Source organism: Glycine soja, chromosome 11 (assembly GCF_004193775.1).
Source record: "Glycine soja cultivar W05 chromosome 11, ASM419377v2, whole genome shotgun sequence".
Taxonomy (NCBI): domain Eukaryota; kingdom Viridiplantae; phylum Streptophyta; class Magnoliopsida; order Fabales; family Fabaceae; genus Glycine; species Glycine soja.
In genome coordinates, this window is record NC_041012.1 from 29,491,441 (window position 1) to 29,563,529 (window position 72,089).

At 36.6% G+C, this 72,089-nt stretch overlaps 2 protein-coding genes and 1 non-coding gene across 3 annotated transcripts; 2 read left to right on the forward strand and 1 right to left on the reverse strand.

Annotated features, from left to right (window-relative positions):
- The first annotated feature begins 12,072 nt into the window (after nucleotides 1–12,072).
- LOC114377568 (transcription factor DIVARICATA-like) lies at nucleotides 12,073–14,821 on the forward strand. Its single transcript, XM_028336139.1, has 2 exons — nucleotides 12,073–13,535; nucleotides 13,977–14,821. The coding sequence occupies exons 1-2, from the start codon at nucleotides 13,096–13,098 to the stop codon at nucleotides 14,506–14,508; spliced, it is 972 nt and encodes a 323-aa protein (XP_028191940.1). The 5' UTR covers nucleotides 12,073–13,095; the 3' UTR covers nucleotides 14,509–14,821.
- A 14,513-nt stretch (nucleotides 14,822–29,334) lies between these two features.
- Nucleotides 29,335–29,441, reverse strand: LOC114377773. The gene has a single exon (XR_003659208.1). It is a non-coding gene; the product is annotated as a small nucleolar RNA R71 (small nucleolar RNA).
- Nucleotides 29,442–37,476: 8,035 nt separating this feature from the next.
- Nucleotides 37,477–37,971, forward strand: LOC114373144. Its single transcript, XM_028330680.1, has one exon. It carries the CDS (start codon nucleotides 37,477–37,479, stop codon nucleotides 37,969–37,971), a length of 495 nt encoding a protein of 164 aa, XP_028186481.1.
- Nucleotides 37,972–72,089: the final 34,118 nt, after the last annotated feature.

A 72,089-nucleotide genomic window follows, 5' to 3' on the forward strand; every position in this document is an offset into this window, starting at 1 on the left:
ATCGTGATGCACATGCTCTGTTTCCGTTTTCTTTTAGGATAAATATTTATTTTCCTGTTGAATTTAGTAAGTGTAAACAGTTAGATCAGATGATGAAAAACTAAAATTTTATTATTTGAATTTGTAAAATTTGTGATAAATTAATGATATTGTTAATTTTTTTATTAATTTAAATGTGATTGTCGTGTGTCAAAAATGACATTTTAGTCTATATATTTAATTATATATTATTTCTTTATATAAAATTACTTTTTAATTTTTAATTAAGTCTCACATTATATGTAAATTATTGGTATAATAATTGATAAGTATCAAATTTTATTTATTTTTTGGATTAAATTGTTAGTACTTATCTTTTGATTATAATAATTTTCTTATAAATTATCCTTAAATCTAGTTGTTTATATACATTGTATATTTATTAATATTGTAGTTTAAATATGAAAAATTCATCTATGATTTTGTAGGTTTTGATAGTTATTTGTTAGATTCAGAAATAAAATAAAAAGGAAGGATAAAATAATTTTTTTATGAAGGTTTCTGACCCTAAATTCGTTCAAGCTAACATCCAACTCGCCTAGGCTAAAATGTAACTTCAACCTTAAGCAAGCAACTTGTCTGGCTAGTGGATGCCTTCACCATTAAGCCACAATTCGCTTAGGTGACCTACCGTTCACTTGGGCGAATTTCCCTGCACTCCTTGGTTGTTTTCTATAAATAGTCATGCATGGTTGAAGAGAAAAGAAATCCAACAGCCTTAAAAACACCAAAGAAAACACAAAAGAATAAGGAAAAGAGGAAAAGTGAAGTTGAGACGCTGTAGAGTTGTAACCATGAATCACTTCTTTTGTCATTTCTCTTGTTAGTCTTGTGCTATGTGCAATGATCAGTTTGTTTTCTTAAGGATTGAATGTAATTTTTGTACCCTTATGTATCCCTTTTGATATTATATATGTATTAATCTTTTCTATTCATTATTGGTAATTTCACTATACTTGTAATGCTTGATTCTATTTTATCACTGGTGTCATGAAATTGGACTTTAAGTGAAACTGGAAAGTAATCTTAGAATTTGAACCGAATGATTTTACTCTTTACGTTACATTGCTAGGAATAAAGCATAATGTTTTGATTGCAAAAAGCACGAGAATATAATTGTAATGCTAGGATATTTATTACATATGCGAAGGATTCCATATTTAGTAAATATTCTTAGGTTCCAAGTGTGAGGAATCGACTTAAGATAACTATGTGTGCATTAGTAATGTTAGAAAATGATTTATATATGTTAATCTTATTAAGATACTAAGGGTATGAAGGATGAAATCCAATCTTATGTTTTCTTAAATTAATTCAAGTCATTATTATTATTTTCATAATTTACGTATTTTTTATGCACTAAATTTCGTTATTTTTGCATTTTCTGCATTTTCATTATTTTCGTAAAACCGTTATTTTTACTTTTCTTTTACTTTAAGTTTTCTTTAGTTAATCAAACTGAAACCAATGAGATTCGATTAAATTTGTACATAACTATTAAACTGATGACATTTATCTGAATGAATTAAGTAAAGTGGAGTCCCTTGTGGAGACAAACTCTTTTATAAATGTGAAACCTACAACGACAATTAGTATGCATGTCAAAAGTCTAATAAGTTTTTGACGCCGTTGTCGAAGACTTGAGTCATCCACTTAGTTCTTTCAGTTTGATAGGATATTTTCCTATGTAAATTTCTTTTGATTTTGTATAAATTCCTTCTTTTATCCTTTCTTACCTTTGTACTTATTTCTTTCATTGTATAAATTTCTCTTACTATTATTTTTCACTAACCTTGGTGCTTATGGGTTGTTGTTGTAGTATGTCTTTTTTTTTTCCTTTATGCGAGGTAAAAATCCAACAGATACAATGCCATTTGATCCGGAAATTACCAAGATTGAAAGAAAGAATAAAAAGAAAAAGAAACAAGCAACCACTATAACGTCGGATAAGTCTTCTTCTTCTGATTATCTTTCAACTAATAAAACACTTGTAGAAAGTAACATGACTGAAAGAGGAGAAGGAAATAGACAACCAAGGAGGACCTAGGTGACTATGCTTATGAGCAGGGCCCAAAACATAACAACAACATAGTAAATAACATTTGTTTACATTGATAACCTATGATGACAATTGGTACGCTTGTTAAAAGTTTAAAAATAATTATAAATAACATTTGTTTACATTGATAACAATTTTTTATGGTGATAAAAATTAAATATAAAATTATCAAATATAAACATCAAAAATATTTATTTTATATTTAAAATCACTATCAATTTATTTATTATATTTTATTAAATTAAAATTGTAACTAATAACATTATAATAGACAAACAACCGTATAAATGAACTGAAAATAAATAAACATATAAAAGTTAAATTAGTTTTTCACAAGAATCAAATTAAAAATGCAAATTATGTAAATATATAAATACTAGTGAATAATTTATTTTAAAGCTCAATATATTTATTTAATTGAGGAGGAAACTAAAAGCAAAAGGATATAAAATAAATCATTTTATTCAACTAAAATTTAAGATGAAATATAAGAAAATGATTTTAACACGTCTATTTTTCTTCCTTTTGTGATTGTCAAGTTTTTTTTAACTATCTTTTCGTTGTTAACTTTATTCCATAAAATTAATTAATTAGTCCAGCATTCTACTCATATTAATAGCATAAAGATAATAACTAGATTTGGGTAGAAGATCTTATTTAAAACCTTAAAGAATCTTGTTAATAATGTTCTAAATCTAACACTTATATTGCGATGTAAGCATTCATAATTAGTTTCAAGTTTATAGTAAAATAATTTAAATGACAAAATTGTTAAAACAATAAAAGTGAGAGAATATGATAATGTCTATGCTAATATTTTCATACAACATGAGACTTGATTGAAAATTTAAAAGTGTTTATAGGAACCAAAGGGAGTTCTCTTTAAGTTTAGAAATTGAAATGACAACAAGTTATTTTAGAGATCAAATTGAAAAGTCAACTTTTTGGCACGCGACAACTACACGGATGACACATGGTAACCATCAACTACCACGTCATCGCTAGAAGTATCATGTAGGCATAGTCATTTAAGTTAATGGAGAAAACTAATGACAAGACTAATTTATTGTATTTTTTTGTAAATTTATTAGATAAAATTTTAATTTTTCATCTTTTCGAGACCTAATTGTTTGCACCTAACAAATTTAAAGATGAAAATAGATATTTTTTTAATATAAAGTAAAATAAAAAATTGTTACTGTTGTTGTGACACCCTCTACCCCGACATATATATATATATATATATATATATATATATATATATATAATATATAAAAATATATTGGTAAACAAAATCACATGGGTAAAAGATTCACATTCATTTCAATTACCAAATAAAACTTATTAAAAAAAAATTCAACTCAAAATAAGGCCGTCAAAATTTACAAAAATATTTTGTTAAATCAGTGAGCTGAAATAAAATAGACTAACATCATAAAATTAATATAAAAACTTATATCTCAATGTCACATCTTATCAGAGCGTTGTGTTCCGACGTCCTTCAGCATAATATTCCTTAAAGCAGTTCACCTAGTCATCTGCTCCTCCGAACACAAAGTTCAAGATTATTACAGGATCTAAACACAAATAGCAAACCAGGAGTGAGTTATCACATTCCTAACTAATAGAGAAACAAGACAACTAGATATACATATCATATAAACCAAATAAAACTTACTTACACGTAATTCACGTAATTCCACCACTTTGTCATTCAAAGTTCACTTTTCATCCATCAATCACACTTTTCAATCATCAATCACATCACACAAGAATCACACGCTCTGATCAAGACATAATAACACCTCAATTTCATAATAAACAATTAGCAAGCGCATGAGACAATTATGCTAAGACTCAAACCTATATGCAATGTGGTACAATGTCAGTGAAAAACCACCCTGGGGCGCTTTGGAGTACATAACAAGACACACCACACAATGAGTTTGTCAGGTCACTCTCACTAAGTAAGATCATAGAGAGACCAGTCAGGGTCACGATGTTTTGCGAGAATGCTCCAACCATATGGGATCAGCATAGGCTTAAAGGAGCACTCAAACCCGGTGACCCCCAAGGCCTACACTCCGAAGAGTCCGTCAGGACCTCTCCCTCCTGATTCAGGTCCAACCCCTAAAATCATTTTAGCACACAGACACTGTTCGTGAATTATACAATACTCACGACCTCACACTCGTGTGTTAAACACGTATAACATATTGCGCTACAATTTAACACTGAATCCTAAATAGGAAACCTACACTTTCTCTTTAACACTGGTTCCTAAATAGGAAACCTACACTTTCTCTTCAACACTGCGCATTTACACTTTTCTCAAGATAACACTGGTCGGGTTATTGTACAATTCACAGCTTACAATACCAATAATGTCACATCAAGAGTTAATCACACACTTATTCACGACCAAAACTCATTCACAATTTCACATCTCATAATGTCACAATCCACCATCACATGTTTTTACGTATCTCACAATTCAACACCTGTTCTACTTTACACTTTTACTCAATCTCAATAACAATATTATAATCTCAAGGCAACATATTATTCCACAATTCATCACATATTTCATTTGTAAGCACTGCTGATGAATTATACAATACCACGACCTCGCACTCATGTTTCAAACATGTTTAACACAATTGCGCTACAATTTAACACTGGTTCCTAACTAGGAACCTACACTTTCTCTTTAACACTGCGCATAAACACTGGTCGGATTATTGTATAATTCATAGCTCACAATATAATTAATGTAACATCAAGTGTTAAACACATCCACTTATTCACAATCGAATATCATGTCCACACTTTAACATCTCATAACATCACATCAACCATCTCATAACATTCCTAATGATATTCATAAGGTACAACATACACATGTTCATCAAATTTAACCATAATATTCTCAAACTCCAACACTTAATAATTTTTGGAATCATATTATAACACTCTACAATATTATTTACATAAATTATTAATATAAATAACTACCTCTATATATATAAACTACCATACATCATATTGAATCACAAATTACAAAGTAAGCTTTCAATGCACAAATTCTAAATAATTATATGAACACTTTGGTCAATTTCAATTATGATATTAATTTTTTAAATTATATATAAAAACCTAAAAAGCAAGAAAAAGAGAAAATACAAAATCAATATCTCTCTCTAAATTTGTCCTTACTTTATTTCATCAATTCATATTAATTAGAAAAAATACTCGATTTATAGGGTTCACGCTCAACACAATAGCATATCAATTTCACAATAATTGGTCTGTCAAACATATATAATTCACTGTAATAATTATAAGGATAAAATAAAAATTACAAAAACACCCCAAAACTCATTCCAATTGATATCTCTAAGGATCCCTACACATGTTCTCACTAATTCCCAATTGTGAATAACTCATCCCTTACCTCTAAGCGGTTCCTTGGGATTCCTCCAGTTATTCCCCCGACTGCTCCGATAGAATTCCCAAACGTCAGAGAGACGAAGAAGAGATTGAAACCTCCACTTGTACTGTCTTCATGCGATTCCTTTTTCTCCCTTCACAAATATTATCTCTCAAATCCCAACGGTGAAAGTGTGCGCAATTGAATTTCGAACAACATATCCAATTTTCATGAAAATCCAACGGTTAATGAAACTGGAATCATAGTTTTACCGAGACAGTTTTGGGTTTCTGCGGGAAAATAAAAGGCTACAATGCGAAGGGTTTTCCTCTAAGCTCAGATATGATTTTAAAATTCCCAACAGTTATAATGTTTGGAATTGGGTTGCGAACATGGTATTCAAATTTCACGACGATCCAACGGTGAATGAGTCCGGGATCATCGTTTTTTCTAAGACAGGTTTTATGGACGGCGGGAAAAAGAAAGGGTTTTGAGAGGAGAAGGGAAAAAATGAAAATAAGGTCAAAAGGAGACATCTGACTTAACATAACTATTTATACCTAAGATACTCAGTCTATTATTTGCTCTATATTTATTTATTTATACTAAAAAGCTTTTTAAATTTATTTACGAAAAGAAATGAGATGTTACAGTTGTTGTAGTATTTGTTTTCTTTTAAGATACCACACATATCATATTTTTGAATAATTTGATATTTGGAGTATTTAACTTTAAACAATGACATGTAACTAAAAAGTTTTCATTAATGTCATGTTTGATTCAAAAGAGAGAAATAGAACATAGAATAGAAGATAGATAATTTTTTAAAAAATAGAATAAAAATAAAATAAATATTGAGTTGTCTAATTTAAGAGAAATAGATGAGAAATAATACATTAAAGTTGCCAAATGACACAAACACTACTTCTTGAGCTCTTTGCGGGTACGGAAACAAAAAGGTAGATAAGGATAAAATTGACTTTTATTCACAAATTCTAGATATCTGATTTCTTATCTCGTCAATTCAATACAAAAAATTGTACCATGATAACCTTCATTCCATTTCATGTCTTTTTATTTCATATTTATTACTTTTTGGTATTGTATTAGTGTGAAGTTTTTATTGATTTTATCTATCACTAATTTATGAAAGAGAAACTAACTCACTACCATCTATAGTGAAATCTATTCTTGTATGTTTGAATTAAAGTTACAAAATGTCTAAATATTTATACTCCAAAAGCTTCTCAATTTATGTATTTGAACACAAATATTTTATATTGGAATTGGTGAAAGTATTTTTGTAACTAAACATTTAAACTACTCATAATCTTGTTTTGACAGGACTCAAACTTAAGGTTATATTTAAGTTATTTAAGCTTGATTTCATTTAGATTAACATTATTGATGCAAAAAGTTAATAAAATGGTCAATTTTATCTATCAAATATATTTTAATGAGCCAAAATGATAAATATAAGTTATGCACATTTTTAACATGTTTCATTTTCTCTATTTATACTTTTTCTTAAAAAAAGACGTTGGTGCATATGAGATGCATTTGTATGTATCGGGTATGACTTTTATGATTCTTATCATACAAGTTATAAAGATATCATAATAACTTATAAAATTAATAAATTTATTACATATAATAATTTGTTAATACATAATAATATAAAGAATATTTATAATTTACACAAAATAAATCCTTTCAGAAAATTCTTATTTAAAAAAGAGAGGGGGTCAGTTGATTGGAAAAGGGATTTCAGTGACATATGCATGATGATTATCACGTACGTACTGAAGCCCTTTATAAAGGACACATGACATTACGTGGATCAAATTCATTGGTTGTTGGGAGAGTTGTCATCCTAGATTATTAAATTAAACTTCAAAATTGTTTAGAATAATTTATACAATTAGACCAAAACTTTTGACTAAATTAACTAGATCACAAATTAATTATAATTTCCTGCACCATCAGTAATTTGAGGTTTTGACGATTTAATAGTATATTTAAGATTGAGAGCATCGAGAAAATACACATGACAGAGTACTAGGACTAGTATTTTAGAATTTAAGGACTGGATGCTGCTCAGGTAATATCATCCAATGAGAAGTGGCCACATTTGTAGGTCGGTTTGTTGTTGTGGGACTCACTTCCTTGAGATCCTAAACACACAATAATGTGGAAAGGTGGCGAATGAGAAAAGGGTTAACTCTGCAACCGTACGTGGACCCACTGCATCAACTTGCGGAGTGACATTTTCCTATCGATCTGAACCGTTGCTTTGGCGGCTACCCTTACAGGGCGCGTTTGTTTGTAAGGAGAAAAACAAAAGATAAGAAAAAATTTATATATTATTTCGTGGGATTATTATTTTTTTATATTTTATTTTAATTAAAAAATTGTTTTTTATTTTATTTTTCTCATTTAAATCAAATACAACTTTTGTATTACCGAAGTGTGACCTTCTTATAACAAAATATTTTTTTTTGGTTTGACAATAAAAATAGAAGAAAAAGTTAATATATAGTTACAAAGATAAAAATTTAAAATTTTCATTCCTTTTATTTTTTAATTTAATTTTTTTCTTTTCTTTTTATCAAGCGAATCATTCAACTTTCAAAAGTTAAATAGCATTCTTTTTGAACTCTCTCTCTCTCTATCTCTCTCTCTCACACACACACACACACATATATATATATATATATATATATATATATATATATATTACTTTATATATTAGATTCAAATATAAATAAATTAACTAATTTCATTCCTATTTAATCATATGATTTTTAAAATATTTTTATTAATTATATTTCTATTTTTTAATGATTTTATTTTATTAATGATATTAAATTTAAATATAAAATATTTTAAAAATAATCTTATTTTTTACTTGATATTAATAAAATTAAATGATTCTAACTATTTTTCTTAATCAATGTAAAAATAATTATTATTTTTATATATAGATTCAGATAGAATACTTCATGAATTCTAAAGTAATAATTTTTTAAGCTATTTTGTTAATAGTATCTAAACATAAGTAAGAGGATGAATTAATACTTGTATTAAAAAGAGACAATAACTATAAAATAAACAGGTGAATAGTAGAGTATATTGGTTATTGGTGATGAATAAGATAATTTATAATAAGAGTAATTTTTTTATTTTAAGGAAACAAAAGAAGTTACAAAATTGAGAATATTTGTAAATTTATATCAATTGAGTTTCTTAATCAGTGTGTTGTAACTTTAAAAGACTAGTATTATTTTAAAATGGAGGTAGTAATTGATAAATATAAAACATAGTGACATTGTGATCTATGCCAAAAGGCCCCTTGAATTATAAAAAATCTTAACATCAATTCTTAGATTAATTTCAAGTAATTAAAAATAATATATTTTAATTGAAAGAATATTATGTTAAAATATGTAACTGCAACAAATTTTTACAGTGTTATTTAACTAAAACTGGTAATTTGTTTTTGAAGAGGAAACCAGTATAATTTAAAAATTTTAAATCAGTCTTAAAATAATTTTAATAAAATAAAAAATATTAAAAAAATTATTTATTGCCCTAAAAAAATTAAAGATTCAATAAAAATAATTTATCAAAAATCAATTTCAGAATGTTTTACTACTAATAATAAATGTCACTTTTTTAATAATTTTTTATTTTTAATTCCTTAATTGTTATTCTTAAGACAATAATTAATAACGTTATTGAAAAATAGTAATAAACTATATTTAAATTGCAATTTATTCCATTTAAATTAAAATACACACGTTGAATAGAGTAAGGAATTATATTTTTTTGTTGAGCAACGTAAATATTTTTTTTAAATGATGAAGAAAATAAGGAATATATTTATAATATTTTTATTTTAAAAATTAGGTATTTATTCTTTAACATGAGATGATTTTCATACAAAGTTTTTCACACGATCTAAATTTTTATTTTTGTGCCAGTTTTATTTAAAATATACTAATTTTGTAAACATTTTTTTATATTATAATTAACCATCGATGGTTTAAAAATTGATTTTTTATTGTTTGATAATATAAAAATAATTACACAAGCTGTACACGAATACTAAACTCTTTTGTGACATGTTTTAAATTTTATCATAAATTATTTAATCAAATAAATATTTTATTTAATTCATTAATCGATGTTAAAATTTTTTGATTAACATTAAACATAATGATATATTTATGAATGTGATTTTTATCAGTTAAACTAATTTATGAAATTTTAAAAATTGAAAAATTCATAATAGCGTATGAGATCATATTAATATTTTTTTTTACATTTCACTTTATTTTTAACATTTTATATAATTTAAAACAGCCTTATCTTTTTAATTTATGTCTATTAATAATAGTAATAAATGATATGAAAATTTATTGCAAAGCAATAAATGACATTGCTTGGTATTAAATTTTTAAAGTCTTACTAGTATTTTATTATACATAGTAGTACATAATAGCAAAGTAATTGAGATCATTAATGATATCTCCTGACAATAAATACTCACACTATCATTTACTAATATCATTTATTGCTTTAGGATAAAATTTTATATCATTTATTAATTACTATTATAATATACATATATTTTTGTTATTAGAAAATATACATGCATTTAAAAAAAATAAATAATAATATGTATACATTTAATATAATAGTATACTTCTTCTTCCTGTTCCTATATATAAAACTCAATTACTTAATTCATGAAGATTAAAAAAGTAATTAATTTAGTTGATAATAATAATATTATCTTTAAGTTTATAATTTTTTTAATTATCATTATAATTAATAATTTTCCTTCTTCTAGTTTTTTAATATATTTTTTCTCTTCTTTTAATAAGAAACATTTTTATTGTAAAAATAATTAATGCTATCAACATTATAAATTGGATTTTATAAAAAAATAAATTATTTTAAACTTGAGTATTATAAATAAGAACAAAAAGAATATTATTTTTTGGTATAAATCACATGTATTCTTAGTGAAAGATAATTATGTTTGACTCATGTGAAATAACTATAAGTGATAAAACTAGAATAGTTCATCTATGCATTCAATAATATTTGTTTTTATTGGTACTCACATTTTTTTTTTTTATGAATTCTCGATGATATAGTAGTACGTTATTTTGCTATTATATATACATTGTCATTATTGTCAATAATAAAAAAATACCATTAATATACTTAGTAATTATTGTATGTAGTCCGCGTTCAACATTAAACATAATGATACATTTATGAATGCAATTTTTTTCATTTAAACTAATTTCTAAACTTTTTAAAATTGAAAAAAACATAATAGTGTATGAGATGATAAATTAACTAAAAAAATATTAAAATGTATTTTTTGCATTTCACTTTATTTTTTTTACTAACATTTTATCTCATTTAACACACCCTTATATAGGAGTAAATGAATAAATGATATTGCTTCGTAATAATTTTTAAAGTATTACTGGTATTTTATCACACATACATAATAGCAAAATAATTAAGATAATTTACAAATATCATTTATTGCTTTAGTGCCTTTACAATAAATTTTATATCATTTATTATTATTATTATTATTATTATTATTATTATTATTATTATTATTATTATATACATACATTTTAGAAAATAAATAATAGTATATATACATTTAATATAGTAGTACATTATTTTGCTATTATACATACATTGCCAATAAACAAAAAAAATTATCATACTTAACATGATATGTAGTATGCAATCAAGTAATAGTATAAAAATTTCAAACGGTCACTGTAAGTATATTATTTACTATATTTTATTAATTATAAAAAAATTGACGGATTTTTTTTATAGATTTTAATATATATACACTTATATTTTTATTAATATTAGTATAAATCATGATGATTTGTGATTAGGTGATAAAATAATTTTATATTATTATCCAATCATAAATCATCATTTAAATTAATTTAAAATAATTATTTTAAGAATTAACAAACTCATCATGTATGATAGATTACGATTAGATGGATCAGTTATGTTATTATTTAATTACAAATTATTATTTAAATTATTTTAATATAATTATTTACAAAATTAATAAATTTATGCATGATAGATTATAATTGAATAACCGTGTTATACTACTCTCTAATCACAAATTAATATTTAAATTACTTTAACATAATTATGTTAAAAATTAAAGAAACTCCTTAATTCAAGACTAATTATGAATGATATTTACCCCAAAGTGGTTTGTTACAATGTTACATTGACCGGTGCAACACATAGCTGCCAGACCCCGTTTCATTTAGAACCAATCAAAAAGACAATTTTTTAAATGAATGAATGAATAAATAAATGAATAAAATAAAATATATCCGTAAATGATGCATTTATAAATAATTAATTACTTTATAATTATTATTAATACTTTTTAATAAAAAGTGCACAGAGGCAGGGGTCTCTATTATAATAAGAGGGAACTTTTTATATAGTTGCATTGCAGGATCCACAAACACATAGCACCCAATCACAGCTCACCAGCTTCATCCACTGCTTTTTTGTTTCTCTCCCTTTGGTGGTGCCTTCTCCTTTGAGGAGAAGAGAGAGAGTAGCAAAGTTTGTTTTAAGTTTCATTCTTGCTTTTTCAGCTTCCATAAAATTTCCCTCTCTTTCCATTTGGGGGGCTCCTATTCCTATTTTGTGCTTAGTTTTTTTTTTCTCTCTCTTTTTTTTTGCTGCTCAGCATCAAGCAAAAGGGGAATTTTTATTTTTTTTAAAAGAAAGTTTTGTTTTGTGTTGTTTTCTAAACAAGCTTTTTTTTCCTTCTTCTACTACTATTACTTCCCTCTCTTCCCTCATAAATTCAGAGTCTTTCTGCTCTTTCCTAATTGGGTTTGTACATTCATTGTCTTTGGTTGCAGCCCTTTTGCTTCTCCTTAGCTTCTAATCACTTTCCCAATTGGGTTAAGTTCAAATTGAAGCTGGAGAAAGACTTGTCAGTTTTTTCTCTCTGAAAGTTGTCAATTTTTTTTGTGTTTTTTTTTTTTGCTGTGTCTCAGTTCCAGTTTAGCATCTGGGAGGGAAGTTCATTGGGTTTAGATCTCATCTCACAAGTGGTTTCTAGGGTTTTTCCTTTTGAACCAATTAGTTAATAATCTTAAACCTCAATTTGGAGCATTCTCTGTGATTTTTATTTTTATTTAAACCAAAGTGGGTCTTTTGTAGATTCCTGAGGAGCATGCCTCCTTTCCTACACAAAATAAAGGCTATTCTGATTCCTTTAAATAAAATGCTTGTTGATTTATCCTTCATAGTGTTGTGGTAAAACCTCCACCTCTGCTTCTCACTTACTATCTCCCTCTCTCTCTTCCCCTGAATCAACCCTGCTTCCCATAAAAGTTTGTGCAATCTTTCAAGTAAAATAAAATCCACAAACACACACACCAAACCAAACCAATCCTCAATTGGCTGAAAACCTTGTTCTACATGCTCTCATAGTTCGTGTGTTGAATTGTGTTGTGAATTTGGTGTGATGAAGTGGGAAATGGAGATCCTCCCTCCTGCATCACCTTACACGTACAATTCCAATTGGCTTCTTGATGACAACAGGACCAACAACAACACCAAATGGACCCCTGCAGAGAACAAGCTGTTTGAGAATGCTCTTGCGGTTTACGATAAGGACACGCCGGAACGATGGCACAAGGTAGCCGAGATGATACCGGGAAAAACAGTCATGGATGTGGTGAAGCAGTACAAGGAATTGGAAGCAGATGTTTGTGACATAGAAGCAGGGTTGATCTCAATTCCAGGATACAGAAGCACCACCACCACCTCACCCTTCACCTTGGATTGGGTTAATCCTGCCTATGGTGATGGCTTCAAAGGACTCACTGCTAAGAGATCCTCCTCTGGCAGACCTCCTGAGCAGGAAAGGAAGAAAGGTGTGCCATGGACTGAAGAAGAACACAAGTATGTGTAACCTTTTTGCTTATTTTTTATTATTACTTTTGCTTTTTGAATTTTGAATTCCATATGTGGGTTTGTGTGTGAAATACTAAGTGAAGATTTTAGTACTATGTTACTTTTTGGTTCTTGAAAATGTAAATTGGTTTAAAAAAGGAAAATTGGTGTACATGAGGGCAGTAAGGGATTAATGGATGTAGTTATGTTTATGAATTATTATGAATTTATGATGTACTTTATATATAAGCTAGGAAAAGGAGCAATAATGCTATGCTGTTATTAATTGTTGGATATTTGTTATTTGTGTTAAGGTCTTTTTAGCTTTCATGAGGTAAGCTATGTGGGGGTGGTTGGTTAAGTCAAATAAATAAATTCATGTGCTATTCTACATCAGATTTTGGGTTTTAACTTTTGAATTTGATTGTGATTTGTGAAAATTCTCCACAGGTTGTTTCTTCTGGGGCTGAAGAAGTATGGCAAAGGTGATTGGAGGAACATATCGCGCAATTATGTGATCACTCGGACGCCAACTCAAGTTGCTAGCCATGCTCAGAAGTACTTCATAAGGCAACTATCAGGAGGCAAGGACAAGAGGAGGGCTAGCATACATGACATTACAACGGTTAATCTCACAGAAACCACCAGAACTTCTTCTGATGAAAGCAAGAGATCCACTTCGCCACAACATTCCACTATTCTCTCACACCAGCAGCAGCAGCAGCAGCAGCCGAATTCTAGTGTCACCTCATCCGGATTGAACCTCCAGTGGAGCAATCAGCCAAATGCAGGAGTGGCTATGCCACTCAACCCTGCACATGAACAAGTCTTCATGTCCCCTTATGGCCTTAACTCATATGGTTTTAAGATGCATGGCCAAAATCTGCACAGAAGTTCTGTTCATGAGTCTTCTTACCTAGGACCTCAGACACCAAACATGGTTTTCCAAATGCTGCCCTCCCAACACTATTCCCATGCATGATGTGGTGGTGGTGGTTGTTTTGAATTATTATTATCATTATTATTATTTATGGCTAGAACCAGTGTCTTTTTGCTCAGTTCACTGGTACAGTGTCTGTGCTTTTTTTTTTTTTACCATGTTTTATGTGAATATCTTACATTAGACTATTAGTTAGTTATTGCCTTCTTGGAATATGAACTTGAAGGAAGGTGTTGGAATTTTGTTTCTTCATCAACCTTAAAACTTATGAAAGGTGAAAAACGGTGAAGGCAAAACAAGTACCAAACTTTGGTTTTTCAATGTCGTTCAAGAATATTATTGGATTCCAAACTAAGTCTAGAATGAAATGTTAACTTAAAAGAGAAAGGTTCCCCATCTTGTACTATGGCAATGCATTTTATGTATGTGAGGGGATACTGTTGAAGGAATTGTATTTAAAATATTAAAGAGTTTATTGATAGATCCGTAATCTAGTACCTTAGCAATGGTTCTTCGAAGATAAGATTAAGATGCACGAATATATTTTGTACAAAGTGAGATTCATGTGGATTAATTAGTTATTTTAATTACAATAAATAGAAACATATGGAACAAGCGTGATTCATGTCGGATTAGATGGGTAATATATTCTTATAACAAAGAATTTGGTCATGCATGATGGTTAAGACTGTTTGTACACTGTTCACTGAGTAAATCCAAAGAAAGGATCATAGTCATTGTGAATTTATATGTACGGAACCATTCTGTTGAACATAATTTTAAATGCCCGTTTATGGAGACAACCTAAGCCTTTTATTTCGCCAAAAACAAGTCTTTAGCATTTATTAATCAGATATGATAATAGATAATGTATATATAGGTGTGTAAAATGAGTCCAATTTAGCATAAAATAACATGAGTCCTGTTTTTATCACGATAGAGTATTTTCTCAATAGAAAGATTAGAATTTAGATGAACAAAATTTGATAATTAGATTTTACATGGATGCCATGTCACTGTTAGAAATCATCAAATAATAGTTTAAGGAGTAAATTACAATCTATTCTTTTATTAGAAGATGTTTAATTTATAATTTTTTTTCTCCTTTTTAAAAAAATTACACTATTCTTAATTACTTGAGTGAGGACATGTTCACACCTTTTTAGTTTGTTATAAGTTAATTACTTTCGGCAATGAATAACCATAAACAAGTATTTAAAGAGTTCCTTTTTCTTTTCACACGATTTTAAGTGACACAACTCACGGGTAGCTAATCTTGAATAACTTATTATTGATGAGATGATCCTTAAACATCTTTTTTTTTTTTTTTTTTATAAAAAAACAATTTTTTTTTTATCAACTTTGGAACTTAAACCAAAATCAATATTTTATCTTATAAAGTCTCTCATATAACAATACAGGTTAAACCTCGTTGCCAATGATATTGAGAACTATACCCAAAAAATCATGTCTAAAATCTTTGTTTATATTAAAATAGATCTAGGTATAATACATTGATCTTCCAAAGAAAGTGACTGTAACTTATAAAATTAGAGGAAATGGTCATAGTATAATTTAAGCATCTTTAAAAAAGGTTTAATTTTTACTCTATTTTAAAAAATATGACTTTGTGTTAATTGACTTTCATATAGGATTTAATAGGCCACATTTACTCATTTATATGCCTTTGTTTGAAAAAACATTGATCACATATTGCCTTTGTTTGAAAATGAGAATGAAGAATCTATCTAGCCATACCACTTCCCTCCCGCAAATTAAAGAGTGCTTTGGGGACCTGATGATAATAATAAATAAAATATCCAATGACAAAAAGTAAACATCGTGGCAGATAATCTTTGACATAAAATAACTAATTAATGAAGTTGCTAATACAGTACGTTGTAGCTACCTTCTAATTAATTTTACTCTAGATTAATATATACTATTGTGATGTTCTATTAGCACTTATTCTGCATGATTAACCTTGTAAAGTGCATGATTCTAAAATATGTACCCTCTCTCTTGCTCAATTGTACAAAGACACGCCTACAAACTTTCCTTGGAAGGAGAATCTAGAAATTACATAATTGATTCACAACCGAGTAAATACAAAGCTGCAATAATTGAAATAGAAGCTATTATGTGCATTTGATTAGAGGTGCAAATCATCACTCATAAGCTTTTCTTCTTAGCAATAAGGTCATTTTGACCACATCTGCTCCACTTTCTACAAGCCTGGCTTTGGAAAACAGGATATGCGGAGACAAATTCCTTGTGCACAATTGTACTGTTTCTTTGTTTTGGACCAATCTCATATTTTCTCAAGTAGGTGTGCGCATATATGCTTCAATTTGTGCATAATGCAAAAGTCATGCATGTGTCGACAAGTTTTTTGGGAGACTAAATTAGGACACTAAATTAAATATCTAATAATGCTAAATTATATTTAAGTGTACAAAAATGTTAACAGGGGATTTGAAACCGGTCATCCACATTAAACAACATAGATTATAGAGAGTATAAAATAATATTAACAGTGGGTTTGAAACAGTGTGATCGGCATTAAATACACATAAATCACAACATTAATAGTTGTAGTTTCCACTTCATTCTTCTTCGATGTGGGCTATTGATGTTCTTTTGGAACTATGCCATCAATATGAAATACGCATAAATCACAATGTAGCGGTTGTAGCTTCTGTATCATCCCTTTTCAATGTGAGCTATAGACATGATTCCAAACATAAAATAAGACTGTGTTTTAATAAATTTTTCTATAAATGTATAGAAAAGACAATAAAAAACACAAATTACAAAGAGTACAAAAATATTAACGATGGGTCTAGAATTGCGTTATCTGTTTTAAACACACATAAATCACAAAGAGTACAAAGATATTAACCGGGTTTGAAATTGCATCATTGACATTAAATGCACATAAATCACAACATTGAGGGTTGTAACTTCCATGCCATCCTTCTTCAATGCGGGCTATTGACGTCGTTCTTTGGAACCGTGTCATCAACATGAAACACACATAAATCACAACATAGCGGTTGTAGCTTCCGTGTCATCCTTCTTCAATGTGAGTTATGGACATGGTTCTAAACACAACATAAAACTCTATTTTGATAAATTTTTCTATAAATGTTTAGAGAAGATGATAAAAAACACATAAATTACATAGAGTACAAAAAATTAGCAATGAGTCTAGAACTACATCATCAACATTAAACGCACATAAATCTTGGGTTTGAAACCACGTCATCAACATTAAACACACATAAATCACAACATTGATAGTTGTAGCTTTCACGCCATCCTTCTTCAATGCGGGTTATTGATGTGTTCTTTGAAATTATGTCATCAACATGAAACACGCATAGATCACAACATAGTAACTGTAGCTTCCGCGTCATTCTTCTTCAATATGATCTATAAACGTGGTTCCAAACACATTATAAGACTCTATTTTGATAATTTTTTCTATAAATGTTTAGAGAAGATAATAAAAAATAAAATAAAAACTTATTTTTTAAGTTAAATTAACTTGTGCATAAGTCAAAATTAGCTTTTGAAGAATCTAATATGAAAAAACTTCTATACATTAATTTATATATAAGTTAATTTTAACTTATGATAAAATAATTATTTTTCCTTTTTATTTTCTCATGTTACTAGTGTTTATGAAAAAAAATCCTAACATAACTTAATTATACATTTTTTCATGAAGATGAGGGGTGAAATTATGAAATCACATGACGAGTCATAGAATACAATTCCACAAGTAATTCTACATGCATTAACCAAACCTTTCTTTTGAAGATCGAAAAATGTGACCCTTTTTATAAAGTAGTACTTCACTTTTTGTTAACTTTATTCTCAAAATTATTCATAGAAATTCCAAAATTATTGACGCATTTTAAAATGACCCTTGTCTTCCCTTGCAACTTGGGCAAGGATATAAAATCTGCCAAGTCTAATAAATCAATTACCACACCATGCATGACGGTAGAAGGCTAAATGGTCCTGCTACTCGCTTTGGCTACAGTATATGACAAGACTAACCACCATCCTTTACAAAAGGAAAACCTCCTTTTTTGCAAGTGGAATTAAAAAGCACCTTGGCCACTTTATTCTTATTTCCATCAACATTTGCACTAGTTATAACCAAATTGATACAGTAATTTCGATATTTATTTTTGGAATAATGGAGGAATTGAATAAGCATCTAATTAAGATGGTCAATGAGGAATTAATTTAGTGGAGAAATCCAAAACAGCGATAGACATTAATTACGACAAGCTCGTTAGCATATTAATGAAATAATTGGTTCTCCTTGATTTGCATACATGGAATCACTACAGGGAAATTTCTTAGGTGGATATTATTTACGAATTCTCACCATATAAAAAATATTATACGCTGACAAAACAGATACATCAAGTTGCTTTCATTGATATAATTTTTGTATAATGCATCATATATACATAGTGTACATTTTCAATATTTATACAAATATTTTTTATATTAGAAAAAAAAATCATAGAAGGCAAGAACAACACCTAGCCTTTTATAAAAAACCAACAATTAGTCATTACTACGATATATTTCTTTTAAAAATATTAAAAACACACTCTATAACATACTCTTTTAAGAAATTTTTGGTAATCTAAGACCATAATATATTCATATGATTCCTACCAATATTTATGTGACACATACTCAAGTTTTTTAATCCATCTAATAAAATTCACTTAAATTATGTGTCATATGAAGATTAATAGCAACCATGGTAGTCTAGGATCACTTAATAATTTTCCCTTTTGAACAAATACTTTACTATTGACTCAAATTCATTAAAAATTATAAAATTTAGTGAAATCCACTTCTTATTTAGCCTATGTTTGGAACCACGTACATGAGGCGCCAAATCACGTCCAAACATGAAATAACACAAAAGTCAGAGAGAATAACTTCCATTGTGAACTTGCAAAGCTCAACCAAATATGCATTTAACAAGTCTCGTTCATAATTTTATAATTTTTAATAAATAACCATAAAAGTATGTTAGAAGGTGTATATTTAGTAGCACTCTTATTTTTTAGTTGCTTAACCATTTTATTCAACAGTGACTTAACAAGTATAAAAAATATCTTATTTAAATATTAGTACATTTTTAATGTCACACATCTTTACACATGTTAAATACTAAATAGAGAGATAATGGTAGATCATGCTTACCATACTCCAAAGTCCTATCTATGGGGCTATGAGAAAGTGGGGGGTTTTGCTACGTGCACCAAACATATTGTTTGTGTACCCAACAATTTAAGTGAAGTGACGAAAATTCCCTTCACTTAAATTTTAAAAAGGTGTCTCCCTTCCTCCTTTTTGTACACCTTGGGTGCATTGTTTGTTCTCATCCTCCTTTGTTGTGTGTTTCTTGTTGCGCCGTCGCCGTCGTCTCCCTTCATTCATGTCGTTTAGCCAGTTTTTGGCACTGTCGTCACCCTCTCGTCACCATAAGTGCCTGTGTTTGTTGTTATATGATAAATGGGTGCGTGTGTGTGTTTGTCTGATGCGAAATCCATATATTTTTTTAAATTTATTTTATTAATGAATGAAATAATAATAGAATTATACTTTTATGAATAAAAATAAATTAATTATTTTGTTGTAAATATTTTTTTTTTAAAATAATTGTTGTATATTTTTATGTGTTTATATTTAATTAGTTATATTTGTTTCATGAAGTTGTTTTTTTTTTATAAAAAAAAGTTAACAATTTTTTTTATTTAAAAATGAATGTATAAATATTATTATTATTTTTTATTTGTAAAATGTAAGTAGTTAATTTATATTTGTGATGTAAGTAAATTACTTTTTTATTTATATAGTGGTGTATATTTAAGTACACTCATAGTATTAAATATTTATATAAATAGTGGTTGGAAGTATAAAATTAAATTTTTTTGGTTTGTTTTAAAAAATTAAAAGTTGTTGTGTTAGTAATTTGTTAAAAAAATAAAATAGTCATTTGTTAGAAATTAAAACCAAAATTGTACTTACATTTTGGTCATTAATATAAATTTACTTCATTAGTGTTGTCAAGTTTATATATTTGGAAAAAAAAATTCCATATTCATTTAGAATTTATAAAAGTAATAAAAAGTAATTTTAAAAATATTTTTTTAATTTAAGAATTAAAAAATAGTAATTGATTGTAGTATTGTTTGAATGATGACTTTAGTTGTTATAATTGCTATAATGTGCAGATTATGGTTAGAACCAGAGGTTTGGGTTGGGCTTTAGGTAGAGTTATAAGAAGAGCCCTAGGGAGAGAAGTAAGTCGTGATTCGTATGAAGCTCCCTAGTAGCAAAGGTCCATTGCATCTGCACATAGGCAACGAGAAGATGCATCTAATGCTGAGGATGTTCTGCACGTGAATCATGCAGCTGATGAAGTCCATGAATAGCCTGAAGAAGTAGTTGTTGATGATGTGGTTACTATTGTTGAAGGTTTTTCAGGTGGACCCCACGACACATCAGTTTTGATTGACTATGTTCATCATGTTGCAATGACTGTTTGGAATGGAGATGTATTTATATTTTTAAATAAATAATATTTTTGTAACTATTTGTTATTATTATTGAAATGATTTATATTTTCATTTTCAAGAACACCCTGAGTTGAAGATATCCTCCCATGGAAGGAAGGTTGAGAAATTTGGCAGGTCTGCTCCAGATATTTAAGGCATAGTGGTTGCCACAAGATTAATTCCTTTGATCGCATGTTCGTTAGGCACTGGTAATCGGCTTTTACAGAGAGGTGTCATAAGGAAACTATTAGTTTCCATCTTCTTGTAGGAGAGGTGACTATCACCCTCGATGATGTGGCATCATTGCTTCATCTACCCATCACAGGCGCCTTTCATAGCTTCGAGGCTCTTCATATGGATGAAGTTGTGTTGCTGTTAGTTGAATTGCTTGAAGTTAATTTAGAAGAAGCAAGAGCTGAGACAATACAATGCCATGGGGTATATGTTCGACTATCCTGGCTGCGAGACATTTATCGCAACAAATGTGATGTAGCACAGTGGACTGTAGCAACTTGAGCATATCTCTTGTATCTGGTAGGCTGCACACTCTTTGCTAACAAGAGTGTCACACACGTGCATATGGTATTCTTGGATGCCTTTTGTGACCTTACCCAGAGTGGAAGCTACGCATGGAGAGGGCTAGGAAACTTGTAGAATATATCACACTTTTACAGGTAATTATAATTGAATTGAATTTTTTTTTGTTATGTAATTTATGTTGACTATTGTTTTGAATTTTTTTTTGTTTTCAAAATATGTCTAGTGTTGGATCTAAGAGCATTTTCCTTCTATTGCTTTCTGTATTGCTGCTGAAGATTATCATGAGAGGAAACCACGTGCCTATCATTGGAAGTCTAGGAAGGCATTTCTTTGTTTTCCGGACATATCTGATGGGGTCCATCTGTTGTCAGATACCGACCAGAGAGGGTTGTGCGATAGTTTGGGTATGTGTAGATCATTCCTCCATACCTTATTGCATCAACATTATGCATAAAAGATATTGATGTAGATGGATTCAGTTTTCTGAATACCTTGAATCAGTGGATCAAATATGTGTTGTGTCTGGACAGTGTGCAGCAGACTACATGGAGTGGTTCTACAGGATTTCTCATCCCTTCATAAGTTCGACATAGACTGAGGCTCCACCTAGACATCCACATGTGGTGTAGAATGACACATTTATTGAACCAGATATTCCTCAGCACCTGGTGGCGGCAACAACTATGGTCGAAACACCTGCAGATGCACTTGCTCATGTAGAGCACCCTCGACATGCAATGGTAAAATATATGTTTCAATTGACTCTATTACTCCTTTTATTTGAACATGCATTAAGTATAAACCTTTTCCGTTATTGTCAATGTAATATGAGGCTTGCCAAGCAATAGTTGAAAGGTTGGAACGATTGCTAAACCTAAGGATCGTGACATAAGGTACATAAGCATACACTATCGCCAGAGATTGCCTAAGGATCGCTAGAGGTGTGGTTGCGGAACACAATGTATATGTGTGGTCGCGATGAAGGCTGTGTATGGAAGATGCATGAAGACCTTTAGAATTTATTAGGTTTTATATTATTTTTGTATGCAATATAATTAGACAATGTTTATTATTTAATTTTATTTGAGATCCATTTTATTTATTTTTGTAACTACACAATGTTTATTATTTAACAACTGTCGTAACCTTAGACCCTAGGTTGAGAATTAAATCATAAACCCTATATTAGTCACATAACAATAAACCCTAAGTACTGAAAAAACACTAAACCCTAACTTATGACGTAACACTAAACACTAGGTATTAAAACATCCCAAAACCCTAATTAGTAAAGCAACATTAACCCTAAGTAGTGACATTACAATAAACCCCAATTAGTGAAGTACCAATAAACCATATGTATTCAAGTAACACTAAATCGTAATACACACATGTAACACTAAACACTAGGTATTATAGTGACCTTAATTATAATTGAAAGTTAAGTAAAATAGATAATTATATGAACATTCAATGAAACACATGTATATTATCGTATTACATGACAATTATATAAGTAACTAAATGTTCAATCTTCACTTAAATCAGCAAAGTCTATTTTCAACATCAACAAATTTTTGTACTGTTGCATTCTACTAATATATGGTGTTGGTCACTGCTTTTCTTAAGGATGACAATGTATAGACCATACCAAAGCTACTGGCAGTAAGGGACAATAGTCTCTTATAAATACCTGTTACATATGGACATACACATTCAAATTATTATAACACAATTTAATACATAAATTAAACAAACAGGATGATCATGCATTTACCTAAAAAAAATGATTGTCATACACATGATCGATACATATTACACGATGTACAGAACAATCTATTGGTGGTTGACTTCTAAGAGGAAAAAACGTCATGCTTTATTGGAGAGAAAGAGAAACAAGGATGACATTATACATTGATGCAATCACATATCCCATGTCAGTTATATTCATCCACTTATCTATGGTAATCTACATGTAACAATTATAATTACATTTATTTAAACCAAATTTAATCCAATAAAAAATAACAAAAATTATATACCATGGAAAATCCACCAACAAGTAGGGACTACTTTAATTCCTCAAATTTGTTTATGCCACCAAGTAGGTTGATATACTCATTAGACCATTTGGCAAGTTCTTTAAGCAAATGGTTACGCACCAAAGACCATGAATTTTCACCCACACCTAATAAGGCAACAATTGCACGATATCCACAATGTTTTCAATGGAATCATGAATGCATGGATAAAATTGATCCAACATCAGCATAGTCCTTCTTGGAATTGCTTGCTCAAATGATGATGCACTATGTTTGACTGAAGAATTACTATTTTGCACAGAATGTAATTGTTGGTCGCCTTTTACGACTAACTTTTGTATAGAAAAGATTTCCAGAATGTATTTATTTTCCCCAATTTATGGTTCCTTTTGTAGGATTGTAAATATTTTCTTGATTAAATGAGTTTGTGCTCAGAAGAATCTCTTTACATGGAATTAATGTAATTTTCACTTCAATTTCAGGTAAAAAGGAGAACATTTGGAAGGTGCAGAAGTTGCTGTCTCGCTACGCCGAGATCATGCGCTTAGCGAGTATCATCTGCTAAGCGAGGCAGCAGTTGGCTTAGCGAGTAAGAGGAATCTGGGAGGGAATCTTCCATGCAAGTCCATGCTTAGCGTGTCATCAGCTCGCTTAGCGAGTCATCTGTCCCCTTCTGGCACTAAGCGCGCTTGTCGCAGTTAGCCAAAGTTCACTTACTCGCGCTAAGCGCGAAAATGACCCTAAGCGAGCCTTCGAGGTCAGAAAGCCCTTTTTAAGCCTGAAGTGAAGAAAAAGAAAAGGAGAGTCCGAATAGACTAAGAGAGCTTGGTGAAGAACGGAAAAAAGAGGCAAAAAATGGAGCAAGGAGGAAAGCCACTAGCTTTTAGGAGGATCTTAGGTCTAGGAGAAATTTCTAGGTTCCTAGAGGTGGAGGAGACATCACCACAGTTGTGTAATCTGATATTTTCTCTGAAAGCCCACTTCTTGATTGTAAAAGGTGTTTTCTTGTGATGGAAGGCTAAACCCCTTTGTTGGGAAATTCTGTTGAACACTTGATGTAAACTTTTTTCATATATATTTAAAGTTGTTTTATGTGTTCATTGCTTCTATCTGTGCTTAATTATCTCATGTTTGTGGTTTGATCACCCATTTGTGTGTGCTGTTAGGAGCTTTAGCATTGGAAAATGTGCATCCTTCAAACTGGATAAAGCAGGGCTAGATTATTGTATGTCTAGACACGACGTGCGGTAATTTAGTTTTTATTATGCTGTAGTCGTAACGTTGTTCAGTTAGGCTAAGTTCGATGAGGAATCCGAGAACGAGGTTTAATTAGAATTAGTCCAAACTCACGAGACATCAATGTTTGGTATCGTAGTCCTCAGCATAGAACACAGAAATAACCTTAAATAGAGAAATATAATTAATTGAATCAAGTATCTCAGTAGGAGGACCCAACGCTTTTACATATCTATTTTCACACCTACTTGCTCACATTTATTGTTTTAATTAGAATAGAATCACCTTTGTTTTTAATTCATGATAGTTAATTCTTTGTACAAATACCTGCTTGTTGAATGATGCTTTTCCAAATGAAACAAGTTTCCTGAGTTTGATACTCGATTTATACCATTTTATTATTTACTTGACGACCCGATACACTTGTCGGTTAGATTTCACTTCCATAAAACAAGTAGTACCTAGGAGTGAACAAGTATTTTGGCACAGTTGCCGGGGAACTACTTTCCATTTGGAAAGTTTAGTTCATTTTATAGGTGTTTATTCTTTATTCTTTGATCCATTGTTTGTTTTTGTGAATATTTGTTTACTGCATAATTTATTTTTCTTTGGAATTGGATAACTGCTGTTTCTGCTAGTGCTTTGTATGCGTAGATCATCTGTAGGTAATTTGTTTCCATTAGACTTGGAAATTGAAGCAACTTGTAGAAGGAACAACATAGTGAGGCGAAGGAAATTTTTGTTGGATATAAAAGCAGTAGTAATTCTTGAAGAACCTCAATCTTTTGAGTCGTCTTCTAGTTTTCCAGAGACAAGGGAATCATAGACTACAATGTCTGACACTGACACAATGGCTGAAGAGCAACCGAGAAGGGTGACCCTTGAAGACTACTCCAGTTCTTGTGTGCCGTAGTTTTTCACTAGCATTGCGCTGCCAGAGGTTCAAGCCCTGAATATAACATATCCTCATTCATTAATCCAACTGATACAGGGCAACCAATTCCATGGTTTTCCCAATGAAGATCCTTATGCACATCTAGCAACTTACATTGAAATTTGTAACACAATCAGAATTGCTAGAGTGCCAGAAGATGCTGTTAGGTTGAGCTTATTTTCATTTTCACTATCTGGAGAAGCCAAGAGGTGGCTGCATTCATTTAAAGGTAATAGCTTGAGGACTTGGGATGAAGTTATGGAAAAGTTTCTGAAGAAATATTTCCTAGAGTCCAAGACTACAAAAGGAAAGGATGCCATCTCTTCTTTTCACCAGTTTCCAAATGAATCTTTGAGTGAAGCTCTAGAAAGATTTCGTAGCTTGTTGCGGAAAACTCCTACTCATGGATTCTCTGAGCCTATACAGTTGAACATTTTCATTGACGGGTTGAGGCCACAATCTAAGCATCTTTTAGATGCTTCTATAGGGGGAAAATAAAATTGAAGACCCCCCCGAAGAAGCCATGGAATTAATAGAAAATATGGTTGCTAGTGATCATGCTATTTTGCGTGATAGATCATACTTTCCCACCAAGAGTTTATTGGAGCTGTCATCACAAGATGCTTTGTTGGCGCATAATAAGTTGCTTTCTAAGCAACTTGAGGCTTTGACGGACACATTAAGTAAGTTGCCAACACAACTAAATGCTAGTCAACCTTTACCTTCTTCTGTTTTGCAGGTTGCAGGTTGCACACTTTGTGGTGGAGCTCATGAGTCGGGCTTGTGTATTGCCACGGAAGAAATAGCTCATGAAGTTAATTACATGGGAAACCAGCCACGACAGAATTTTAATGCAAGTGGATTTTCAGGATTTCAACATGGCCAGCAATACCAGCAGCAAAATCAATGGAGAACTCATCCCGATAATCAGTTCAATAAAGACCAGGGTGGGCCATCTAATAGACCATAGTAGCAGCAAGGGCCTAACTGATGTGCCATTATTTTCTCCTATTTCTTAACCCTTTTTGCACCATTTTAATTATTGATTAGTCTTAATTGTCAAATTAATTAGGCAGTTTTATTATTTGGTCCCATTAAGCTAATATGATGTTTTTAATCTAATTTCAGGAATTAATGAAGAATTGGACTTGAATCCAGAATTGGGCTTGGACTTGAAGAGGGAAGACTATTTTATTCTACAAAATTAGATCTTATCTTATCTTAACTAGATATTATTTAGATTTGATCTCATCTAGATATTATTTCATCTAGATCTTATCTTATCTTATCTAGATTTGATTTGATTTTATTTATGGGCTTGGATTTAAAACATATTTGTAAGCTTTGGGGCTGAAAAACTATATAACAGCACCAAGGTTCTAGTTTAGGCCCTCTGTCTCCTCTCTCTCCTGTTTTCGTTTTTAGTTTTAGGCTTTTCTTATACACTTTTTCGTTTTGCAATTCCAGTTTTGACTTTTCGTTTTAGCAATAAAATTCCGTTCTTCAATCTATAATTTCGTTCTCTATTGATTAATGGAAGGCTAAATCTCCAGCGTTGCTTTCTCTTGAGGATCAAGCACAATTCTCTTTGAGGTTCTATTATTACTGTTAAATTCTGTTCAGTTTTTCCTCTTCACTAATTACTCTGAATTTGCTGCTATTAAATCATGCATGCTTAGTGCTTGATTAATTGTCTCTGCGCTTAATTATGTTCTTGCTTAATGATCGTTTATGATTAATTGGTGTATGTGTTACTTAATCACATAATGAATGCCTTATGTTAAATTTCGCTTAGTAATTTAATTTAGGGTTGGATTAAGTGGTTCAACTGATAAAGGATAAACTCTCGTAACCTAGCATAAGAGACTTGCTTGTGAATCAAGGGGAATCAACGTGTTTTAATTATGATATTTTCTAATTCACATCTATTCGCTGTTTAATTTACAAAAGCAAACAACCCCCCCATTCGTTACTATTTTCCTACTATCTGTCATGAACATTTGGTGTATCATTGCTCGTTGGGAAACGACCTAGGATCACTTCCTAGTTACTACATTTTAATGTTTATTTGATTCGGGTACGACCTCGATCAAATTTGGCACCGTTGCCGGGGAGCAGTGTCCAAAGGTTCATAGTAGTTGGTGTCGTGTTAGTGTTTAATTCTTGTGTTAGTGTTTAATTTTTTCGTGTTGTGTTAGTGCTGTGTTAGTATTGTTTAGTACCTTGTTATTTTGTTTATTGTGTGTTCTGTTTTAGTTTTTTTTCTGTTCAGCGCTTCCCCTGTTTCAGTTTTGATGTTTTGCTGTGAATAGTGTTTTACGACAGATTTAGCGACCACTTTTGCTGAATAGAACACTTGCTGGAAAACAGGGTAGTAGTGGAAATCCCTTAGCGACAAATTTTAGAGACCACCCTTGCTGAATTAATTGGGATTTTTTGTTTTGGTAGCTATAGTTGTTATTTTTTGCTGAATTTTTTTGTGGTCACTTCTTTTGATCCATATTTTGTGGGAAAAATAGCTGGAGCCCTTAGTTTGGTCAGATTTGAAAGTTCAAAAAGAAGTAGCAAATTTAATTTTTGTCTAAACTTCAAACGGCCATAACTTTTGCTCCGGTTATCAGAATCGCAATTATTATATATGTATTTGGGGTAGAAAAAAATTTCCCATGTCGTGGCAACCTGCTGTAGGCTAGCTGAGGTCTCCTTCTTCCAAAAATTGTGATTCTGTCAAAAGTTTTTTATTTTCCAAGTATTATTCTCTTATTTTTCTTAACTTACCATTTTTAGCTTCTATAGTTAGACTTTGAATTTTTGTTTGAAATTTTTTGTGCTATCTTCTCATCATTTTGTAAGGCTGCTCACAAAATTTCAAGTAATTTGTATATCATTTAATGGTAGTTTTAGTTCAAACTTACACTGTTACTTGCATAAGAAGGCAACTAGTTGTGCATGCTAAATATAGTGTATGACTAGAGGCAATCCATCTGACTTACAACCTTTTGATCCTGAGATAGATAGGACATTTCATAGATTAGTTAGACATCATTTAGTACCTTTTGAGCATCCTGAGCATTCTGTTATTGGTGATTTTGAGCATTATAGTTTTGAACATTCTAATTTTGAACATTCTGAGAATATGGCACAACCTCCACCCCGTGAGAGGACTCTAAGGGTAATGGCTGCACCTGATTTCACCTACGAAAGCTTGTGCATCCAATACCCTGATGAGGATGTCCCATATGTTCTTAAAACTGGACTAATCCATTTGCTTCCAAAGTTTCATGGCCTTGCAGGTGAAGGCCCACATAAGCATCTGAAGGAATTCCATATTGTCTGCTCCACCATGAAACTACCAGATGTCCAGGAGGATCACATATTTCTAAAGGCCTTTCCTCATTCTTTAGAGGGAGTGGCAAAGGACTGGCTATATTACCTTGCTCCAAGGTCTATCACGAGCTGGGATGACCTCAAGAGAGTATTCTTAGAAAAAATTTTCCTTTCTTCCAGGACCACGACCATCAGAAAGGATATTTCAGGTATTGGACAACTCAGTGGAGAGAGCCTATATGAATACTGGGAGAGATTTAAAAAACTATGTGCCAGTTGCCCTCACCACCAGATTTTTGAGCAGCTTCTTCTCCGGTTTTTTTATGAAGGACTCAACAACATGGAGAGAAGTATGATAGATGCTACCAGTGGTGGAGCTCTTGGAGACATGACCCCTGCTGAAGCCAGAAATTTAATTGAGAAGATGGCTTCAAACTCCCAGTAATTTAGTGCCAGAAGTGATGCTATTATCATTAGAGGAGTGCATGAAGTAGCCACGAATTCATCTTCATCAGCCGAGACTAAGAAGCTTGAAGGTAAACTAGATGCCTTGGTTAACCTGGTAACCCAACTGGCCATGAAACAAAAATCTGCACCTGTCGCCAGACTCTGTGGTTTATGCTCTTTTGCCGACCACCACATAGACCTTTGCCCTTCACAATAGCAGCAGCAACAACAACAACCTTATTTTCAAAATGCTGCTGGCCCAAGCAGACCATACGTTCCTCCACCAATCCAGTAGCAACAACAACAACAGCAACAACCCTAGAAACAGCAAATAGTCGAGGCCCCTCCGCAACCTTCCCTTGAAGAAATTGTGAGGCAAATGACTATGCAAAACATGCAGTTTCAACAAGAGACCAGAGCCTCCATTCAGAGCTTAACTAATCAGATGGAACAATTGGCTACACAGTTAAATCAATAACAATCCCAAAATTCTGACAGATTACCTTCTCAATCTGTCCAGAATCCCAAAAATGTAAGTGCCATTACATTGAGGTCGGGAAAGCAGTGTCAAGGACCTCAACCAGTAGCATCTTCCTCATCCGTAAATGAACTTTCCCAACTTCACTCTACTCCAGAAAAAGACGATGACAAAAATTTAAAGAGTAAGTTACCTAACAATTTCTATGCAGGTGAATCTGATTTACAGAAGCAGTATATCCCTCTTCCATTCCCTCCAAGAGCAATTTCCAACAAAAAATGGAAGAGGCAAAGAGGGAGATATTGGAAACATTTAGAAAAGTAGAGGTAAAAATACCTTTGCTGGTGCAATAAAGCAAATTCCAAGATATGCTAAATTCTTGATGGAGCTGTGCACTAATAAGCGGAAGCTTAAAGGAAGTGAAAGAATTAGTATGGGCAGAAATGTCTCCGCATTGATTGGTAAATATGTTCCCCAAATCCCTGAAAAATGTAAAGATCCAGGTACATTCAACATACCTTGTATTATAGGGAACAATAAGTTTGACAATGCCATGCTAGATTTAGGAGCTTCTGTTAGTGTGATGCCTCTGTCTATTTTTAATTCTCTATCTCTTGGTTCCTTGCAGTCAACTGATGTGGTAATTCATTTAGCTAATAGAAGTGTTGCCTATCCTGCTGGTTTCATAGAGGATGTCTTAGTTAGAGTTGGTGAACTGATTTTCCCTGTTGATTTTTATATTTTGAATATGGAGGAGGGATTTTCTAAAGGCTCAGTTCCCATCATTCTAGGCAGACCTTTTATGAAAACTGCTAGAACTAAGATAAATGTATATGCAGGCACACTATCTATGGAGTTTGGTGATATAACTATTCATTTTAACATTCTTGATGCTATGAAACACCCATTTGAAGATCTTTCTGTATTTCATGTTGAAATAATTGACCATATTGTTGATGAATACATGACTGATCTTCATTCTAATATGCATGCCTGTCACTCTTCATGCATTGAATCTGAATTTGTACTCGATCATATGTCTGAATTTGATGCTGAGAGTGAATCTAAAATTTATATTGATTACATGTCTAGTGATGTTTTACCTCTTGAGATTGATTTTCTAGAGTCAGATAGAACTAACCATGTTTCAGGAAGTACACATACCTCTAACTTTCTTTATGAGGTACAGGCTGAGAAACCATCTCTTTGTACCATTACCCAGCCGCCCACACCAGAATTAAAGCCTCTGCCATCAAATTTAAAATATGCTTACTTGGATTATAGCAAAAGTTTTCCAGTAATTATATCTGCCTCCCTTGCTGATGAGCAAGAGGAGAAGTTGTTATCTGTTCTCAAGAAGCATAAGAAGGCTATAGGCTGGACCCTGGCGGACATTCCTGGTATTAGCCCATCCACATGTATGCATCGGATAAATTTAGAGGATGGGGCTAAACCTATAAGACAGCCACAGAGAAGACTCAACCCGGTGATTCTTGATGTAGTGAAGAAGGAGGTAACCAAGCTTTTACAAGTTGGAATCATTTATCCTATCTCCGACAGCCAATGGGTGAGTCCCATCTGTCGCAACCTACCCTTCGGCGGGAGGGCGACGCGTGACTCGCGGGAGGTGTGTTCCACGAAAGGAATACGCGCGGAGTTGCCACCAACGTTTATTTGAGGAAAACGTCGGAAAAACCGGAAAAGACGCGATCTAAGAACTTTTAAGTGAAAAGGTTCGGGAGTTGTATTTACGCACGGGGAAGGTATTAGCACCCCACATGTCCGTCCCAAGGGACGGCAGCCTTTAATCGAATGTGCAAACATGACTTTGATTTTTTATGTTCCCTTTTTATGTCTTTATATCCTTTGTACCCTTTTTATATTTTTCTCTTTTTGTGGTCGACAAGGATGTTTCCCTTTGCTCCTACGTATTCCTCAATTGGGATGAGAAAATCAGACCTACGTAGTTCTTTTTTATCAAGTGATTCTTTTTACTTCAAAGGTGATCATTTTAAGGCGTTGGACCTTGAAAATGATCCATTTTTACTTAGTAAGAAATTGAAATGACAAACTTCAAAAACCTATTTTTATGGACGATCTTGACTAGGCGAGTTGATTTTAGCCTTAGTTTCACTTTAGTTATTAGTCAATTCGGTTAAAACGTCCGATTGATTTTCCGCTTTATTTTACCTAAAAGATGTTTTTTTTATTATTATATTATTTTTTTACCTCTTTTTTGATTTCCAACGTGGTTACGGCACGACCGAATGGTCGGAATTCATTTTAACCGAAGTTAATGGATAATACAATTCAAACGATCGGTGGAAATTTATTTTATTTTTAGTTTAAGCGAGAAATGACTAAAGTAAAATGGCTTAAGCACGTCAAGAGGGGGTATAAAAAGTAAATGAAACGAGAATAGAAATACACAAAACACAATGTGGACCACCATGGGTACATAGAATCAATCGAAAAGCTTGGTTCGAGGTACTTACCCGTTGAAGATCGAAGAACGATGAAGAACGAATGAAGAACGTCGAAGAACGGTCGAAAACCTTCGCGAAATCCCTCACGGAAAACGTTACGGAAACGTTTCGGAAGCGCCTCGGCTTAGATTTTCTTCACGGAAACAATTTTTCCAAGCAAATTCGGAAGAGAGAGAAGTGCCTAAGGGGCTGAACCCTTTTCCTTCTCACTTCCTCCCCTATTTATAGCAAAATAGGGGAGATGGTTGCCGCCCAGCTCGCCCAGGCGAGCTCAGCTCGCCCAGGCGAGTAGGGTTGCTTCCTCCAGAAGCAACAGCCTTCTGGAGGAATCTTCTGGAGGGCCCAAGTGGGCCTGGTTGCTATTTGCACCCCCATTTTTACTAAGTACACCCCCTGCCTTTTTTTTGGTGATTCTTTTTTCCTAAAGTTACGGAAACTTACGAATTTCGTAACGATACTTGTTTTCTTTCCGTAATGTTACGGAACCTTGTGGATTACATAATCACCCCCTTTTTGACTTACGGAATGTTACGGAACCTCACTAATTATGCAACGATGCTTCCATTTGATTTCCGGTGTGTCACGGAACCTTTACGGATTGTGCATCAATATTTTCTTTTGTTTTTCGACATGTCCCGGAATTTCACAAATTGCCTAATGAGGGGTGCCAAGCACCTTACAAGGACCAAACAAAGGTCGCATGTCATCAAGCAAAGGTCCCTGGACGAAATTAGGGTATGACACCATCCAGGTAGTCCCGAAGAAAACCGGCCTCACCGTGATAAAAAATGAGAAGGAGGAGTTGATTCCTACTCGGGTGCAGAACAGTTGGAGAGTTTGCATCGACTATAGGAGGCTGAACCAGGTTACCAAAAAGGACCATTTTCCACTGCCATTCATTGACCAGATGCTTGAACGCCTGGCAGGTAAATCTCACTACTGTTTCCTTGATGGTTTTTCTAGTTATATGCATATTGTTCCTGAGGATTAGGAAAAGACCACATTCACTTGCCCCTTTAGCACTTTTTCCTATAGGAGAATGCGTTTCGGCCTGTGTAATGCCCCTGGTACCTTCCAGCATTGTATGATTAGTATTTTTAGTGATTTTTTAGAAAATTGCATAGAGGTGTTTATGGATGATTTCACTGTATATGGATCCTCTTTTGATGTTTGTTTGGATAGTCTGGAAAAAGTTTTGAATATATGCACTGAAACTAACCTTGTTCTAAATTTTGAAAAATGTCATTTTATGGTTGAGCAAGGTATAGTTTTAGACCACATTATTTCCAATAAGGGCATTGAAGTAGATCCTGCAAAAATTTCTGTTATTTCACAATTGCCTTACCCTTCTTGCGTGCGAGAGGTGCGATCTTTTCTTGGTCATGCAGGATTCTACAGGCGCTTTATAAGAGATTTTAGCAAAGTAGCCCTTCCACTATCCAACTTGTTGCAAAAGGAGGTGGAGTTTGGCTTTAATGATAAATGCAAAGAGGCCTTTCATTACCTCAAAAGAGCATTGACTACCACCCCTATCATTCAGGCACCTGATTGGACAGCCCCATTTGAGCTAATGTGCGATGCATCCAATTACACATTGGGGGTTGTCCTTGATCAAAAGATCTCCTTACTTCAGCTTACTTCTTTTCCACCATGACTTAGGGAGTTTTTCTTTTCCTATCTCCTCCTTTACTTTTATTACATTTGTCCGATTCGATTTGATGGTTTAATTGCTTTTATTCTTTTAATTGTGCTACATTGAGGACAATGTGTTGTTTAAGTATGGGGGGAGTGTTTTTTTGGTTTTGCTAGTTTTGTTTATGTTAAATTTGTTTGTTTTGTTAGTTTTGTTGGGTTTCTAGTTTAATATTTTAGGTCAATTCTGTTTGCATGTACAACTTTGCATATTTTTCTTTGAATTATAGGATATGTTCAAGAAATGGGTAATTGTTCTAAAAATAAAAGTCTCTTGACATTTTGTGATTTGAAATCCTTGTTTTTCCTCTACATGTCATGATAGTTTTGAAAGATCAATTTGAAAGTGATAAGTTTACCTTTGTGAGAATTTGAGCCATCCATCATCATAATCTTTTGGTATGTTTTTCCCCATTGATTGCTTGCACAATAGCCTTGGCTTGATTCTTGTTGATGCTTCCTAATTCACATGCATATTTGGAAATGATTTAGGCAATTTTGTTCTTATAAGCTTCTAGCCAAATGGACTTACCTTGAATTAATCCCTTTGATAGCCCCTTTGAGCCTATGTTCTCCTCTCTTTGTTTTGAAGCTCATTACAAGCCTTAAGCGAAAAACCATGATATCACCTTACCCTTAAGGAATTTTGGAGCTTTGGAATTGTTTTGGGAATAAGCTGGGAATAAGTGGGGGGGGGGGGGTATGTTTCATTGGAAGATATAATTTTTGGCCATGCTTAATGTTTTATTTTGGCCATGCTTGATGTATATATATATTGCCTAGCTCTTGCTTTAATCTTCAAATTTGTACTGTTAAAAAAAATGAAAAAAAAGAAAAAAAAAGAGAAGAAGAAAAGAAGTGAAGTTGAATAAATGAGGTCTTGTTATGAGGACTTGATTTGGGAGCCTTGGCTGATTTTGTTGATGTTAGAGGGTTTGGGTTTACTACTTGTTCTTAATTTCCACTTATTCCCCATTGCTCCTCTATTCCTTTGGGATTTAGCTACTTATTCCATATTTTTTCCCTACCTTGTCCTTGGCCCCATTACAACCTTTAAAGACCTTTTGATCCTCATGTGCATGTGTTTGTCAAGTTGTTTGTCAATTTTAGAATTTTGCCAAGTCTATGTGGTGTTTGTTTTCATGGGTGCTTCGAGAGTAAACAGTAGCCTTGACACTTGAGAGATAAAGTGTATATCTTGTGAGGCTTAATCATTTTTCATTCTTGAGCTGATTAACTATTTTGCCATGATTGGGTTGCTTGGATGATTTTCATGAATGTCTTGACTCTTTGGATCTCTTCATGTTAGATGTTACCCATTCCTTTCATTCCTTGACGTTCATTGAGAAATATGTAAATTTTTTTGTTTGTCTCTCTTTGATATCCTTGGATTTTGTTCTTTATTTCATTTTGCCCAGGAGTGCAAAAGGCTAAGTTTGGGGGTTTTGATGTGCCATTATTTTCTCCTATTTCTTAACCCTTTTTGCACCATTTTAATTACTGATTAGTCTTAATTGTCAAATTAATTAGGCAGTTTTATTATTTGGGCCCATTCAGCTAATTTGATGTTTTTAATCTAATTTCAGGAATTAATGAAGAATTGGGCTTGAATCCAGAATTGGGCTTGGACTTGAAGAGGGCAGACTATTTTATTCTACAAAATTAGATCTTATCTTATCTTATCTAGATATTATTTAGATTTGATCTCATCTAGATATTATTTCATCTAGATCTTATCTTATCTTATCTAGATTTGATTTGATTTTATTTATGGGCTTGGATTTAAAACAGATTTGTAAGCTTTGGGGCTGAAAAACTATATAACAGACCAAGGTTCTAATTTAGGCCCTCTCTCTCCTCTCTCTCCTGTTTTCGTTTTTAGTTTTAGGTTTTTCTTAGACACTTTTTCGTTTTGCAATTCTAGTTTTGACTTTTCATTTTAGCAATAAAATTCCGTTCTTCAATCTATAATTTCGTTCTCTATTGATTAATAGAAGGCTAAATCTCCAGCGTTGCTTTCTCTTGAGGATCAAGCACAATTCTCTTTGAGGTTCTATTATTACTGTTAAATTCTGTTCAGTTTTTCCTCTTCACTAATTACTCTGAATTTGCTGCTGTTAAATCATGCATGCTTAGTGCTTGATTAATTGTCTCTGCGCTTAATTATGTTCATGCTTAATGATCGTTTATGATTAATTGGTGTATGTGTTGCTTAATCACATAATGAATGCCTTATGTTAAATTTCGCTTAGTAATTTAATTTAGGGTTGGATTAAGTGGTTCAACTGATAAAGGATAAACTCTTGTAACCTAGGATAAGAGACTTGCTTGTGAATCAAGGGGAATCAACGTGTTTTAATTTTGATATTTTCTAATTCACATCTATTCGCTGTTTAATTTACAAAAGCAAACAACCCCCCCATTCGTTACTATTTTCCTACTATCTGTCATGAACATTTGGTGTATCATTGCTCATTGGGAAACGACCTAGGATCACTTCCTAGTTACTACATTTTAATGTTTATTTGATTCGGGTACGACCTCGATCACTAACCTTTACGAGAGGATGACAAAACTGGAAGAGACTCTTGCTCAGTTCATGCAGGTTTCCATGTCAAATCACAAGAGCACTGAGTCGTCCATTAAAAGTCTGGAGATCCAGGTAGGGCAGCTGGCCAAGCAACTAGCTGACAACTCTTCCAACAAATTTGGAGCAAACACATAAAACAATCCAAAGGATGAGTGTAAAGCTGTGATGACTCATGGAAGGATGACAACCATGGCTGAAGAAGAGAAGGATGAGAAGAGGGTAGGTGAAGAAAAATAGTAGCTGGTAATTGAACTAGCACATGAACCAGTTGAACCATTGTGTGAACTTGAGGAAGAGGAAGAAAAGGATGATGACCAGTTGAGAGAGACGCCAATAATTGTGACTGAAAAAGAAATACATGTAGAAGAAAAAGAGGGAAAAGAAAAAGAAAAACAAAAAGAAAAAGAAAAAGAAAAAAATGAAATAAATAAAAAAGAAGAAAAGAGAGAAGAGAAGAAAAAGAGTAAGAGTGAGCTTGCTAGAGACAAGAAGAAAGAATCAGCTCCAGCTGAAGGGAAAGAGGTGCCATACCCATTGGTACCCTCAAGGAAGGATAAAAAACGTCATCTGGCTAGATTTCTTGATATCTTCAAGAAGCTAGAGATCACTATGCCTTTCAGAGAAGCTCTATAGAAGATGCCGCTCTACTCTAAATTTATGAAGGATATGCTAACCCGAAAGAGCAAGTACATACATAGTGACACCATAGTTGTGGAAGGAAACTATAGTGCTATGATTCAACGCATTCTTCCACCTAAGCATAAGGATCTAGGCAGTGTCACTATTCCTTGCTCGATCGGTACTGTCTCAGTGGGAAAAGCTCTTATTGATTTAGGAGCAAGTATTAATTTGATGCTGCTCTCTATGTGTCGGAGGATAGGAGAGCTGGAGATAATGCCCACAAGAATGACTCTGCAGTTAGCAGACCACTCCATCACCAGGTCATATGGAGTAATAGAGGATGTTTTGGTCCAAGTGAAGAACTTTACCTTCCCAGCTGATTTTGTTATTATTGACATTGAGGAGGATGCCCAGATCCCTTTGATATTGGGGCGTCCATTCATGTCAACTGCCAGTTGTGTAGTGGATATGGGGAAGAAGAAGTTAGAGATGGGAATTGAAGATCAATAGATAAGTTTTGATCTATTTGATGAAGAAAAAGAATTACTGGACCAAAATGTTTGCTTGCCGGTGAATGAGTATGGAGAAGAGGTTTTGAAGGTTGGAACAAAGTTCGATCCAGACCCATGAAAGTAAGATGCGTCAAGCTAATGACATTAAACGAGCGCTTCCTGGGAGGCAACCCAGTCCTTTTTAATTTTCATTGCATTTAGTTCTATCTTGCTTGTTTATGGTTGCATGAAGCATATTTCAGCATGTTTAGCATTGAAAAAGGGGTTGATCAAGCTTCTATGAAGCTGCGGACGAAAAATAACTTAGAAAAATTTTCAGTAGTCCACTCGCTAAGCGCACCCTTCACGCTAAGCGACATCTTCTTCATGCGCTAAGCAAGCTATTGCTAGCGCTAAGCGCCTTGACCCCTGTTTATTGGCTGAAAAGGTCTCATTAAGTGATCCTGTGCGATGAGCCTAAAAACTTCTCTGGAATTTAATTCTTTTGAATTAGGCTAAGCGCTCTTGCTCACTAAGCGCAAAAACTTCTCTGGAATTGTAATTATGTGAATTGCGCTAAGTGAGGCACCCTCGCTAAGCGAGACCCACTCACTGCATTTGGTAGCATGTTTATTCGCTAAGCTGGCCCATGGCCCGCTAAGCGAGAGTTGCAGGCCAATTAGAGCTGCAAAACTTGCTAAGCGCGACTCTTCGTGCTAAACCCAAAAAATTTTCTGGATTTTCAAATTTTTGCATTGGGCTAAGCGAGTTGGCCCACTAAGCACATGAGTTTGAAAACTCAACCATCAGTATTGCTCGCTTAGCAAGTCGATGCGCTAAGTGAGGCATTCAAAACTGCCAAAAATAAGGCTTAATTGCCTTAAGCAGTTACTTTTCTCATTACGCTTAAAAATTGCATTTGGGCATTTCAAATAACACTTTTCCTCTCTGCACTGTGCTTCCATTATCTTGCTTGCTCTCCTTGCTTCTTCTTGTATTCACTTCGGCAATCCAAGTAAGCTTCTTTAACTTTGCTTTTATTTTTCAAGTTTTGAACTTTAGGTTAGTTAACTTAATTTACTGTTTAAAGCTTCGATTTTTGTTTTGATTACATGATGCTAGGTTAGTTGTTAGTTAGAATAGTGTTAGGGGTTTTGATTCGCATACAATGTATGTTATTTTGACATGTTTTGGTTAGGATTTGATGGCCTAATAGAGGTCTATATTAATGGGCTGAAAAGCCCCAAATTTTTCTGGAAAATCTGATGATCTCGCTAAGCGCGCCTGTGCACTAAGCGAGTTCATAAGTTCTTATTGAATATTTGGATTTCCAGATGAACTCGCTAAGTTGGCCCTGTTCAGCTAAGCGAGTTCATCTTTTCTGATGAATATTTTAATGTTCTGTATGAACTCGCTTAGTCGGCATGCCGCGCTAAGTGAGTAATGTGTTTTAGACACTTAGAAAAATTTTGTTGCTTGTGTGTTGGTGGCTTAGTGAACCTGATCGCTAAGACACTCAGCCCTATTGGTTGAATAAGCCTGGCTAAGCAAGCCTGCTCGCTAAGCCAAGGCACTTGTGTTTTTTCTGCAGTTTTGTTTATGCACTAAGCCAACTTGGCTCGCTAAGCGCATTACTTTCTCTGTTATGTTTATTTTGTTCATGCGATAAGCCAGCCTGGCTCGCTAAGCGCAAATTTTTCTCTGTTTCGTTAATTGTGTAATTGGGCTTAGTGAGCAATTATGCAGTAAAGTCATGTTCTGTGTTAACTCACTAAGTGCACCTCTGTCGCACTGAGCGCATGAGTTAATTTTTATGAGGCGCGCTAAGCCAAACCAATCTCGCTTAACACCTAGTCTATTTTTCAGTTTTATTTTTATGCTTTTAATTCAAATAAAAACCTGTCTAACTTGTTTTCTGTGGTTCCTTTGTTGCAGATGGCTTCTAGAAAAAGAAAGGCCACAACCTCCATGCCCCAACCTAATTATGACACTCATCGATTTGTCTCGGAAAATGCCTGGGATCGTTATGCTGATAACGTTCTGACCCAGAACATCCTTCTGGAAAGGAATGTGAAGTTATTTGTGATGGAGTATGGTGACTTCAGGAGGGAGATTGAGCGAAGAAACTGGCATAAGCAGCTGACTAACCTCATGGAGGGGAGCATCGACGTGGCTCTAGTGAAAGAATTTTACGCAAATCTACATGACCCAAAGGATAAATCTCCAAAGCAGGTCAGGTTTAGAGGGCACTTGATAAAGTTTAATGCATATTCCAGGTTCTGCGGCACACGCCCAGACCCTCAGGAGATAGCTGCCTGATTGTGTATCCCAGGGAGGGAATTTGTTCTTAATGCAGAGGACTTGCCATCAAAGCTTTTGAGGAAGGATCTCACTACTCTGGCGCAATCCTGGAGCATCCTATCATACTTCAACCTTACCCCTACATCACACACCTCTGATATGAACATGGACAGGGCAAGGTTGGTGTATGCTTTAGTCATGAAGATGGAGATGGATGTGGGCTCTTAGATTTCTGGATAGATCACTATGATGGTCCAGTCCAACTCCTCGAGGCTCGGATTTCCAACCCTCATTACTGCTCTATGCATGGCCCGAGGAGTCACCTTAGATTCTCTGACTTTCGAGTCCCTTAACCCAGCCATTAATTTGGCTTACATAAAGAAGAACTGCTGGAACCTGGATAACCCTTTGGTCTCTTTTCCAGGGACCCGCAAAGCCAGGGCTAGAGGATCTGAGGCCCTGGCTTCATCTGCTCCCTAGGATTCTACTGCACCTTCTCCCTATCTGATGCAAGCTCCATTGGAGCTTGTAGGCCTAGGATCTTCTTCATCAATGGATTCCTTTGCTTCTTGGAAGATAAATGGCAGCGGAATGGAGAAGGAAGAGAGAGAGGAGACGCCACTTCAAGGAGAAGATGAGTCTAGAAGAAGCTCACCACCATAGGAGGCCATGGATAAGAGCTTGGAGGAAGAAGGAGATGAATGAAGGGAGAGGGAGAGAAGAGCACGAAATTTTGTGCTCAAAAAGAGCTCTGAAATCTGAAGTTAATATTCAAATGATCAAAGTTGAAAAAAATACACACACATGACCTCTATTTATAGCCTAAGTGTCACACAAAATTGGAGGGAAATTCAAATTTCACTTGAATTTGAAATTGAATTTGTGGAGCCAAACTTTGGAGCCAAAATTTCACTAATTATGATTAGTGAATTTTAGTTATGGTTCAGCCCACTAATCCAAGATCAATTCCAAGATTCTCCACTAAGTGTGCTTAGGTGTCATGAGGCATGAAAAGCATGAAAGGACATGCACAAAGTGTGACTATATGATGTGGCAATGGGGTGTAGTAAGCAAATGCTCACCTCCCCCTCTAAAATTTAATTGGATTGGGTTTCTACCAATTCAATTAAATTTATTTCCAGCCACACACATCAAATATCCACTTAGTGCATGTGAAATTACAAAACTACCCCTAATACAAAAACTAGTCTAGGTGCCCAAAAATACAAGGGCTGAAAAATCCTATATTTCTAGGGTACCCTACCTACAATATGGAGCCCTATATACAAGGACCAAATATAATGACATCCTAGTTTAATATGTACAAAGATAATTGGACCCAACCTTGGCCCATGGGCTCAGAAATCTACCCTAAGGTTCATGAGAACCTTAGGGCCTTCTTCAGCAGCTCTAGCCCAATCTTCTTGGAGCCTCTTGCTCATGGTTCTAGTGATTGGTCCATTCCTAGGGAGGATTGCATCACTATCCACCACCAGTCCCAGCTACTCTCGGCACCTGCACTCAGAGCGCAGACCTCATAGTGTCGATGTTGCAGAGCCTACACCAGGGTCAATACCAGGTGATGCAGAGTTTACATAATTTGGCCAATTATGAGCATGGAAGAGTTCTCTATGCAGGTGGCCTGGCCAGGAGTCCTGCCTTCTTCTTTTGGAGGAGGTGAGGCCTCCGCAGCCTAGGAGCCTCAGCCAGAAGCTGCTCAGGAGGATGATTCAGAGTTAGAGGATTCAGAGGCCACACCAGAGATACTAGAGCCATTCATTCCAAAGGCTGATAAAGAGTCAGATCCAGCTACATAGGAAGACATTACGGAGGCTACTCCACAGGCATCACTAGTATCTACACCAGTGCTAGAGACGACCACCCCACAGGGATCACTAGTAGGCATGCTTGTGATGAATCTGACTGATGAGGAGGATGCCATGGATTAGGACCCACCGTAGGACCATTGATAGGATTTCTATTTTCATGTCTTTTGAACATTTTATCATTATTTTGCTTTTAGTACACTTTATAATTTAGTTTTATGTTTATGTTTTAGTTTTTAAAATTCAGCTGTAGTTTTTTATTTCAGTTTTTAGTTTGCATGCTAGCTTGTCTAAAGCTTGATTGAATAGTCCAGATTTATATTATGTAGTGGTTTGATGTTTGATTTTGAAAATCCCGTGTTTGGTGATTGGTTTGAAATGATTGATTGCATGATTTGAGTGAAGGGTAATGCATAGATCATATGCTTTGAATGAGCATGCAGGAATTAAATGAGAAAGAACATGGATTAGGATCATGACTAAAAATGTTAGTTAGTTTGACAGATTGATTTTGAAGGCATTCATTAACCACAATCCGGTGAGTGTGTGATCTTTAATTGTGAGAGAAAAACTAGCATTAAGTAATGATTTTTGTATGAATCTCTGATTATGGAATGAATGCATGAGTTTGAATATGATGAAGGCCATGTTTTGATTAAAGGAGCCACTTAGCCAAAAAGTTTACTTTGTGAATGAAATGATTTATCCTTTGCACCCATGTTGAGTTGAAATTGATTGCTTGATCTGAACCCTGAGCTTGTAAATTATATCTCCTTTTACCTTGTCTTAAGTTATAGGAGAGCATCATTCATAACAAGATTGTGGTTCAAAGCAAATTTGTCCCAAATTTAGGGGAGTTTATTGGGTGACAATTTCTAATGGTAAGGAAATCACAGCATACCCAGTAAACCAATAAGTAGCAAGTAAAGAGCTGTTGTGCTTTCCAAAAAAAAAACTGTAAGTATTAAAAATAAAAGTGTGTGTGCTATTAGAAAAAGTGAAGCTAAGTGCTTAAAAGCAAGTATTTGAAGCTGGAAATAAAAAAATTAAAAGAGTTTATCTAGGGATGAATGCTCTACTAGAACTTAAGCTTTTGCATCCTAGAAAAACTTTGATTTGTTTGCAGCCGAGCCTCATTGCAAGCCTTGTGAAGTCCTTCAAATTAAATTTGTGTGTTTATAATTGTATGGCATGAGATGAAATGCAAAGATTGAGACTTGTGTTGGTTGTTGATTGATGAAGAGCCTAAACACTTATGCTTGAGTGAAACAGTGACCGTGAGGCATTGGTTGATGATCCTTCCTTGATATCTGTCTTGCTTACTAGTTTAATTCAGTTGTGTTTCTTAATAATCATGTTCATACCTTTGAAAAACTGCATGTCTTGTGAAAAGCTGTTGATTGAAACATTGTATGCCACTCATGTCATGTGATTGAATTCTTTGGAACAAACACTTTTGTGAATAACCACTGTGATTTTGTTACTTGAGGACAAGTGAACTATTCTTTCTTTGCTTGAGGACAAGCAAAACTATAAATTTGGGGGAGTTTGTTAGTCGTCTTTTACGACTAACTTTTGTATAGAAAAGTTTTCCAAAATGTATTTATTTCCCCCAATTTATGGTTCCTTTTGTAGGATTGTAAATATTTTCTCGATTAAATGAGTTTATGCTCAGAAGAAGCTCTTTACATGGAATTAATGTAAAAAGGTAAACATTTGGAAGGTGCAGAAGTTGTTGTCTCGCTAAGCCGAGATTGTGCGCTTAGCAAGTATCATTTGCTAAGCGAGGCAACAACTCGCTTAGCGAGTTAGAGGAATCTGGAAGGGAGTATGCCATGCAAGTCCGTGCTCAGCATGTGATCAGCTCGCTTAGCGAGTCATCTGTCCCCTTCTAGCGCTAAGCGCGCTTGTCGCGCTTAGCGCGCTTGTCGCGCTTAGCGAAAGTTCACTGCTCGCTTAGCGAGTCATCTATCCCCTTCTAGCACTAAGCGAGATTAGCCAAAGTTCACTTACTCGCGCTAAGCGCGAAAATGGCGCTAAGTGAGCCTTCGAGGTCAGAAATCCCTTTTTAAGCCTGAAGTGAAGAAAAAGAAAAGGAGAGTCCGAATAAACTAAGAGAGCTTGGTGAAGAACGGAAAAAGGAGGCAAAAAACAGAGCAAGGAGGAAAACCATTAGCTTTTAGGAGGATCTTTGGTATAGGAGAGATTTCTAGGTTCCTAGAGGTGGAGGAGACATCCCCACAGTTGTGTAATCTGGTATTTTCTCTGAAAGCCCACTTCTTGATTGTAAAAGGCGCTTCCTTGTGATGGAAGGCTAAATCCCTTTGTTGAGAAATTCTGCTGAGTACTTGATGTAAACTTTTTTCATATCTATTTAAAGTTGTTTTATGTGTTCATTGCTTCTATCTGTGCTTAATTATCACATGCTTGTGGTTTGATCACCCATTTGTGTGTGCTGTTAGGAGCTTTAGCATTGAAAAATGTATTGCATCCTTAGAACTGGATAGAGCAGGGCTAGATTATCGTATGTCTAGACACGAAGTGCAATAATTTAGTTTTTATTATGTTGTAGTCGTAACGCTGTTCGGTTAGGCTAAGTTCGATGAGGAATCCGAGAATGAGGTTTAGTTAGAATTAGTCCAAACTCGAGACATCGGTGTTTGGTATTGTAGTCTTCAGCATAGAACACAGGAATAACCTTAAATAGAGAAATATAATTAATTGAATCAAGTATCTCAGTAGGAGGACTCAATGCTTTTACATATCTGTTTTCACACCCACTTGCTCAGATTTACTATTTTAACTAGAATAGAATCACCTTTCTTTTTTAATTCATGATAGTTAATTCTTTGTACAAATGCTTGTTGGATGAATGATGCTTTGCCAAATGAAACAAGTTCCCTAAGTTCCATAATCGGTTCATACAGCTTTATTATTTACTTGACGACTCGGTACACTTGCCGGTTAGATTTCACTTCCATAAAACAAGTAGTACCTAGGAGTGAACAACATACTCAAATAATTACATTTTGTTGATCTTTGATGTTTGGCCATCGGTTTCTTTTGAGCACCTTTTGTTTTGACGTTTTCTAGAGGAGGACACATAGAGTTTAGAGAAACTTTGCTACAAATATCAAGTTCCTCAAACCACTTGTATATGGTTTCCATCTCTTCAGTTATGCTGACTTCAGACTCAAATAACCCTTGGTCTAAAAAACTTATCCTCCACCAAAACATATGGATTACACCCAAAGGTATGCTACCGACAACATATCTAGCTAGCTCGCATGCACAAGGAAGACCATGAGTAGTTCTCATTACACATCCATAATGATAACTGTCAATACCAGCATAAGTCACACGCTCATACTCAACAATAATCTGGTATAAAACATACCTTGATATCATGTCAAGTAGTTTCTTGTATAAGGTAACTTTAAAAACATGTCTAACCACATGTGTACTTGTTTCAAAAGAGGCCTTAATTTCAGTGTGTTGCAGCGTGATCATGTTATGGCTTCCCAAACACTATATAGGTCTCTAAGGCTATTTTGTAGTAGTCTTTTTAAGGCCTAATGAGCATATTCAACCCTGCATATGAAATACACAAAAAAATAAACAAAGACAACTATTTTTACCTATTAAGTACTAAACCCTAACAAAAAAAAAGTTTACAATTTTCATACTTGTTAGTTGTTGTGTTTCCTAAGTGCATCACCTTATTCATCCAGACTTTAACAAATCTTTCTTTGTGGGGAATTATCTATGTTTGGTTGACATAGTTAACAAACATTGGCCATGGTGAACAAGAAATTTTAAACTTCTTAAGACACTCATCAAACTCTTCCTTAGAAAGACAATCAATCAAACTGGCCCAGGCTTCCATGACATAATCCCATGCATTTTTTTGATCAATGAGTGATTTACACTTTGTCTTCACATTCTTATCAATGTGAAACTGACACTACAAGTTGGTACACTCGAGGAATACAATTTTCACTGCATTCATCAATGCTAGATCTCTGTTGGTAACAATAACTCCAGGGAGGGCATCACGTTTGAGAAAAAGACCTCAAAACCGTTCTAGAGCCCAAACAACATTATTTAGACGTTTTCTCCCTCCAAATAGGAAAAACCAATAGAGAATGTCATCCTTATTGGTGTGACACCAACAAAGTCAAGTAACGAGAGCTTGTACCTGTTTGTTTTGTTGGTATTATCTATCAAAAATACTAAATTACAGGCATTGCATAGCTTCACTGCATCAGGATGACACCAAAAGATATCACATACAACAACTTCATCCTTTAATCTACGTCAATGAATATACTGATCCCGTTCAAGAAGCTTCATTGGTTGTTGCATTTTAGTATTACTTCTTCTTATGGAAGAACGATATGCACTTCTTGCATTGTATACTTGCTTGATTATTGTGTGCTCCTTCAACGTTAGCAGAATATTTTTTGCTTTCACCATTGACTTTGTCATATCAGCAATAATAATCTTTTCATAGTTAATCAACCAGCATATGAATGTCCAACTAATGATTTAGCCAATTCAAGATTGTGACTCCCACACATTAACTTCAACATCCATCCTTGGACTCTAACCACTAGTTTCCCATGCAACTTAAAGGGACACCCTGTCATACCCTAATTTCGTCCGGGGACCTTTTCTTGATGACATGCGACTTTTGTTTGGTCCTTGTGAGGTGCTTGGCACCCATCATTAGGCAATTTGTGAAATTCCGGGATGTGCCGGAAAACAAAAGAAAATATTGATGCACAATCCGTAAGGTTCCGTGACACACCGGAAATCAAATGGAAGCATCGTTGCACAATTAGTGAGGTTCCGTAACATTCCGTAAGTCAAAAAGGGGATGATTATGTAATCCACAAGGTTCCGTAACATTACGGAAAGAAAACAAGTATCGTTACGAAATTCGTAAGTTTCCGTAACTTTACGAAAAAAGAATCACCAAAAAAGGCAGGGGGTGTACTTAGTAAAAATGGGGGTGCAAATAGCAACCAGGCCCACTTGGGCCCTCCAGAAGATTCCTCCAGAAGGCTGTTGCTTCTGGAGGAAGCAACCCTGCTCGCTTGGGCGAGCTGGGTGGCAAGCTTCTCCCCCAATTTTCTATAAATAGGGGGAGAAGTGAAGTGAAAGCCCCTTAGGCACTTCTCTCTCTTTCGAATTTGATTGGAAAAATTGTTTCCGTGAAGAAAATCCAAGCCGAGGCGCTTCCGAAACGTTTCCGTAACGTTTCCGTGAGGAATTTCGCGAAGGTTTCGACCGTTCTTCGACGTTCTTCATTCGTTCTTCATCGTTCTTCGATCTTCAACGGGTAAGTACCTCGAACCAAGCTTTTCGATTCATTCTATGTACCCGTGGTGGTCCACATTGTGTTTCGTGTATTTTTATTCTCGTTTCATTTACTTTCTATACCCCCTTTTGACGTGCTTAAGCCATTTTATTTAAGTCATTTCACGCTAAAACTAAAAATAAAATAAATTTCCACCGATCGTTTGAATTGTATTATCCGTTAACTTCGGTTAAAATGAATTCCGACCGTTCGGTCGTGCCGTAACCACGTTGGAAATAAAAAAAGAGGTAAAAAATAATATAATAATAATAAAAATACCTTTTAGTAAAATAAAGCGGAAAATCAATCGGACGTTTTCTCTTTGGGATTTCTCATTTCTTAATTGAATTGACTAATAACTAAAGTGAAACTAAGGCTAAAATCAACTCGCCTAGTCAAGCTCGTCCATAAAAATAGGTTTTTGAAGTTTGTCATTTCAATTTCTTACTAAGTAAAATGGATCATTTTCAAGGTCCAATGCCTTAAAATGATCACCTTTTAAGTAAAAAGAATCACTTGATAAGAAAGAACTACGTAGGTATGATTTCCTCATCGCAGTTGAGGAATACGTAGGAGCAAAGGGAAACACCCTTGTCAACCACAAAAAGAGAAAAAAAATATATAAAAGAGGTATAAAGGATATAAAGACATAAAAAGGGAACATAAAAATCAAGGTCATGTTTGCACATTCGATTAAAGGCTGCCGCCCTTTGGGACGGACGTGTGGGGTGCTAATACCTTCCCCGTGCGTAAATACAACTCCCGAACCTTTCACTTAAAAGTTCGTAGATCACGTCTTTTCCGGTTTTTCCGACGTTTTCCTCAAATAAACGTTGGTGGCGACTCCGCGCGTATTCCTTTCATGGAACACGCATCCCGCGAGTCACGCGCCGCCCTCCCGCCGAAGGGTAGGTTGCGACAGTTGGCGACTCCACTGGGGATTGTTTTTAGAGAGTTAGTCCATTTAATCTTGTGCAAAGTTTTGCCATGACTTACTCCTTTGTTGGTTTCCCTTTATTATGTTCTTGTATATATAACTCTTTGATGCTTTTAGTGCATTTTTGTATGCATGAGGTAAATATTTATTCATTTGATGCACACAAACACTAACACTATTTGCACACACGGTGAGTTGAAAAAGGGCCCTATACCCGGGTTCGTGGGAACATAAGGAGTGGAGGTGAATCCGTGATCATGCTAGGTCTCCGACTTGCTTGATTACAGTGAACCCTCATCTAGAGTTTTTCTCTTTGAAAACATATTGTTGCTAGTAGTCCCTACTGCTGTAGTATGTTCTTCGAAGGGGATGATACCTCTAGAAACCATCAAGAGAGATATGACTACCTTGGGGGTTATCACTAAAAGCCTAGTTAGCTCTCTCCCTTATAGGTCCCTTAAATAGGGGCACGGAGCAAACACGCTGCGTGCCATTTTTCACACTGCCATGCATAAGTATCATATACCCTTTTGCTTATATTTGTTTGTGAATATTGTCGTACTATGTACATCCCCGTGTTGTGCCTTTCGCATATGCATCATGCGTGGGTTTCGTCTTTGATCCCCGCACTTTAGCAAACCGACGGAGGGTCCGTGTCGCCTTCTTAAAAACATACGTTAGGCGCCATGCTGCCCAAACGTTGTATCCAAGAAGGAAACAATTTCTTGGGCTCCCGTATTCGCAAATTGCATCTGTGCCATATGCATTTCTTCATGCATTCATCCATTCCACCCATGATAGATGTCGGAGTTTTGATTCGCACTAGGTTTTATTTCACTTTAGTAAAACATGGGATCAAGTCAAAAGCCTTCGCTTAAAAAGAGGTTCTATCAAGTCAAAATCAAGAGCTTAGAGGTCACTAGTTTATGAGAGTTGGGGCAATTAATGGGTCAACTTCAACGGCAAGCCTTCCGCAAAGCCTATGGTAAGATTTGGGACCTAGCTAGGGTAGAAGTCTCCATGGGACCGATTGCATCCCTTTCCCAGTATTATGACCAGCCCCTGAGGCGCTTCACATTCGAGGACTTCCAGCTAGTGCCGACTGTGAAAGAGTTTGAAGAAATCCTGGGATGCCCACTGGGAGGAAGGAAGCCATATCTTTTCTCTGGGTTCTATCCCTCCACGACAAGAGTTGCCAAGGTAGTGAAAATCTCAGCGCAAGAGTTGGACCGGGTAAAGCAAAACAGGTATGGGGTAGCCGGAGTACCAAGGAAGTGTTTGGAGGAAAGGGCAAAGGCCTTGGAAAATCAAGGCGAATGGGCTTTCTTTTATTGACATCTTGGCGCTTTTGATCTTTGGAGTGGTCCTTTTTCCGAATATGGAAGGTGTCATACCCTAATTTCGTCCGGGGACCTTTGCTTGATGACATGCGACCATTCTTTGGTCCTTGTGAGGTGCTTGGCACCCATCATTAGGCAATTTATGAAATTCCAGGACATGCCAAAAAACCAAAAAATATTGATGCACAATCCGTAAGTTTCCGTGACACACCGGAAATCAAATGGAAGCATCGTTGCATAATTAAGTGAGATTCCGTAACATTCCGTAAGTCAAAAGGGGGATGATTATGTAATCCGCAAGGTTCCGTAACATTACGGAAAGAAAACAAGTATCGTTACGAGATTCGTAAGTTTCCGTAACTTTACGAAAAAAGAATCACCAAAAAAAGGTAAGGGGGTGAACTTATCAAGATAGGGGTGTAAATAGCAATTCAAATCTAGGCCCTTCTAGAACATTTTGGAAGTTGGGTTGCTTAAGGAGGAAGCAACTGGGCGGCAAGCTCCTCCACGTTTTTGAAAAATGGTTTTCGGGGCTTCCGCGGCTTCCGTAATACTTCCGTAAAATTTCCGAAAACCTTGGGTAAGCATATTCCACTTAACATTGGTAAAAGGGAAAAGAAAAAAGATGAAAATCAAATTCGAAAACAGTTCCGTAAGGCTTCCGTAACTTTTCCGTAAAATACGAAAAGGGGGGTGAACTTAGTAATTCGGGTGCGCTTAGAAATCTTCTTCATTAAGTCTTTGGGCGGCAAGCACCTCCTTTTTTTTCTATAAATAGGGGAGGGGGAGCTGTTTCAAAATGTTCAGCCCCTTTGGCACTTCTCTCTCTTTCGAATTTGCTTGGAAAAATCATTTCCGTGAAGAAAATCTAAGCCGAGGCGCTTCCGAAACGCTTCCGTAAGCGATTCTGTGGAAATTCTTCATCGTTCTTCACCGTTCTTCATCCGTTCTTCGTTCGTTCTTCGTTCTTCAACGGGTAAGTTTTCGAATTCGAGACTTTCAATTCATTTCTTGTTTTGTCTACTTTCACTTTAATTTCGTTTACTTTCAGTTTTCTTTTCTTCCGTTTTTAACGTGCTTTAACCATTTATTTAAGCCGTTTTCTCATCTAATAAATGATAAAATGAATTTCAACCGATCATTTGTGTTGTAATCTCGTTTAATCACTGTTAAAACGAAATCTAACCGATCGTTCACGCTATAACCTCGGTTAAACCAAAAAAAGTAAAATAATAATAAAATAATCAAAATATCTTGAAAAATAATAATAAAATAATCAAAATATCTTTGAATAAAATAAATTAAAAAAATCAATCGGACGTTTTTCTTTGGAAGTTTCCTTGAATGAATTGATTAATAACCAAAGTGAAACTAAGACTAAAATAGACTCACAAATCAAGTTTTGTCCGAAAATCACTAAAAACCGTTTTAAGGTCCAACGCCTTAAACGGTCCTCTTTGCTTTTATCGGTTAACATGGACCGTTCAAAAGCATAAAATCAACATGTGACTTTACCGCTTTTGCAAGAACTACGTAGGTCTGATTTCCTCATCGCAATTGAGGATACGTAGGAGCAAAAGCCCCGCTTTTGTCGACCACCCCAAGAGATCGTTAATGGTCCAAATGCCTTAACGTTTCTCTCCTTTCAAAAACAAGAGATTGTTAATGGTCCAATGCCTTAACGTTTCTCTCCTTTCAAAATCAAAAGACCGTTTAATGGTCCAACACCTTAAATGACCCTTTTGTTCAAATAAAAAACATATTTTGCAAAAAAAGACAAAAAACAAACTTAAACCAAACACTTTGTTCCGAAAGAACTACGTAGGTCTGATTTCCTCATCGCAAATTGAGGAATACGTAGGAGCAAAGGGAAACACCCTTGTCGACCACAAAAAGAGAAAAATATAAAAAGGGTATAAAGGACATAGAAATGTAAAAAGGAACATAAAAAATCAAAGTCATGTTTGCACATTCGATTAAAGGCTGCCGTCCCTTGGGACGGACGTGTGGGGTGCTAATACCTTCCCCGTGCGTAAATACAACTCCCGAACCTTTTCACTAAAAAGTTCGTAGATCGCGTCTTTTCCGGTTTTTCCGACGTTTTCCTCAAATAAACGTTGGTGGCGACTCCGCGCGTATTCCTTTCGTGGAACACGCATCCCGCGAGTCTCGCGTCGCCCTCCCGCCGAAGGGTAGGTTGCGACAGTTGGCGACTCCACTGGGGAATGTTTTTAGAGAGTTAGGCCATTTAATCTTGTGCAAAGTTTTGCCATGACTTACTCCTTTGTTGGTTTCCCTTTATTATGTTCTTGTATATATAACTCTTTGATGCTTTTAGTGCATTTTTTTGTATGCATGAGGTAAATATTTATTCATTTGATGCACACAAACACTAACACTATTTGCACACACGGTGAGTTGAAAAAGGGCCCTATACCCGGGTTCGTGGGAACATAAGGAGTGGAGGTGAATCTGTGATCATGCTAGGTCTCCGACTTGCTTGATTGCAGTGAACCCTCATCTAGAGTTTTTCTCTTTGAAGACATATTGTTGCTAGTAGTCCCTACTGCTGCATTATGTTCTTCGAAGAGGATGATACCTCTAGAAACCATCAAGAGAGATATGACTACCTTGGGGATTATCACTAAAAGCCTAGTTAGCTCTCTCCCTTATAGGTCCCTTAAATAGGGGCACGGAGCAAACACGCTGCGTGCCATTTTTCACACTGCCATGCATAAGTATCATATACCCTTTTGCTTATATTTGTTTGTGAATATTATCGTACTATGTACATCCCCGTGTTGTGCCTTTCACATATGCATCATGCGTGGGTTTCGTCTTTGATCCCCTCACTTTAGCAAACCGACGGAGGGTCCGTGTCGCCTTCTTAAAAAACATACGTTGGGTGCCATGCTGCCCAAACGTTGTATCCAAGAAGGAAACAATTTCTCGGGCTCCCGTATCCGTAAAATGCATTCATATCATGCATCGCATAAGCATCTCTTCATAACATCATAATGAACATATCGTTCCTGGATTTGTCCGTTATCATATTCCAGCCTCACATTTTGCATGAGTCATGGCATCATCATGCATATGCGTTCAACAAACTTTTTGATCTGCAAAATTGCATACCATTTGTTTTCATGTTTGCTCATCCTTGCGTTTTCCTCTACAAAACAAAAACAAAAAAGGGGAAGCGTGAAAACTTCACACTACATTCTTAGTTGCATGTGTTAGGCACCATGAGCCAACCATGTTGGGATCATAAACCCATTTCTAAAAAAAAATGCACACAACAACAAAACAAAATAATTGAACATGGTACCTAATGCATGGTTAACTAGGAAATGGTGTTTCTTCGGGCATATCAATTTCATAATTACATTTTCCATGCATAGCTTAAAGTATGCCCGAGTCATTCATCCCTATGAGATGTTGTTGAAGTATTGGCGATCAGAATTGCCATTCCTTGGATTATAGGGTTGAACCAAGCTCATGCTTTTACAAAAAGGTTCATCAAGTCAAGTTGAAATATGGAAGTGACCGTCTTGCAAAATTGGGGCAAAAGATGAATCGAGTCACATCACTGCTTCATCTACTGCCAAACATATTTAGGATTGTTGATGTCCTTGTTACTTCCAGTTTCACTTTGACAAAGATGTCATGGACCATGTTGAAAATCTAAATTGATTCAACCCCATATCCTGCGTAAAAATTCGCAATACTTCAACTGTACATCATTCGCATACATCCATGCTTTTCATTGGTTGCATTGCTCATTGCATTCTTTCCTTGAAAAATAAAATAAAATAAAATAAAATGAACTTAATCATTGTTATCAAAAAAAAAAAAAACATGCTTTACGGCGTCCTCACCGAACTTGTGCTAGAGCTAGAGTAATGGGTGAAGTAGAGGAGATACAAGAGAAGATGAAGGCCGACATGGAGGCCATTAAAGAGAAAATGGCCACAATGATGGAGGCTATGATGAGCGTGAAGAAGATAATGGAAGCCAATGCGGTTGCAATTGCCGCTACTAGCATTGTTGCTAAGGTGAACCTGATGTCCCCATCCGGCATCAACCAAATGAATCATCCAACCTCAGATATGGTAGGCAAAGATTTGGGAAGTACGGGCAGCCCCCATAATGTACAAATTCAAAACGAGCACGCCTTCCCACCATATGGCTTGCCTCTCAACTATACGCCACCCAAAGTGGCGTACACTCCCAATAAGAATGTCAATAACTCCACTCCTATACCCATTGAGAGTCAACAACCCCAAACTGATCATGCACATGTCTCTTAAACCGTGGAAGAGACACATGAAATTCCCCACCACAATCTAGCCGACTTCGAGCCTTGGCTCGGATATGCCACTGAAGGGCAAGCAGTTGGAGGTATACCCCTTGAAAACACTTCGGAAGGCCCTCAGTATCACCCCCAGCTACACCTCTTGCATTCCACAACAAGTAAAAACCCTCATGCTATGGCCGAAAAGGGAAAGTTGGATCATTTAGAGGAAAGGCTCAGGGCCATTGAAGGAGGTGAAGATTATGCCTTTGCTAACCCAAAAGAGTTGTTCCTAGAACCCAATATCATCACCCCTCCCAAGTTCAAGGTGCTGGACCTTGACAAGTACAAGGGGACTACTTGTCCCAAGAACCATCTAAAGATGTATTGTCAGAAATGGGGGAATACGCAAAAGATGAGGAATTGCTAATACATTCCTTCCAAGAAAGTCTTACTGGGGTAGTTGTTACCTGGTACACTAACTTGGAATCTTCCCGAGTCCATTCTTGGAAGGACCTAATGGTTGCCTTTGTTAGGCAGTATCAGTATAATTTTGATATGGTTCCGGATAGGATGCAACTACAGAACATTTGCAAAAAGGGGGACGGATCTTTCAAAGAACACGCCCAATGGTGGAGGGATCTGGCGGCCCAGGTGGTACCCCCAATGATGGAAAGGGAGACGATGATCGTGATGGTAGACACATTATCGATACTCTACTATGAAAAGACGGTGGGCTACGCACCTTCAAAGCTTTGAGGATTTGGTCTTTGCTAGTGAAAGGATCAATGTGGGTCTGAAAAAAGGCAAATTTAGTCATCCTGCTTGGACAAATGAGAAAACTGGGGCAAATGAAGAGGGTGAGAAAGAGGGAGAAACCCATGCTGTGACTGCCATTCCTATACGGCCAAGTTTCCCACCAAACCCAACAATGTCATTACTCAGTCAATAACAAACCTCCTCCTTACCCACCACCCAGTTATCCACAAAGGTCATCCCTAAATCAACCACAAAGCCTGTCTACCGCACTTCCAATGATGAAGACCACCTTTAGCACAAACCAAAAAAACACCAACAAAAAGGAATTTTGCAGCAAAAAAGCCTGTAGGGTTCATCCCAAATTCCGTTGTCATATGCTAAACTTGATCCCATATCCACTCAATAATTCAATGGTAGCCATAACCCCAACCAAGGTTCCTCAACCTCCATTTCTCCGAGAATACGACTCGAACGCAACGTGTGCTTGTCACGGAGAAGCCCCGGGGCGTTCCATTGAGCATTGTAGGGCTCTGAAGCGTAAGGTGCAAGGTCTAATTGATACGGGCTGGCTGAAATTTGAGGAGAATCGCTTGTTGAATCCTAACATTGACAAGCAACACCATACATGGGGCAATTCTGGAAGCTGTTGTTATGACTCATCAGGATTTTCAAGTTTATGCCATAAACCACAGTTACAATGTTAAATGATATGGATAAAATGGACATCCTCTCACGAACACATCTTTGCTTATTCAACTTCCACCGGAATGTGAGTGTAAGCCATTGGTCTATTTGCTCAAGCAACCTGCGCTCCTGAGTGTTGACTTCCAAGACCGTTCAATCAGAGATTACTCATCTTGCACGTTGGTGGGGGTACCGTAAAACAACGAGCAAAGTTCAAAACAAATAAGTTTCAAAATAAAAAATAAGTTTCAAAATAAAAAATAAAAAGGCATTTGATTGACTGTGTTTTCAAGTAAAAATATAGACGTTCATGTGACCTCATTTTGTCTTTTTAGAGAGAAGTGAGTTATCAAGAATAGGATGTTGGACAAATGGCCTCAGTTACCTTAAGAAAAAGGGGGTTTGAATTAAGATGCAAAGACTATTCCCCAATTGAACTATCACTCTCTCTTTTCGGATTAACAATGCACACAGGGATAACCCTTCCCTTGTGTTCAGGAATCCTCTACAACAAGAGACCCACGGTCTCTTAATCCCTTTTCAGAAATAAGAAGAAGAGAAGAAGAGGTCTCTCGTAAAAGAGGTAGATTGTAAAATGAAGATCAATCAAAAATTCCTTATTGAATAAGCAAGTGGTTGACCAAGGAATCTGTTTGAGAGGATAAGACATTCAGTTCAGAAAAACTCTTGATCTTTCGAGAGGATAAAACTGTTTGGGCAATGAAAACTCTCTTTAAAACATTTGAATGGCCATTCATAAAACATTTGAATAGATATGTCTCTTGGAAATTATTTTCTGGAAATCCCCTCTGGTAATCAATTACAAGACTTATGTAATCGATTACAGGTTTTAAAAATTTGAATTAAAACATTTTCAAACTGCTGGTAATCGATTACCAGAGAGCAAATCTCAATTTGAAAGGATAGAATTCCTTGGTCAAACCTTTTGCTTCTTCAATTTGGAAACTTCTCCCTAAGATTCTAGAGATCAACTTGATCATATATCTTGATTTTCTTGGATTCTTGGATTCTTGCCTTGAATAAAACTTGGAAGCACTTGATCCTTTGGCATCATCAAAACATCAAAACATCTTGCTTCTACATAGGAGTCATTTGACTTAATCCATCAAAAAATCCTTCAACTATTTCACGTCCTTGGAAAATTCTTTTTGCAAGAATCAACTGCTTCTTTCGTTCTTCCTCACTTCGAGGCTATGAAAACAAGACAACGATTGGTACCTCAAAGCCTTACACTGGGGCAATGAGGGGCATCGTGCATGAGCCTCAAGTGAACCTAGGGGCAGATTAGAAGTTCTCACCCAATAGGTTCCCTCCTACAAGGTCATGACGAAAGACAACGATTGGTACCTCAAAGCCTTACACTGGGGCAATGAGGGGCACCGTGCATGAGCCTCAAGTGAACATAGGGGCCGATCAAAAGTTCTCACCCATCGATGTTTTCAACAAAAAAAAGGGGGGACAAACCCTAGGATTTCAATAGATTGATTAAACGACAAACAGCTCTATTGCCATCACTCCAAAATGGTCAAGTGACTAAATCAAACAGAACATACACTTTGAGGGGGTTCCCGGAGAGATTTGCAAAAGATAGGATAAGGTTGCATGAATTATCACCTCTTTCAAAAGGACAGTCAATCTGTGTTTTCCAAAAAAATTAAATCAAAATCAAAATCACAAAACAAGGAAAAAAATGACACGAACATTGTACAAACTTTCCATTTCATTGCATTATTTCATATGAAGTCCGCATTTACCAAATTTCACAACAAAGGTTGCATGCATCTGCATCCCTAAAAATCATGTTGACTACATAGATTCCCTACATCTAAATGTCCAAATCTTTTGAATTTGGGATGACCGGCTCTCTCGATGAGTCGATCTCTTGCTTTCTCATAAGGGTGGACCCTTGGGTACTAGTTACCCTCACCGTTGAGAGGACTACACGTCCTCGCCTTGAGAGGACTACACGTCCTCACCATCGGAGGGCTGCACGCCCTCACCTCCAGAGGACTACATGTCCTCGCCTTGAGTGGGCTACGCGTCCTCACCTTGGGTACTAGTACCCTCACCTTAAGAGGGCTACATGCCCTCGCCATCAGAGGACTGCATGTCCTCACCTTGAGAGGACTACACATCCTCGCCAACAGAGGGCTGCACGCCCTCACCTCCAAAGGACTACACATCTTCGCCTTGAGAGGGCTGCACGCCCTCACCTTTAGAGGGCTACGTGTCCTCATTTTCAGTGTGCTCCACATCCGCACCTTAAGAGAATTTAAGGTCCTCTATCCTTAAATGCTTAACCAAGACTTGCACTCCCGGTTAAGGGACCAGTAGTTTCCTTTTCACGGTTCCTGGGCCACCCCTTGATATTGGAGGAGGGCCAACTGTGCGAGCACAACCAGAGAGGGAGGCTATCACACAGCTACTATGCATACCGGGGCAAGATTTCACCCGTGCCGCTGCAAAGAGACGAGTGCGGATCATGCGCACCAACATGACCACTCTTACACAGATATAGATGACATTGCTACTTAGCAACATTCTGCCCAGCGACCGCAATGCCAATCCCCCCTGCAAAAGTATCAGTTGGTCTGTGTCGTCCCGACATGGGTAAGTATGCATATGGTTCAACTGATTTCTGATGCCATCTATTGTTTGCAGGGATCGCACCCACAAAGACACCCAGTGGACCTGAAAAAGTCAAACAGGGCCCTGGGGTTTCCAGCTCTGGTTACGGGCCTCTATCAGTCCTATAGGGTGCCCGTACCCCCCCCGGCAAGGTCACGTCATCATAGGTAAGTATGCACATCGCTCAACTGATTTCTGATTTCATCTATTGTTTGCAGGGATCGCGCCTGCAAGACACCCAGTGGACCCGAAGAAGTCCAACAGGGTCTTGGAGTTGTCAAGCTCTAATTACGGGTCTCTGTCAGTTCTACGGAGTACCTGTCACCTCCAGCAAGGGCATCATGCCCCCTATTAATCGAGCTTTCATCAAGAAGTACTGCGCCCCCAGGCAGGCGCAGGGCGAAACACCACAGCAGCATTGGGATGGCCGGTAGCGGGCAATAGACACACCGCCACCACCTCTGGAGTTCACCTCAGCTCATCCGCAAAAAGGTTAGAGCGTTGCCTACGACACATGGCCGACCAGCAAGCGACCAAGTCCAAAGCCAAAGGTAAGCAAAGTACTAGGTCCGTGATCTACAAGTCATAAGGCGTCCAGCTCAAGACGTTAAAGAAGCGCTACTAGGAGGCAACCTAGTACCTTTTAAATTTCTGCCTGCTATTTGATCACTTTTTATAGTAGGACGCACCTAGTTGCTCATGATCCTGGGAATTTAAATAAAACAAGCGCAAGCTCGGAAGGTAGTCATACCTTACAAAACATATATATGTATGTTTAGGTAGTGAAAATACCTTAGATATGCATGTATGTAAACAAAAAAACACTTCACAAAATATATATATGTATGTTTAGGTAGAAAAATACCTTAGATATGCATGTATGTAAACAAAAAACACTTCACAAAATATATATATATATATATGTATGTTTAGGTAGAAAGATACCTTAGATATGCATGTATGTAAACAAAAAATACTTCACAAAATATATATGTATATTTAGGTAGAAAGATACCTTGGATATGCATGTATATAGCAAAAATACCTTACAAAACATATATATGTATGTTTAGGTAGCAAGATACCTTGGATATGCATGTATATAGCAAAATACCTCATGAAAAAAAAAGAGAAGAAAAAAAAACAAACAAGAAAAAGAAATAAACAAATGATAATGATAAAAAAAAGAAGGAGAAAAAAGAAAAATAAGTTGTCTAGCTGAAAAACCGACATGCTTTTGAAAAGAGATGATTTCCAACTTTTCTTTGAAAAAAAATTCATTGATCATAACTAGTTTTTGGAAAAAAAAATGTGTGTACACCTGAAGGGTGAATGCTGTGAAATTTTCCCGGACGCCCGAAATGGACTTGGATGAATGCACAAATGGATAAAAGAACATATTTTGGAAACATTGGGTTGATTAAAAATAGAGGAAATGAATCCTGAGCCCTAGCATCACATGACCATAAAAAGTTGACATTTGAGTGTCCGCGTAGATGCATGCATGACCAGTTTTGCATAAAGTTTCCAAATCATCATTTTTGCATTTGTGTCATGGAAATAATGTGGGGCATCCTTGAGCCAAACCGAACCCCGACATGTATCGTGTCTAGCCATTCTACAAACCTTGAGCCAAAATCCTGACTCACCGTAATCCTTACCCTCGGAAGCAAAAAGGAAAAGAAGGAAAATTTCCAATCAAAGAGAAAGCTAAAAGGAAAAGAAGGAAAATTTCCAATCAAAGAGAAAGCAAAAAGAAAAGAAGGAAAATTCCCCAATCAAAGAGTGGGAGAAAGAGAAAAAAGAAAAGAAAGGAAATTCCCAATCAAAGAGTGGGAGAAAGCAAAAAGAAAAGAAAGAAAATTCCCAACCAAAGAATGGGAGAAAGTAAAAAAGGAAGGAAAGAAAGTTCTTGATCAAAGAAACTAGAAGAAATATGCAGAGAGGTCTTTGGACCGGACAATATCTGAACAATACAGAATTGTCACCAAATGAAACAAAAAAGGAAGGAAAGGAAACCACGACCTAAAATGGTCTTCTCCCTTTAATTACCAACCAAAATCCCGTGCGCTAGCGACCCTTTTTTTCCTCGCCCCGCACTAAACAAAAAAACAGAAAAAAGAAAAAGCCAGAAAAATCAAAAGCCAAAAACACACAAAAGCCGAAGAAGAAACCACCAAAAGAACCCATTCCCAAGGGAAGTCCTATTTGATCCATGATCACGCATGTAATTTTTGATTTGATAGGAAATAATTTGCAAAGTCAAGTCATGACATATCTATGGTTCGGAATTAGGATGAAACACTTACCTGTGCGAGATTGATACACTTTGAGTAGATTTCTTCTATTTTTGTCGAACCCAGTGTTTCCTCTAAATGGTCATTTAGAAACGAAATGCTAACATCCAAAATCTCATTTATGGTTATGGGAGATTTCATCAGCAGACTCTCCTTCCCCGGTAAACGCATTGTTTTCCACTCAAAAAAAGCGTATGCTGCTCTAATCAGTTGGAATATTTATCTCTTTACTAAAGCATGTTTGCATTTTAGCGAAGAAAACACCGAGACTTTTTCAAGTCTCACAAGTTTCCAGAACTACGTAGGTCTGAGTTCCTCATTGGAGGATACGTAGGAGCAAGAGCCTCGCTTTTGTCGACCACACCGCCTTTTGTCGCCATGACTCAAGAGCTGGTAGCCCGCGGAGACACCTTACGGTTATCCGCACCTCGTCATTTAGTGACCCCAAGTGTGATTGATGAGCAGAGGCCAATGTGGTCATCTGCGCCTTTTCCGGAGATGTCAGCATTTTCCGATGGAGACTTTTCAAGTCTCACAAGTTATCCAGAACTACGTAGGTCTGAGTTCCTCATTGGAGGATACGTAGGAGCAAGAGCCTCGCTTTTGTCGACCACACCGCCTTTTGTCGCCATGACTCAAGAGCTGGTAGCCCGCGGAGACACCTTACGGTTATCCGCACCTCGTCATTTAGTGACCCCAAGTGTGATTGATGAGCAGAGGCCAATGTGGTCATCTGCGCCTTTTCCGGAGATGTCAGCATTTTCCGATGGAGACTTTTCAAGTCTCACAAGTTATCCAGAACTACGTAGGTCTGAGTTCCTCATTGGAGGATACGTAGGAGCAAGAGCCTTGCTTTTGTCGGCCGCCCCATAATCTTTGTCATACTGACCCTGAGGTCATGTGACGTGCACCCATGATACGCGGAGATACCTTACGGTTATCCGCACCCTTGTATCATCCAGAGGCGGCGGGCCCGATGATACGCGGAGATACCTTACGGTTATCCGCACCCTTTTGTCATCCAGAGGCGGCGGGCCCGATGACAAGCAGAGACCAAGTTTGGTCATTCTGCACACATGATACGCGGAGATACCTTACGGTTATCCGCACCCCTTTGCTAGGCAGACACAGTTGTGTCCGATGGCAAGCAGAGACCAAGTTTGGTCATTCTGCACACATGATACGCGGAGATACCTTACGGTTATCCGCACCCCTTTGCTAGGCAGACACAGTTGTGTCCGATGGCAAGCAGAGACCAAGTTTGGTCATTCTGCACACATGATACGCGGAGATACCTTACGGTTATCCGCACCCCTTTGCTAGGCAGACACAGTTGTGTCCGATGGCAAGCAGAGACCAAGTTTGGTCATTCTGCACACATGATACGCGGAGATACCTTACGGTTATCCGCACCCCTTTGCTAGGCAGACACAGTTGTGTCCGATGGCAAGCAGAGACCAAGTTTGGTCATTCTGCACACATGATACGCGGAGATACCTTACGGTTATCCGCACCCCTTTGCTAGGCAGACACAGTTGTGTCCGATGGCAAGCAGAGACCAAGTTTGGTCATTCTGCACACATGATACGCGGAGATACCTTACGGTTATCCGCACCCCTTTGCTAGGCAGACACAGTTGTGTCCGATGGCAAGCAGAGACCAAGTTTGGTCATTCTGCACACATGATACGCGGAGATACCTTACGGTTATCCGCACCCCTTTGCTAGGCAGACACAGTTGTGTCCGATGGCAAGCAGAGACCAAGTTTGGTCATTCTGCACACATGATACGCGGAGATACCTTACGGTTATCCGCACCCCTTTGCTAGGCAGACACAGTTGTGTCCGATGGCAAGCAGAGACCAAGTTTGGTCATTCTGCACACATGATACGCGGAGATACCTTACGGTTATCCGCACCCCTTTGCTAGGCAGACACAGTTGTGTCCGATGGCAAGCAGAGACCAAGTTTGGTCATTCTGCACACATGATACGCGGAGATACCTTACGGTTATCCGCACCCCTTTGCTAGGCAGACACAGTTGTGTCCGATGGCAAGCAGAGACCAAGTTTGGTCATTCTGCACACATGATACGCGGAGATACCTTACGGTTATCCGCACCCCTTTGCTAGGCAGACACAGTTGTGTCCGATGGCACGCAGAGACCAAGTTTGGTCATTCTGCACACATGATACGCGGAGATACCTTACGGTTATCCGCACCCCTTTGCTATTTAGACACAGTTGTGTCCGATGGCACGCAGAGACCAAGTTTGGTCATTCTGCACACATGATACGCGGAGATACCTTACGGTTATCCGCACCCCTTTGCTATTTAGACACAGTTGTGTCCGATGGCACGCAGAGACCAAGTTTGGTCATTCTGCACACATGATACGCGGAGATACCTTACGGTTATCCGCACCCCTTTGCTATTTAGACACAGTTGTGTCCGATGGCACGCAGAGACCAAGTTTGGTCATTCTGCACACATGATACGCGGAGATACCTTACGGTTATCCGCACCCCTTTGCTATTTAGACACAGTTGTGTCCGATGGCACGCAGAGACCAAGTTTGGTCATTCTGCACACATGATACGCGGAGATACCTTACGGTTATCCGCACCCCTTTGCTATTTAGACACAGTTGTGTCCGATGGCACGCAGAGACCAAGTTCGGTCATTCTGCACACATGATACGCGGAGATACCTTACGGTTATCCGCACCCCTTTGCTATTTAGACACAGTTGTGTCCGATGGCACGCAGAGACCAAGTTTGGTCATTCTGCACACATGATACGCGGAGATACCTTATGGTTATTCGCACCCATTCTTTTGCTATCTGTAAGACAGAACGCTTGATAGCATGCAGGGGCTGACACAGTCTTCTGCACCTTTTGTTCCTCCGGGAACAACAAAGTCATTTACATGCGGAAATTTCATGGTCGCCCGCGACTCTCGTCAACAGAGAGGAGCGAAATTAGTGTCATACACTGATTTTCGGGGACCTTTGCTTGATGACATGCGACCATTCTTTGGTCCTTGTGAGGTGCTTGGCACCCATCATTAGGCAATTTGTGAAATTTTGGGAACAACAAGTCATTTGCATGTGGAGATTTTATGGTCACCCGCGACTCCCGTCAAATCGAGAGGGACGAAATTAGTGTCTTATCTTTACTTTTCTTTTATCTCCAATAAAAGATAAGTAAAGAGGGGCAACTGTCATACCCTAATTTCGTCCGGGGACCTTTGCTTGATGACATGCGACCATTCTTTGGTCCTTGTGAGGTGCTTGGCACCCATCATTAGGCAATTTATGAAATTCCAGGACATGCCAAAAAACCAAAAAATATTGATGCACAATCCGTAAGTTTCCGTGACACACCGGAAATCAAATGGAAGCATCGTTGCATAATTAAGTGAGATTCCGTAACATTCCGTAAGTCAAAAGGGGGATGATTATGTAATCCGCAAGGTTCCGTAACATTACGGAAAGAAAACAAGTATCGTTACGAGATTCGTAAGTTTCCGTAACTTTACGAAAAAAGAATCACCAAAAAAGGTAAGGGGGTGAACTTATCAAGATAGGGGTGTAAATAGCAATTCAAATCTAGGCCCTTCTAGAACATTTTGGAAGTTGGGTTGCTTAAGGAGGAAGCAACTGGGCGGCAAGCTCCTCCACGTTTTTGAAAAATGGTTTTCGGGGCTTCCGCGGCTTCCGTAATACTTCCGTAAAATTTCCGAAAACCTTGGGTAAGCATATTCCACTTAACATTGGTAAAAGGGAAAAGAAAAAAGATGAAAATCAAATTCGAAAACAGTTCCGTAAGGCTTCCGTAACTTTTCCGTAAAATACGAAAAGGGGGGTGAACTTAGTAATTCGGGTGCGCTTAGAAATCTTCTTCATTAAGTCTTTGGGCGGCAAGCACCTCCTTTTTTTTCTATAAATAGGGGAGGGGGAGCTGTTTCAAAATGTTCAGCCCCTTTGGCACTTCTCTCTCTTTCGAATTTGCTTGGAAAAATCATTTCCGTGAAGAAAATCTAAGCCGAGGCGCTTCCGAAACGCTTCCGTAAGCGATTCTGTGGAAATTCTTCATCGTTCTTCACCGTTCTTCATCCGTTCTTCGTTCGTTCTTCGTTCTTCAACGGGTAAGTTTTCGAATTCGAGACTTTCAATTCATTTCTTGTTTTGTCTACTTTCACTTTAATTTCGTTTACTTTCAGTTTTCTTTTCTTCCGTTTTTAACGTGCTTTAACCATTTATTTAAGCCGTTTTCTCATCTAATAAATGATAAAATGAATTTCAACCGATCATTTGTGTTGTAATCTCGTTTAATCACTGTTAAAACGAAATCTAACCGATCGTTCACGCTATAACCTCGGTTAAACCAAAAAAAGTAAAATAATAATAAAATAATCAAAATATCTTGAAAAATAATAATAAAATAATCAAAATATCTTTGAATAAAATAAATTAAAAAAATCAATCGGACGTTTTTCTTTGGAAGTTTCCTTGAATGAATTGATTAATAACCAAAGTGAAACTAAGACTAAAATAGACTCACAAATCAAGTTTTGTCCGAAAATCACTAAAAACCGTTTTAAGGTCCAACGCCTTAAACGGTCCTCTTTGCTTTTATCGGTTAACATGGACCGTTCAAAAGCATAAAATCAACATGTGACTTTACCGCTTTTGCAAGAACTACGTAGGTCTGATTTCCTCATCGCAATTGAGGATACGTAGGAGCAAAAGCCCCGCTTTTGTCGACCACCCCAAGAGATCGTTAATGGTCCAAATGCCTTAACGTTTCTCTCCTTTCAAAAACAAGAGATTGTTAATGGTCCAATGCCTTAACGTTTCTCTCCTTTCAAAATCAAAAGACCGTTTAATGGTCCAACACCTTAAATGACCCTTTTGTTCAAATAAAAAACATATTTTGCAAAAAAAGACAAAAAACAAACTTAAACCAAACACTTTGTTCCGAAAGAACTACGTAGGTCTGATTTCCTCATCGCAAATTGAGGAATACGTAGGAGCAAAGGGAAACACCCTTGTCGACCACAAAAAGAGAAAAATATAAAAAGGGTATAAAGGACATAGAAATGTAAAAAGGAACATAAAAAATCAAAGTCATGTTTGCACATTCGATTAAAGGCTGCCGTCCCTTGGGACGGACGTGTGGGGTGCTAATACCTTCCCCGTGCGTAAATACAACTCCCGAACCTTTTCACTAAAAAGTTCGTAGATCGCGTCTTTTCCGGTTTTTCCGACGTTTTCCTCAAATAAACGTTGGTGGCGACTCCGCGCGTATTCCTTTCGTGGAACACGCATCCCGCGAGTCTCGCGTCGCCCTCCCGCCGAAGGGTAGGTTGCGACAGAAGGGTTAGTGGACCTAGCAGTGATTGACGCTTCCCTCGCCTTTCATCATGGCAAGGAAAGCCCGGTCGTCGCCATTTTGGCCATGTATGACACGTTCCACCGAGGATGTGAAAAGAGCGGCGCAAGAATTGTTTGTTGTGCACTGGCTCTCTATGTGTGGCTGGTTTCACACCTTTTTCTCCAAGAAGGTAGGCCCGTCTATCCGCTACAAGGTCACTGCTCGTGCATCGAAAAAGGAAAGGCGAATTGGGACCAACTCTTGGCTAGCATGGAGGGGTGTCTGTTAATTGGTTCCCTCGCTAGAAGGAAGGAAGAATCAGGATTCTATCTTCATGCGAAAGATGTCCAAATGTTCCTTTGATGGGAACAAGGGGTTGTATTAATTATAATCCCGTCCTCGCCATAAGACAGCTTGGCTACCCCATGAGAGGAGTGCCATCAGATGAAAGCATCACGCCTTTCATCGCACGGGGTTTCAGTGACCACAACGCGAGGGTACTCCAAGGAGTTCGCAAGGCATGGGATGCGGCATGAAGAAAGGACAGAGAGCTTAGGGGAAGCAGTAATGGGATCATCGGCGGCTATCATAAGTGGCTGAGAGTCCGAACACAAGGATTGGATTGGCTCCCAAATCTAAAGACTGTGAGAGACGATGAGGTTAAAACTTCGGAAGAAAGTGATGAGGTACAAGCCCTAAAGGCAGAGTTTGAAAGAGCCCGGGTAGTCGAAGAGAAGTTCAAGTCCATAGCCATCAAAGTCTGAAAAGAGTATGATGAACTAAGGGACGTCAATATGGCCACCGCTGAAGCCTTGGAACGAGAAACCAAGAAGGCCCGAAAGGAAGAACACGACCAAAGCAAAGTTTTGAGGGGCTTTATAGGGCAGCAATAGTGAGCTCAAGCTCCGAAGAGGTGAAAGGAATCATCACGGGTCAAAGGCATGATCTTGAAGGACGAGCTAAAGGCTTGCTTTAGGTCGAAAAGAAATTTGTCCCAACAGTTAAGCGAGACTGAAGGGAATATGTGGGCCATCATCGATGAGTGCAAAGAGAAGCTAAATCTAGCGGCGACTCACGAGCAAAGGCTAGAGGATGAGTACGCCAAGATATCAACAGAAAGGGAAGCAAGGGAAAGGGTAATTGATTCATTGCACCAAGAGGCAACAATGTGGATGGATCGATTTGCTCTTACTTTGAACAGGAGTCAAGAACTTCCCCGATTGCTAGCCAAGGCCAAAGCAATGGCGGACACCTACTCCGCCCCCGAGGAGATCCACGGACTTCTCAGCTATTGTCAGCATATGATAGACTTAATGGACCATATGATTAGAAACCGCTAGGAAGTTTGTATTGTCGCTCAGATCTTGACTAGTTATAACTTTTTGAATAAAATGAGTTTATCCCACGTTTTTACTCCAAAAATCAGTGCGAATCTAGTCACTCCCGCATTTTATCTCTAGCATGCATTGTATGTTGGTCTCGTCCTTTGTCACGGGAAGCCGGAAGGTCCATATCACCTTCTTAATTGTACACATGGGGCACTGCGCCCCCAAATGCGCAAGTAAGAAGAGATAATTTTCCGGGCTCTCGTGTCCGTAAAATGCATTCATATCATGCATCGCATAAGCATCTCTTCATAACATCATAATAAACATATCATTCCTGCATTTGTCCGTTATCATATTCCAGCCTCATATTTTGCATGAGTCATGGCATCATCATGCATATGCGTTCAACAAACTTTTTGATCTGCAAAATTGCATACCATTTGTTTTCATGTTGCTCATCCTTGCGTTTTCCTCTACAAAACAAAAACAAAAAAGGGGAAGCGTGAAACTTCATACTACATTCTTAGTTGCATGTGTTAGGCACCATGAGCCAACCATGTTGGGATCATAAACCCATTTCTAAAAAAAAAAAAACACAACAACAAAACAAAATAATTGAACATGGTACCTAATGCATGGTTAACTAGGAAATGGTGTTTCTTCGGGCATCTCAATTTCATAATTACATTTTCCGTGCATAAGCTTAAAGTATGCCCGAGTCATTCGTCCCTATGAGATGTTGTTGAAGTATTGGCGATCAGAATTGCCTTTCCTTGGATTATAGGGTTGAACCAAGCTCATGCTTTTACAAAAAGGTTCATCAAGTCAAGTTGAAATATGGAAGTAACCGTCTTGCAAAATTGGGGCAAAAGATGAATCGAGTCACATCACTGCTTCGTCTACTGCCAAACATATTTAGGATTGTTGATGTCCTTGTTACTTCCAGTTTCACCTTGACAAAGATATCATGGACCATGTTGAAAATCTAAATTGATTCAACCCCATATCCTGCGTAAAAATTCGCAATACTTCAACTGTACATCATTCGTATACATCCATGCTTTTCATTGGTTGCATTGCTCATTGCATTCTTTCCTTGAAAAATAAGATAAAATAAAATAAAATGAACTTAATCATTGTTATCAAAAAGAAAATGACACGCTTTACGGCGCCCTTACCGAACTCGTGCTAGAGCTAGAGTAATGGGTGAAGCAGAGGAGGTGCAAGAGAAGATGAAGGCCGAAATGGAGGCCATGAAAGAGCAAATGGCCACAATGATGGAGGCCATGATGAGCATGAAGAAGATAATGGAAGCCAATGCGGTTATAGTTGCCGCTACTAGCGCTGTCGCTAAGGTGAACCCGATGCTCCCATCTAGCCTCAAGCAAATGAATCATCCAACCTCAAATATGGTAGGCAATGATTTGGGAAGTACGGATGACCCCATGATGTGCAAATTCAAAACAAGCACGACTTCCTGCCATATGGCTTGCCTCCCAAACTATACACCACCCAATGTGGCGTACATTCCCAATGAGGATGTCAATAACTCCACACCCATACTCATTAAGAGCCAACAACCTCAATCTGATCATGCACATGTCTCTCGACCCATGGGGGAGACACATGGAATGCCCCACCACAATCTAGCCGACTTCGAGCCTTGCCTCGGATATGCCACTGAAGGGCAAGCAGTTGGTGGTATACCCTTGCAAAACACTTTGGAGGGCCCTCAGTGTCACCCACAACCACAACCCTCACATTCCACAGCGGTTAAAAACCCTCATGCTATGGCAGAAATGGGAAAGAGGAAAGGCTCAGGGCCATTGAAGGAGGTAAAGATTATGCCTTTGCTAACCTAGAAGAGTTGTTCCTAGTACCCAATATCATCACCCCTCCCAAGTTCAAGGTGCTGGACTTTGACAAGTACAAGGGGACTACTTGCCCCAAGAACCATCCAAAGATGTATTGTCAGAAGATAAGGGCATACGCAAAGATGAGGAACTGCTAATACATTTCTTCCAAGAAAGTCTTACTGGGATAGCTGTTACCTGGTACACTAACTTAGAACCTTCCCGAGTCCATACTTGGAAGGACCTAATGGTTGCCTTCGTTAGGCAGTATCAGTATAATTTTGATATGGTTCCGGATAGGATGCAACTACAGAACATGTGCAAAAAGGGGGACAGATCTTTCAAAGAACACGCCCAAAGGGTGGAGGGATCTGGCGGCCCAGGTGGTACCCCCAATGATGGAAAGGGAGACGATAATCGTGATGGTAGACACATTATCGATACTCTACTATGAAAAGATGGTGGGCTACGCACCCTCAAAGCTTTGCGGATTTGGTCTTCGCTAGTGAAAGGATCGATGTGGGTCTGAAAAGAGGAAAATTTGATCATCCTACTAGGATGACTGAGAAAACTGGGGCAAATGAAGAGGGTGAGAAAGAGGGAGAAGCCCGTGCTGTGACTGCCATTCCTATACAGCCAAGTTTCCCACCAACCCAACAATGTCATTACTCAGCCAATAACAAACCTCCTCCTTACCCACTGCCCAGTTATCCACAAAGGCCATCCCTAAATCAACCACAAAGCCTGTCTACCGCACTTCCAATGACGAAGACCACCTTTAGCACAAACCAAAAAACACCAACAAAAAGGAATTTTGCAGCAAAAAGCCTGTAGGGTTCACCCCAAATTCCATTGTCATATGCTAAACTTGATCCCATATCCACTCAATGGTAGCCATAACCCCAACCAAGGTTCCTCAACCTCCATTTTTCTGAGGATACGACTCGAACGCAACGTGTGCTTATCATGGAGGAGCCTCGGGGCATTCCATTGAGCATTGTATGACCCCGAAGCATAAAGTGTGAAGTCTAATTGATACGGGCTGGCTGAAATTTGAGGAGAATCGCTTGTTGAATCCTAACATTGACAAGCAACACCATACATGGGGCAATTCTGGAAGCTGTTGTTATGACTCATCAGGATTTTCAAGTTTATGCCATAAACCACAGTTACAATGCTAAATGATATGGATAAAATGGACATCCTTGTCTCTCTCATCCTTTCACGAACACATCTTTGCTTATTCAACTTCCACTGGAATGTGAGTGTAAGCCATTGGTCTGTTTGCTCAAGCAACCTGCGCTCCTGAGTGTTGACTTCCAAGACCGTTCAATCAGAGATTACTCATCTTGCACGTTGGTGGGGGTGTCGTAAAACGATGAGTAAAGTAAAAAAAAAACAAAAAACAAAAAAAGAAGAGAGGGCATTTGATTGACTATGTTTTCAAGTAAAAATATAGACGTTCATGTGGCCTCATTTTATCATGCCGGAAAGTTTGTCTTCTTAGAGAAGCGAGTTGTCAAGAATAGGATGTTGGACAAATGGCCTCAGTTATCTTAAGAAAGGGGGGGTTGAATTAAGATGCAAAGACTATTCCCCAATTGAACTATCACTCTTTCTTTTTGGATTAACAATTCACCCTTAACATGAATTACTCAAAAGACAATTCAAAATAAACTTATTTAAAGCAAAAGATAAATAACAATAAATAAAAGAAGTTTAAAGGAAGAGAGGAATGCAAACTTGATTTATACTGGTTCGGCCACTTCCCGCGCCTATGTCCAGTCCTCAAGCAACCCACTTGAGATTTTCCACTCTCTTTGTAAAACTCCTTTTACAAAGTCTGAACCACACAGGGACAACCCTTCCCTTGTGTTCAGGAATCCTCTACAACAAGAGACCCACGATCTCTTAATCCCTTTTCAGAAATAAGAAGAAGAAATCTCTCTTAAAAGAGATAGATTGTACAATGAAGATCAATCAAAATTCCTTATTGAATATGCAAGTGGTTGACCAAGGAATCTTTTTGAGAGGATAAAATTTTTTGGGCAATGAAAACTCTCTTTAAATTCGTGTTTCCAAGTCACCTTTGATGGCCATTCATAAACCATTTGAATAGATGTGACTCTTGGAAATTATTTTCTGAAAATCTCCTCTGGTAATCGATTACAAGACTTGTGAAATCGATTACAGGCTTTAAAATTTGAATAAACTGCTGGTAATCAATTACCACCCATGTGTAATCGATTACACATTATAAATTTTGAATTCAAATTTCTAGTGACTGTTATAAAAATTTTCAGCTGCTGGTAATTGATTACCAGAGAGTAAATCTCAATTTAAATTGATTTAGATAGAAGTCTTTGGCCAAACCTTTTGCTTTTTCAATTTGGAAACTTCTTCCTAAGATTCTAGAGATCAACTTGATCATATATCTTGATTTTCTTGGATTCTTGTCTTGAATAAAACTTGGAAGCACTTGATCCTTTGGCATCATCAAAACATCAAAACATCTTGCTTCTACATAGGAGTCATTTGACTTAATCCATCGAAAAATCCTTCAACTATTTCTCGTCCTTGAAAAAATTCTTTTTGCAAGAATCAACTCCTTCTTTCATTCTTCCTCACTACGAGGCTATGAAAACAAGACAACGATTGGTACCTCAAAGCCTTACACTGGGGCAATGAGGGGCATCGTGCATGAGCCTCAAGTGAACCTAGGGGTAGATTAGAAGTTCTCACCCAATAGGTTCCCTCCTACAAGGTCATGACGAAAGAAAACAATTGGTACCTCAAAGCCTTACACTGGGGCAATGAGGGGCACCGTGCATGAGCCTCAAGTGAACATAGGGGCCGATCAAAAGTTCTCACCCATCGATGTTTTTAACAAAAAAAAGGGGGACAAACCCTAGGATTTCAATGGATTGATTAAACATCAAACGACTCCATTGCCGTCACTCCAAAATGGTCAAATGACTAAATCAAACAGAACAACACTCAGAGGGAGTTCTCGGAGAGATTTGCAAAAGATAGGATAAGGTTGCATGGACTATCACCTCTTTCAAAAGGACAGTCAATTTGTGTTTTCCAAAAAAAAATCAAATCAAAATCAAAATCACAAAATAGGGA

What these genes read in the sequence shown, in the direction of transcription:
- LOC114377568 (XM_028336139.1), top strand. Translation starts at nt 13,096, where the DNA reads ATGAAGTGGGAAATGGAGATCCTCCCTCCTGCATCACCTTACACGTAC. An exon ending in TGGACTGAAGAAGAACACAA is followed by an intron (nt 13,536 to 13,976) that starts GTATGTGTAACC and finishes AATTCTCCACAG; the next exon opens with GTTGTTTCTTCTGGGGCTGA.
- LOC114373144 (XM_028330680.1), top strand. Translation starts at nt 37,477, where the DNA reads ATGCCGCTCTACTCTAAATTTATGAAGGATATGCTAACCCGAAAGAGC.